This window comes from Tripterygium wilfordii, chromosome 23 (genome assembly GCF_013401445.1).
Source record: "Tripterygium wilfordii isolate XIE 37 chromosome 23, ASM1340144v1, whole genome shotgun sequence".
Classification (NCBI taxonomy): Eukaryota; Viridiplantae; Streptophyta; class Magnoliopsida; order Celastrales; family Celastraceae; genus Tripterygium; species Tripterygium wilfordii.
In genome coordinates, this window is record NC_052254.1 from 4869235 (window position 1) to 4938221 (window position 68987).

The following is a 68987-nucleotide window of genomic DNA, read 5'->3' on the forward strand; positions in this document are numbered from 1 at the left end:
CCATAAAATCCCTCTCAAAGAAGAAGCAAAGCCAGTTAATGTGGCACCCTATAGATATGCGCATTTCCAAAAAAATGAGATTGAGAAGCAAGTAGCGGAGATGCTTCGGAGTGGGTTCATACGGCCTAGTAACAGCCCATTCTCTTCGCCGGTGTTGTTGGTCAAAAAGAAGGATGGAACGTGGCGATTTTGCAATGACTATCGGGCCCTCAACGAAGCCACAATCAAGGATAGGTTCCCAATTCCAACCATCGATGACATGTTAGATGAGCTGGGCGGGGCGCGATTTTTTTCTATATTGGACTTGCGAGCCGGATATCACCAGATTCGAGTACACGAGAAGGATATTCACAAAACGGCGTTTAGAACGCATCATGGCCATTACGAGTATCTGGTAATGCCGTTTGGACTGTGCAATGCCCCATCCACATTCCAATTTGCAATGAACTCCATCTTCGGTATGTTCCTTCGGAAGTTCATATTGGTATTTTTTGATGACATTCTTATCTACTCACGGACTTGGGATGATCATATTGCACATCTACGTACAGTCCTTGGTATTTTGAACTGTCACAGGTTTCACATTAAACCCTCAAAGTGTGCATTCGCGCAAGAAGAGACTGAATATCTCGGTCATATTATTTCCCAACAAGGAGTACAGGTGGACCGTCGAAAAATTGAAGCAATGATAAATTGGCCCAAACCGAAGAATCTATCAATGCTAAGAGGATTTCTCGGACTAACCGGGTATTATAGAAAATTCGTGGAGCATTATGGTCTCATTGCCAAACCTTTGACAGACATGTTGAAGAAGGGCGGGTTTCAATGGACCCCGAAGAGTGAGACAGCATTCGAGTACCTCAAAGAGGCTATGTCGAAGACACCCATCCTTGCTATGCCAGATTTCGAGATGGAATTTGAGGTTCACACTGATGCAAGTGACATGGGGATCGGTGCGGTGCTAACACAAAATGGTAGGCCTTTGGCTTATCTCAGTAAAGCCCTCGGGCCGAAGAAAAAAGGGTGGTCAGTGTATGCCAAGGAGATGTTAGCTATCATCGAGGCGGTTCGATTATGGAGGCCCTATTTGCTTGGACGAAAATTCAAAATTCTCACCGATCAACGACCCTTGAAGCACTTATTGGAACAAAGAATCATCACACCAGAACAACAGAAATTCGTAGCGAAACTGTTGGGGTACGAGTTTGAAATTCACTATCGTCCTGGCAAAGAGAATCATGTGGCGGATGCACTATCACGGAGGGAAGAAGGGTCGGTACTGACTGCAATCTCAGGTCCCAATTGGCCTATTTGGGATGAGATTAGAGAACAAACCCCACTGTGTCCAAATGGCCAAGACATTAAACGGCAGTTAGAGGAACAACCTGAGGAGGAGACAGATTATGAATTGAAGCGGGGACTAATTCTTTTTAAGGGACGAGTATGGGTACCAACTGGAGCCGACCTACGGAGCAGAATTATACAGCATTTCCATGACTCGACTATAGGTGGTCATTCAGGGATTTATCGGACATGGGCGCGGATAGCTCAAATTTTCTACTGGCCAAGAATGAAGCAAGAGGTACGGCACCATGTCTCTGCGTGTGATATATGTCAACGGATCAAGAGTGATTCACGTAAGCCGAGTGGTCTTCTCCAACCATTACCGGTTCCACAGAGGGTGTGGGAGGACATATCCATGGATTTCATTGTCGGACTACCTCGGTCTAATGGGTTCGATGGGATATTAGTAGTGGTGGATCGACTAACGAAATATGCTCACTTTGTGGCCATGGTACACCCATATACAGCCAAATCAGTAGCCCATATATTTGTGAATAATATAATCAAACTCCATGGTATACCAAGGTCAGTTATCACAGATCGTGACCGAATCTTCATTAGCAATTTTTGGAGTGAATTATTTAAGTTGCAAGGGTCTAAATTATCAATGAGTTCAGCTTACCACCCTCAGACGGACGGTCAAACTGAGGTAACTAATCGATCATTAGAGCAGTATCTTCGAGCATTCACGCATCAGAATCCTCGAAAGTGGGAAGAATTTTTAGCTTGGGCAGAATATTGGTACAACACTACGTACCATGCTTCCACCAAGCGGACTCCATTCGAGTATCTCTACGGACGTACACCACCAGCTTTGGTCAGTTATACAGAGGGGTTATCACCAAATGATGAAGTGGATAAAGAATTAGTGGAGAGAGACGAGTTGCTCAAGGACCTCAAGAATAACTTGGAGAGGTCTAACAACCGGATGAAAAACCATGCTGACCAACATAGAAGAGATGAGCAGTTTAACCCTGGAGATTGGGTTTACCTGAAGATTCAGCCACATAGACAGAAATCACTATCTCAAAAGGCACTCTATAAGTTAAGTAGTCGATTCTACGGACCTTATCGCATTATACAGAAGATAGGTGAGGTCGCATATAAACTAGAGTTGCCAGATGATGTTCAAATTCATCCGGTATTTCACGTGTCCCAACTCAAAAGAAGGATAGGAGATGGCGTGGTCAGTACCCCGGTCTTACCGCCGGTAGATCCTGAAGGAAGAATGTTGCTGTCACCATTCAAGGCCCTGGAGTATCGAAGGATCAAGCGAGGAAACCGCCTACGGTGGGAAGTTTTAATCCAATGGGATTCGTTAATAGAGGAGGATGCAACATGGGAGGACGTGGATATGTTCAAAGTGCAGTTTCCCAACTTCACACTTGAGGACAAGTATGTTCTTGAAGGAGGGAAGAATGATGAGGATCAGGGGAGATTATTGAAGAATGCATACAATAGGGGCCGAAGACTGAAACTCAAAAAGAAGCAGGGACATGTAACAGCCATGCAAGCTAACTTGATCGTGGACAAGCCAGCTGGAGCATCGGCCACATCAGCAGAGGAAGTAGTGGAAGATACTATAAGTTCAATCAGAGAAGCAGAGATGTGCAGATCTTCTTAATTGAAGGAAGATATTGGAGTCAACTATTTATTTAATAAGCATAATATTACTACCAATAATGTAGCCTAATAATTAGGCTTGAATTAAAGTTTCCTGATTCTAGTTTCCTTAACAAGTATGGTTGATATGTAAACGTCTGGGGTATAAGAACCAGACTAGTATGAAGTATTAGAAAAGAAGAAAAATTATATAAAAAACTGAGAGTTATTCTCAAACCCTTTGTTTTCTTGTATTCAAGTAAGTTCAAGAATTCATCAATCAAGCACAACATCAAGACACCAATATGATTGAGAAGTTGCTGTTGAAGACAAATCAAACCACACATCAAGCCAATAATATATTTGAGGAATCAGAGTTTGTACAAAAGAAAATCTCTCTTGGACCGCTGGAGATTCTATGTAAGGAAATAGTCCAAGGGTTGACAAAAAACAAGCCTTACAAAAGGCAAACTTCAAGGAGGCAAATATCAAGGAGAAAAATAGGAGAACATATTGTTTTCCTTATATACTTTTTGTTACCGTTGATTGACTTGTGTATATAAGCATATCATTTGTACATAATAAAACAACTTGCTCAAGAGTGATTATATGAATTGATCATCCCTCATTGCTTGTCAAGTTATTTCTTTTTGTATATACGTTTGAGAGAGATTTTTCAATGCTCAAGCGTGTCAAAACCTGAATTGAGAATGATAATAGTATTGCAATATGTTAGGTTTTAGAGTGGAGAAAGTGGGCTCAGTGTTTCACTTGTATCTATTTCATTCACTTTTTAATAAAACTTTACATACACAATATATAAAGAAAATATAATACATCTAGAACATTCCTAGACGCCACACATTTGACAATACGTGGCTTCCATATTAGCCACATAATAGTATAGACTCATACTTCAACACAATCATAATCTTCCAAATATGCAGGAATTTTATTCATTCTTTTAGAATCTTGTGTTATATTTTCTGTATTCAAGTTAATTACAAGTTCAACTCTCGTTGTTTCTACTTCTATGTTTTGGTTGGTGAGTGTTGGTGCAAATTCACAAATATATGAAATCACGCAAGTAATAAAGAGAGAGTAGAGTATCGTTCCATAGAGATTTTGGCAATTTAATTCATAATCAAAGTTACAATTATGCTAAAATGGAGAAGCGAATTGGTTTAAATTTGGTTTGTTCTAAACTAAAGCAAGTATTAAAAAGTGATTAACAACTAAATTAAGCGAGTAAGTAAAAACAAGATTGAAGTCAAGAATGAAAAGTACTAAGGTACCTAATTTCATCGTCCCTTATCCGATTCAACTCCATTGGCTCCTTAATTTTCTAAATAACTACCTCATTGTTGACAATCGGTTTCCCTATCCTATCCAATGCTCCATTCCTGATTACACCAAAAGTGCCTCTATCCCTAACCCCTGTTATTCCTAACAATCGGGTTCAAGAGACAAATATCCATGAAGATTTGTGGATTAACCGTATAGCGATTGCATAGGTCATGCCCCTATATTCCTATGGTTCATGCAACCTATGATGTCTATGGTAAGAGACAAATCCTAGATATCTCCTTCCGGTCTCAATCTAGGCAACGAATCAATTGAATGATGGCCAAACATCCAAAAGCATTAAGCACACACATAAACAATCAACAATAGATAGAAATCAAGAGAAATCAAAGCTAGGTTTATTGAATCATCAAAGTTAGGTTGCATTAGGTCCCTAGCAAGAGAATCTAGCCACTCATGGAGTCAAGATACATCATCAAGTAATGAAAATCAACCATAAAAACAAAGATAAAAAAGGAGAGAAGAAACCCCCTTATGACCCCTCTTCTTCTCCAAGCTTCAATGGCTTCCTCCTTGAGAGCTCCAAGACCCTAGTCTCCAAGATCAATCCAAGTGGGAGATAATCCCCTTAAAACCCTAAAAACTATCTTTTTATACCTTCTTAAACTCCTATGTCATTTCTTTAACAAGTTGGGGTCATTTTTGACTCAAATCCACTTGAATTCAGGATTTTTTCACGAAATTTGTTGTGCTGTAAATAGTAACTCCGATCGATAAGAAATATATCCGATCGATCGGAAATACAATATGGAAATTGAGCTTTACAAGGCCGATCGAGCTCCAATCCCAATCAATCGGGATTTGGCTCTATCTCTAAAAGTTACTGATCCTGAGTCGATTTTGCTCTGTTTCTTCAATGCATGCCTCGAACACTTGAAATGTGCACAAATGAATTACTTAGACAATATCAATCCTCAACTCACTCAAAATGGTAAGAAAATACATGTAAAGGGGTACCTAATATATGTAAATTCTAGGAACAACAGTCAATAAGTTATCCTCAAAAGGGTACTCATCTTCAAGTAATGACACATCCCTATATACGAAAATATCATTTGTCTCTAAGTCTATAAGCTTGTAACCCTTGATATTACAAGGGTAAACCAGGAGGGCACAAGTTCTAGCCCTAGGATCAAATATGGAATTCTGCCACGTGTTTAAGAATTTTGGCGTAACATAAGCACGCAAAAACTTTAAGCTCATCATAATTGGGGCCCTGGTTATATAGAATGTGATAAGGATTTCTTTTGTCTAATGTAAACTGCATTAAGCACACAGTACCTCCACTACAATTCTGGAACATTAAATTGCAACCTAATAGTCCTGCTAACATTCACAATGTGCTAGTGTTTCCTCTCAACAACACCATTTTGTTGAGGCGTGTACGAACAACTCTTTTGTAGAATTATTCTTTCCCTTTTACAGAAGTCTAGCATATTGAATTTCATGTCATTATCTGATATATAATGACTTTGATTTAATAGAAGAGATAGAGATATCAGTAAAAAGCATCTCAGTCATCCCAGTAGTGGATGTGTCACTCTCTGGTTCAATCACAAGGTTTTGTGGGCCCCTACACTTACATTAATCAAGGGACAAGATCCACCACTGGACTACTTTTTACTGGGATCCCTAACATTTTTATTGATTTAAGTGTTGGATATTGTATTTACAAAGTTATTAAAACATATTCAATATGATCCTTAACCTCTGATATTATTTTCATCCATATGATCCTTGTGGCTCTAAAAAGTTATCAACAACTTAGAAAGTACTTGAAACCATCCACAGAGACCACACTTTTTTTTTAAGAAAAGGTCTTAGCCCGGAATTTTATTAATCAAGGAAGAGAAAAAACCTCTCTTCGATGGCTTACAAGAAACAAGGGGGGCATGAATCTACCTCGACAATAAGAAGAAAAACACACAACAAAAGCACAACCAACCACACAATAACGAGCAGAAAACCCACAAGAAGCCTATTTTTTGATACGAAAAGCTGAGATCCCCAACCTATCCATCTAGATCAGACCTTTAACAGTAGGAGGGAGATTATAGGAAACTATCATAGACTACATAAACTTTACTGTTGGATGCTTTGGAAGCCAGGAAATCTGTAGCACCATTGAGCTCCTTGTATACATGTTTGAAGCTGATGTCCAACGACATACAGTTTTTGGCTATAGCTCTCTTCAAGTAGATCAGATTCCAATGGCAACTCATGCTCTCAGAAAGATTGTCAATAACAAATAATGAATCAGATTCAACAAGCAGGTTTGAGAGCCCTAAGGAAGTAGCAAGATTTATACCCTCATATATAGTCATCATCTCAGCAAAGGTAATGGAATTAGAGCCACAAAAATTAGAAAAGGCAGTCACAAAAATGCCAGAGTTACTTCTAATAACACTTCCACCCCCTGAATCTCCAGGATTAATCAAGACACTACCATCACAATTAATTATAGTAACATCATGAGGAGGAGGGTTCCAATAAAGAATAGAAACCTTACCTTTACTGCTAGCTCTCCTAGGAATTCCACAGAGACCACCCTATTCAATTTGACCCCAAATATCCAAATGCACAAGATCAAAGGAAGCTACACTTTTACTTTCACTAATAGAGAAGGATTTTCTTTTCATTTTAGCCAATGGACAAACACTACAATCATCTCAGAAATTGGTATCCTACTTATCTCAATTAGTCAGTTACTGAATTGTACACGCGGGATTTCATGTGAATTATGTGGAACATGTAGAGCTCACGAATTCACTTGACTATTATGCATCCTGTTGGACCAAAGGTCCTACATTTTAGTTTTGATGATTGAATCATGTCATGCTATTTGATTTAATACATTATGTCATGAATTTGAGTGTTGCATGAAATCGATTTTCATTAAAGTGCTTCAAACCTAGTTGAGAACTAAACAATCATTTTTATATCAAATGAATTCGGATTAAGCTGAAATTTTGTAGATACATTATTTACATCATAATGAACATTTTTCATGAAGACATTATTAAGAAATTTTGATGTTTCCCTGCTCAAAATCGTTGTCCAAATATCTGTCCGAAATTGTTGCGCAATGTTATTATCCGATTGATTTATGTGACTCAATATATGATTATATGATATTTGTTTGAACTGAAACTTTACATGAATATTCATATATATGTGATTTTGTGTTTCATACTAAAAGATTAATTATTTATATTAACTAACCTATGTTCAAAGCATGAAGCTCTTTTGAGCTTACAAGCATATTGTGGTGTAGTACACCATTTATATTTTTCAGGTTAAATCAAAGAAATTTCAAAGTTGTCTAAAATATATGGTAGCTCAAGAATGACCTAGAAAAGGTCTAGGGCTAGACAAAATCCCGGTGGCACCTTTGCAAATCCACTATGAGAAAATTGAGTTGAAAATGGAAATCGCCTATGTGGCAACTAAGGTGGACATTTATGCGACATGTAAAGTATATGTGGTCGACTTCAAAATGTGTCAAGGAATTAATATGGAGCCAAAGTGAGCTGTTGGTGCCAAAGTCAAAAAGGGAAGAGAGTTTTGAAGTGAAATTGCAGAAATCATGGAACTTCCTTATATATGCAAGCCACGTGATCTAGCTTCCATTTTTGCAATTATTGACTTGAAGAATATCAAGAGAAATTCAAAGAGAGCCGAATGCATATTTTCCTTATCAAACTTTCATATATGATCAAGCTGAATTCAAGAGATTGACAAGTTGATTCATGCAAGGCATTTGAATGCAGAATGAAGGAATGACGTGATTTGGTTATAAAGTTGATTAGAGAATAAAGTGTGATATGTCTTTCCATTTATAAAGCTTTGAATCAAGCTATTCTTGAAGATTGAGTGGCGGTACAACAAACTATGATTCTAATATGACAAGCTTGATTAAAATATTTAATGTCATGATTTGTGCAAGTCAAAGGTCATGTCATTACCAAAGTTTTGGAGTCGACGATTAAGGAAAGGTAATATGCAAGAGAAGATCATGGAGCGCTTTTATCATGGTTATTATTGGAGTGTAATTCCAGATTCAAATCAAATACAAGAAATCTTCTATTCAGTCAAGACAGAATACAAATAGGAGCTGATTTTCTATATGGTCCGAAATCTCATAGTAACAAGATGAATCAAAGCAAGTTTCCTTATCAAACAAGATGTTTTCTCCTTTGACATATAAGAAGCTCTAGTCGCCTATGTGAAGTCAAATTGTTGATTCTATTTCCCATTATGAAGAGCTAAACAATGGGGATAATTGATGATTCAATTGGGAGCAAATCATGGAGAAAATCAGTCAAGATTAAGTAGAAGTCTTTGAGGGTTTCTAAAAGCAAATTTAAAGAGACAAGTTGCTGTCCTATAAAGCTATACGTGAGATCAACAACAAGAGAAAGGAAAGAGTTGGCTGAATTTTCTGCATTATCCAAAGCAAAAGAATTATTCACTTTTCCTCTCTCTAGCCGTGAGCACTTGTAACCTTTCTTATTTTCTCTAAGAGCTCCTACACTTCACAATACCTATCCTACCCGTGAGTTAGAGAAAAAGATTGAGAGTTTCATTACACTATCTTGTATCTATACACTTGAGTGAAACCTTTGAGCCTAAACTTGTAACCCTATTCGGGTAACACCCTTTGTGTAAAAGTTTGTGGTTACTTTAAAAAGCCACGTGATATAGTGGATTTGAAAGCCTAGACAGGTGTTGTCCGGGTAGTGGAGTAGGAGGACTTGGGGAAGTATCCGAATCACTCTAAACACTCTTTGCATCTCTCTCCTTCTCCCTTTAATTTATTGCTTACATATTTGGTTTAATCAAAGTTTGCTGCCATCATATTTAGAAATCAATTTGTACTAAGCTTATCACAAATTCATTTATTTGTCAAAATCAAAATTTGAATTTTCACTCCCTTAAGGTTTGGTCATTATACTTGTAATTATTGATATTGCTATTTGTTTTTATACATATCATTGCTTTGCTCTAAACTATATCCGATTGATATATTTTTGTTTTTTTTGTCCATCTATATACTGTGCATATACCATATTGATTATTTGTTTTGCGTTGTGTGTGACGATTTTGTTAAAGAGGATTCCTAATAGGAATTTGGGGACACAATTCACTCCCCCTCTTGTGTGGCCTAGGTCCTACACATCCAACTCAGCAGCTGAGATAAATGGAATACCAACTATTGGGATCTTTATCATTTTCGTTCCTCTTCAATGTGATTGAATCCTGTAATTCACATGAAAGTGACTCCACAAATGAAAGTTCCTTCGAGTCAGAGTCATTGAAATTATGTTTGAGGTGAAATCCGAGTATATATGTCAAGTAATAAGGATTTCTTCATTTGATTGACTGATTGATGATTTCGGAGACTTTCAAGTTATGGTTGAGGAACAAAAATGGGCTTGAAGTAGTAGGAGTAGAGCTGTAGAGGTCTGATTTTCCAGACCTTTATATTTGCCGTGAGCCATATGAGAATTTTTATGATACCATGAAATTGTTCTAGTTTGCATGTTGAAAGCAAAAGCCGAATCAACGTACAGCTCATTTGATTCCATCAAAACTTGAAACTCACAAGAACGACACAGAGCAATAAAAAAAAATATGACCTCAGTGATAAACTACAGTAATGAAGTAGAAGAAATTATAAAATAAATAGGAGAACCTGTCGCATCAAGCAACATCAGAAACGAGAAGAAGAAAGAAAGAACGAAAGAAAACGACGTCGTTGTGAGTAGATTTGCCGTATAGAAGCATCTTAAGTGTAAGTCTGAAACGTCCGACGTTACCAACAAAGAGAAATGGCAATGTTTTATCTCTGTTGCTTCGGCTTAATCCTGTAGCATTTGTTCGGCAATAAGCGCTACGGGTTAACTATATAAATACAAAATGTAGAATTTATACGGAATATAAAATTCAAAGTTACCTTGTTCAGTAATAGTTCCATTTCTTCCACAAATCTTGTTTGTGCAACTTCTAATACATATATAGTAATCAGATAGTTTGCTTGTTGTGACCACCAGCTGCCTTCATTTGGTTTCTATAAATAGGACTAACAACTCACCATTGTCGATCATAATCCAATACAAACATTGAGAAGAAACTAATTGAGCATCTAAGCAAAAGAAATGGCCATGTCAATGAAAGCTTCGGTTCTTCTTGGTCTTGTAGTTGCAGGCCTCATCTCTATGGTTTCAGCTGAATCAGGAACTGCCACGTTCTACACGAAATATTTTCGTAAGTATATGCCTCAATACCAAATTTCATTGAGTTTTAGTTCTAGATATCATATATATTAATTATGACATGCTCTATCAGAAGGCGGGTTATGTGTTAGTAGTGCTAAGGAGCTATTTAGTCATTTCAATGTGATTAGATGCAGCCATGTTATAAGGACTGCTAATTCTGCTGCTGATGTTTTAGCCAAAAAGGCCATTTCTTGCTCTGACTCTAGATCTTGGTCTGGAGAGTGTCCAGAGTTCCTTAGAATTGTTCTTGATTCGGATTGTAACCCCAGTTTGGTTCAATGAAGTCTACATTTCTTCTCAAAAAAAAAAAAAAATTATGACATATATATGTATATATATGTGTGTGTGTGTATGTATGTGTTTAATGGAACAGCATCAGCATGTTACGAGAATGAAGACCATGGAGTCATGATAGCAGCAGCTAGTCCTGCAATATACAAACATGGTGCTGCATGTGGAAGGATGTACAATGTTTGGTGCACTGGACCTACAAACCAAGGTGAACCCAATCCTTGCAGGGGCAATGGTGTGACTGTTAAAGTTGTGGATCTTTGTGATGGATGTAAAGGACTGTTGCTTGATCTCTCTCAAGAAGCTTTCTCTCAGATTGCCGACCCGGATGCCGGAAGAATCCAAATTGAATTCTACTAGTAAGGCCTTATAGATTTTTTTTTCTTTGATAAAATAGCCTTTATGCAAGCCTAATCAAGAATATGCCAAGGAAGCCCAAGGCTACACAAAGGCAAACAACAGCTGTGAACGCCACTACTATAGATAGAGAATCTCCCACTACGACTCAAACTCTAATTAAAAACATGCAGACCCATGCGAGCCCCCTCCAAAACTCAACCCAAAAGGAACCATGCTGTCATTATTTCGCTTCTCTCAACACCCCTTTTGGCCCAATAGTCCGCAATCTCATTAGCCTTTCTCCACATGTGAATGAATTCGACATTAGCAAGAGTCTCAACAATATTAATTATGGTAATGAAGTCCTGATCCAGCTTCCATGGAGAGGGGAACATTTTTTCGAAGCCAAGAAATGGAGTTGAGAGAGTCTGATTCTATGACGATGCTAGATCTGTTGCTGCAATCATGCTCCATAGTGATCTCCATTCTCTAGAGCTTTTCTTATGGATTATGATCATTAATTTAGTTTCATTAACATTTGAAATATTTAACGTCGTTTGTTTCATGAAAATAAGTTAATCAATTAAGTTTGTGTCATCTTTGTATGTTTCTGGGTTTGAAGGTCCTCTCGGAGATGACAAGCTATCAAGGCCAAGTCTAAATAAATATGCTTATTATAATATATGAATAAAAAAGGCACCACTTAACGTTTGGGAAATTCGGATATGTTTATATTCCCAGAAATAATATAGACCATGTATTGTATATATGCGCTTGGTGTCTTTAATAAAATTAATATATTAACATACTAGATATGCCAAAACATGGGGCTAAAATGTAAGATATGCCAAAACATGGGCCTAAGATGTGTGAGTGTTGTGTGTGTGATGTGTGTTGACACTGTGTCTACCACAGAATGTCCCACATCGGTGGTGTGTGTCACATATATGTAGTTGATAAGCTCAGTTACCAACACACGTTTTTGCCCTTCGGGGTGCTGTGTTGGTGTCTGTGTCTTATTGCTATGTGTGTGTGGTTTCTAAAAAAGAAAATAAAGAATTGTTAATTGTAAAGTAGATGGGACTACTAAAAATTAATTGGGTCCCACCACTATTCAAAGCTTTTTCTAGGAGGGCATTACCGTCCCATTTTGCAGTGGTAACGCCCAACGGTATACCCTTGTTTGGTTAGGCGTTTGGGAAAAGCGGAACCGCTTTGCCCAACGCCCCACCAAAATGTACCCGAAATGTACTTGAATAACTCTATCCCGAGATAAACCCGAACAAACTTAAACAAAAACATAAAGCAAACGAAAATGACGTGTAACTCATCAGTTTGGTAGTCAAACAGGTTTATTCCATTTATTTAATCAATGAAATAATTTTATTTCCATTCTTTTATCCCACGATTCATTGTCCAAAATTTATTGTTTTAATATAGATTCTATTTTTTTAAAGCATAGTTTAAAATTCATTATTTTAGTTCTAAATTCATTTGTTTTTGAAATTCTATTGAAAAAAACAATGGAATTAAGAAACTCCATTGAAAACAACAACAGAATTAAGATTTACCCGATAAAACTCATCGACAATGGATCTTGCTAGAAAGAGTTTTATGTGTTGATTCTGAATATGTAAATTTTTTAAAAATCTAACATGTATTTTGAGAGTTAAACGTTTTAAAATTTTGTTTAAGAGACTTAGGCTCTCAAGGGCTACCACTATATGTGCTATCTAGCACTACTGTAAAGCAAAAACAACACATATGGATTGGATTTAGATTCATATGGATCATGTCATTCAGGTGAAACACTGAAAACCTTAGCATTTTCGGTTAGATAAAGCGTAAACATTTCCATTCTGAACATTAAAATTGCTTGACAAGAGTTTTTTTTATATATATTATTTGATCAATAATCGTTCACACTTCTTCCACAAATCTTTTTTGTGCAATTTAAGTCTCTCTCTTTTAACACATTTGTGGAAACGTGTGAAGACGGGAAGTGGTTCATATTATCATATAGTTGCTTGTTGTGACCACCAGCTACGTTAATTTTAGCCTATAAATAGGACTAACAACTCACAACCGTCGATCATAATCCAACACAAACATTCAGAAGAAACTAATTCAACACCTAAGCAAAGGAAATGGCCATGTCAACGAAAGCTTCGGTTCTTCTTGGTCTTGTAGTTGTAGGCCTCATCTCTGTGGCTTCGGCTGAAACCGGAACCGCCACGTTCTACACAGTATATGTTCGTAAGTATATGCCTCAATACCAAAATTTCATTAAGTTTTAGCTCTAGATATCATATATATTAATTATGACATATATATGTGTATGTATGTATATGTTTAAGGGAACAGCATCGTCATGTTACGGGTATGAAGACCAAGGAGTGATGATAGCAGCAGCTAGTCCGTCAATATTCAACAATCGCGCTGCATGTGGAAGAATGTACAATTTTAGGTGCACTGGACCTACAAACCAAGGTGTACCCCAGCCTTGCAGAGGCAATGGTGTGACTGTGAAAATTGTGGATCTTTGTCCTGGATGTCAAGGAAATTCACTTGATCTCTCTCAAGAAGCTCTCTCAGATTGCCGACCCGAATGCCGGAAGGATCCAGATTGAATTCAACCAGTAAGGTCTCATAAACTATGATCATTAATTAGTTTCATAAACATTTTCAAATAGTCAATGTTCTTTGTTTTAATCACTTGAGTTGTGTGTTTTCAGGGTTTGAAGGTCCCCTTGGAGAGGAAAAGCTATCAAGTTCTGGTCGAATGAAGATGCCAATAACAATAAATGAAAAAAAGAGCACCACTTAATTTGTGGGGAACTCGGATATGTGTTCCCCATAAATAATGCATACCATGTATTTTTCCATAAATGATAATAAAGTCTCACTTTATTGCAACCCTTATTGTTCTTGAAAACCTTGTCCTAACACGAAAGAAAACATATATATGAATAATTCTCCTATGTAAATCAGAAGTGTTAACCAACTTTGTGAACTTCAAATCCAATGATTGTCATAAAACAAAACAAAAGTGGGGACCATAAATTTTCTGTGAGACCCATCACATCTATGATTGAAAAGTAGGTTCAAAAAGTTTGTTAACACTTTTGGTTCATATAGGTATGCGCACCTAATTTGCGTACTTAAAATACACACCACTTTTTAAGGGTGTGGTGAAATGACAAGTGAGACCCACTGTTTTAGGTCCCACATGTTTTAAATCAATGGTGAAAACATAAATGCGTATTTTAAATGCGCAAATTAGATGCGTATGGGAGAATTCATCATATAAGAGAATTTACACTTGTATTTCCTTCAATAATAATCCCAAATAACAACCAACCAGCAGTTTAAATAGTTACTAGAAAACCCTAATTAAGTAAAAAGACCAACAAAGACATTAATTAAAACAAAACAACCTAACACGAAAAGTTTACCAAATTAATAAAACTTTGACCATCAGTCAGCCTATCTTAAACAGGTAATTTAAACATGAAAACAATCTCAATCGGGCAAGTCCATATTAAAATGTTATGTAGGTCATATATCAGTCTTCGGAAACATATCATAATGACAAATATGTCGATTGAGTCAAAAGTTATGACTGTTTCTTCTCTGCAGCTCTTTTGAGTTTCCCTTCTTAATTTCTTCTTGATTCGCATCAAATCCTTCCTCAAATGCAAACACCACTAGTCGTTAGTATTTCCTCTCAACAACACCATTTTATTGAGGCGAGTACGAACAACTCTTTTGGAGAATTATTCATTCCCTTTTAAAGAAGTCTAGCATATTGAATTTCATGTCATTATCTGATATATGATGACTTTGATTTAAGAGTTGGATATTTTATTTACAAAGTTATTAAAACATATTCAATATGATCCTTAACCTGTGATATTATTTTCATCTATATGATCCATGTGGCTCTAAAAAGTTATCGACAATTCAGAAATTACTTGAAACCATCCACGGAGACCACACTATTTTGACCCCAAATATCCAAATGCACAAGATCAAAGGAAGCTACGCTTTTAATTTACTTTCACTACAATCATCTCAGAAATTGGTATCCCACTTATCTCAACTAGTCAGTTACAGAGTTGTACAAGCGGGATTTCATGTGAATGATGAGGGACATGCAGAGCCCACGAATTCACTTGAATCTTGTGCGTCCAACTCAACAGTTGGGATAAATGGTATACTAACTACTGAGATCTTTATCATTTCCGTTCCTCTTCAATGTGATTGAATCCTATAATTCACATGAAAATGACTCCACAAATGAAAGTTCCTTCGAGTCAGAGTCCTTGAAATTATGTTTGAGGTGAAATCCGAGTATATATGTCAAGTAAAAAGGATTTCGGAAAGGATTTTTTCATTTGATTGACTGATTGACGATTTCGGAGACTTTCAAGTTATGGTTGAGGAACAAAAATGGGTTTGAAGTAGTAGGAGTAGAGCTGTAGAGGTCTGATTTCCCAGACCTTTATATTCGCTGTGAGCCATCGGAGAATTTGGAGAAATGTCTATGATACCATGAAATTGTTCTAGTTTGCATGTTGAAAGCAAAAGCCGAATCAACGTACAGCTCATTTGATTCCATCAAAACTTGAAACTCACAAGAACGACACAGAGCAATAAAAAAAATATGACCTCAGTGATAAACTACAGTAATGAAGTAGAAGAAATTATAAAATAAATAGGAGAACCTGTCGCATCAAGCAACATCAGAAACGAGAAGAAGAAAGAAAGAAAGAAAGAAAACGACGTCGTTGTGAGTAGATTTGCCGTGTAGAAGCATCTTAAGTATAAGTCTGAAACGTCCGACGTTACCAACAAAGAGAAATGGCAATGCTATATCTCTGTTGCTTCGGCTTAATCCTGTAGCATTTGTTCGGCAATAAGCGCTACGGGTTAACTATATAAATACAAAATGAAGAATTTATACGGAATTTAAAATGCAAAGTTACCTTGTTCAGTAGTAGTTCCATTTCTTCCACAAATCTTGTTTGTGCAACTTCTAATACATATATAGTAATCATATAGTTTGCTTGTTGTGACCACCTGCTGCCTTCATTTGGTTTCTATAAATAGGACTAACAACTCACCATTGTCGTTCATAATCCAATACAAACATTGAGAAGAAACTAATTGAGCATCTAAGCAAAAGAAATGACCATGTCAATGAAAGCTTCGGTTCTTCTTGGTCTTGTAGTTGCAGGCCTCATCTCTATGGTTTCAGCTGAATCAGGAACTGCCACGTTCTACACGAAATATTTTCGTAAGTATATGCCTCAATACCAAATTTCATTGAGTTTTAGTTCTAGATATCATATATATTAATTATGACATATATATGTATATATATGTGTGTGTGTGTATGTATGTGTTTAATGGAACAGCATCAGCATGTTACGAGAATGAAGACCATGGAGTCATGATAGCAGCAGCTAGTCCTGCAATATACAAACATGGTGCTGCATGTGGAAGGATGTACAATGTTTGGTGCACTGGACCTACAAACCAAGGTGAACCCAATCCTTGCAGGGGCAATGGTGTGACTGTTAAAGTTGTGGATCTTTGTGATGGATGTAAAGGACTGTTGCTTGATCTCTCTCAGGAAGCTTTCTCTCAGATTGCCGACCCGGATGCCGGAAGAATCCAAATTGAATTCTACTAGTAAGGCCTTATAGATTTTTTTTTCTTTGATAAAATAGCCTTTATGCAAGCCTAATCAAGAATATGCCAAGGAAGCCCAAGGCTACACAAAGGCAAACAACAGTCGTGAACGCCACTACTATAGATAGAGAATCTCCCACTACGACTCAAACTCTAATTACAAACATGCAGACCCATGCGAGCTCCCTCCAAAACTCAGCCCAAAAGGAATCATGCTGTCATTATTTTGCTTCTCTCGACACCCCTTTTGGCCAAATAGTCCGCAATCTCGTTAGCCTTTCTCCACATGTGAATGAATTCGACATTAGCAAGAGTCTCAACAATATTAATTATGGTAATGAAGTCCTGATCCAGCTTCCATGGAGAGGGGAAACATTTTTTTGAAGCCAAGAAATGGAGTTGAGAGAGTCTGATTCTATGATGATGCTAGATCTGTTGTTGCAATCATGCTCCATAGCTTTTCTTATAGATTATGATCATTAATTTAGTTTCATTGACATTTGAAATATTTAATGTTGTTTGTTTCATGGAAATAAGCTAATCAAATTAAGTTTGTGTCATCTTTGTATGTTTCAGGGTTTGAAGGTCCCCTGGGAGATGACGAGCTATCAAGGCCAAGTCTAAATAAGTATGCTTATTATAATATATGAATAAAAAGGGGCACCACTTAACGTTTGGGAAATTCGGATATGTATATATTCCCAGAAATAATATAGACCATGTATTGTATATATGCGCTTGGTGTCTTTAATAAAATTAATATATTAACATACTAGATATGCCAAAACATGGGGCTAAAATGTAAGATAGAAGAAGGGCTAAAATGTAAGATATGCCAAAACATGGGCCTAAGATGTGTGAGTGTTGTGTGTGTGATGTGTGTTGACACTGTGTCTACCTCAGAATGTCCCACATCGGTGGTGTGTGTCACATATATGTAGTTGCTAAGCTCAGTTACCAACACACGTTTTTGCCCTTCGGGGTACTATGTTGGTGTCTGTGTCTTATTGCTATGTGTGTGTGGTTTCTAAAAACAAAAAATAAAGAATTGTTAATTGTAAAGTAGATGAGACTACTAAAAATTAATTGGGTCCCACTACTATTCAAAGCTTTCTCTAGGAGGGCATTACCGTCCCATTTTGCAGTGGTAACGCCCAACGGTATACCCTTGTTTGGTTAGGCATTTGGGAAAAGCGGAACCGCTTTGCCCAACGCCCCACCAAAATGTACCCGAAATGTACTTGAATAACTCTGTCCCGAGATAAACCCGAACAAACTTAAACAAAAACATAAAGCAAACGAAAATGACATGTAACTCATCAGTTTGGTAGTCAAACAGGTTTATTCCATTTATTTAATCAATGAAATAGTTTTATTTCCATTCTTTTATCCCACGATTCATCGTCCAAAATTTATTGTTTTAATATAGATTCTATTTTTTTAAAGCATAGTTTCAAATTCATTGTTTTAGTTCTGAATTCATTTGTTTTTGAAATTCTATTGAAAAAAACAATGGAATTAAGAAATTCCATTGAAAACAACAACAGAATTAAGATTTACCCGATAAAACTCATCGACAATGGATTTTGCTAGAAAGAGTTTTATGTGTTGATTCTGAATATGTAAATTTTTTTAAAATCTAACATGTATTTTGAGAGTTAAAACGTTTTAAAATTTTGTTTAAGAGACTTAGGCTCTCAAGGGCTACCACTATATGTGCTATCTAGCACTACTGTAAAGCAAAAACAACACATATAGATTGGATTTAGATTCATATGGATCATGTCATTCAGGTGAAACATTGAAAACCTTAGCATTTTCGGTTAGATAAAGCGTAAACACTTCCATTCTGAACATTAAAATTGCTTGACAAGAGTTTTTTTTATATATATTATTTGATCAATAATCGTTCACACTTCTTCCACAAATCTTTTTTGTGCAATTTATGGTGGTAAATAAATAAATATATATATATATAGTCAATTAATGTAAATGACCGACGATGTTCATTGATTGTGATATCTAGATGGTGAATTTTTGACCGTCTAAGTCTCTCTCTTTTAACACATTTGTGGAAACGTGTGAAGACGGGAAGTGGTTCATATTATCATATAGTTGCTTGTTGTGACCACCAGCTACGTTAATTTTAGCCTATAAATAGGACTAACAACTCACAACCGTCGATCATAATCCAACACAAACATTCAGAAGAAACTAATTCAGCACCTAAGCAAAGGAAATGGCCATGTCAACGAAAGCTTCGGTTCTTCTTGGTCTTGTAGTTGTAGGCCTCATCTCTGTGGCTTCGGCTGAAACCGGAACCGCCACGTTCTACACAGTATATGTTCGTAAGTATATGCCTCAATACCAAAATTTCATTAAGTTTTAGCTCTAGATATCATATATATTAATTATGACATATATATGTGTATGTATGTATATGTTTAAGGGAACAGCATCGTCATGTTACGGGTATGAAGACCAAGGAGTGATGATAGCAGTGACCGGACCTCTAGTTTGAGGTCCTAATACAATCTAATTAGGGAGTTCTAGTATCTTAAGTAATGTAATTGTGTTTAAATAAGTTAGTTTTACTCTTATGATTGTCTTTCATTGGTTTTGCAGAAAATATGATTAAACCGACAAAATTAGAAGCTCTCGGGATTGAAGAAAAGTTCATAGAGATGAAGAATTGTCCGGACACTTTCATTGGATGTTCGGATAATTGAATCAAAGGGCAAAAAGGTGAAAGAATCATGAAGCTACAGCTAAAAATGAAAATCAGGACAAACTGTCCAAACAGATTTCAACCGTCTGGACAGTTGGAACCAGAGGGTTTAATTGTCCACACAGATTTCAACCGTCCGGACAGTCGCCCGATTTCTGCATTCCGAGAATGATTAATTGAGCTGGGTTTTTGGGTATCTCTCAAATGTAACCAATGGGAGAAAGCTTTGTAAGGGTAAATAGGTCATTATACTTGTAAAAAGAGGAGAAAACCCTAAGATTTGTTTTGGCTCTCTCATTCATTGACTTCTCCAAGAGGAAGCCACCATAGGAGTAGTGTAGATCTAGTTTCTCTCTCTAAGTTTTCTTTGTTGTTTTTGGTGCTTTCTCTTGATTTTGTATAAACTCTGATTTAGATGACAATAGATTGGATGTTTATTGCAACAATCATGAGTGGGTAGTTCTCTTCTCTAGTTTCTAATCCCGAATGGTGGATGCAAGGTTTCAATTACTCAAGGTATGCTCAAAGAATCGTAGCTTCGATTTCTCTCTTTTAATTTCGTGATAGTTGTGTGATTGGATCTATGGGAATGACATATTTGATTGTATTCTTGGATTGTCTAGTCTAGGGATTGCATCTAATGTGTTCGATTGAGAATTGTTAAACCCATTGCATGATTTCCTTAATTAATTGAGTTTCTCATTGCATAGCTATTAATTATGTGTATTGATGATGGGGTTTTGGGTTAATTTAGGAATGTGCATGGGAGAGTTATGGTTAATTGATCTTTGAATGTGAAACTAGGGTGTTAGCCAAGCCGAGCCCCAAGGGGGAACATTAATCCATAATATTAGGTGCTTATCCTTTTGCGTTCATCGTAGATTAAGAAACCCGATGGCCTACATGTATGAATTGAAATCTTATATCCCAATTCTCTTTGCATATGCATGATTGATAGTATCACACAATGCATTGTGTATGGTTGTGTGTGTTTGCAATGATACCTTGAGTATGAGAACCGAGTAGCCACCGGGACGGATTAGAGACTAGGTTTTTAATTAATTGTTTTAAATCCAATTCGTGCTTACTTTGATTACAAAATCGCTCATGCTACCGAGTCATTCGGCCCATTTCTTTTACTTGCTTTAATTTGATATTCATTGTATTTATTAGTGTTAGCTAGTCATTTGCATATCATTCACTTCAAATTTGCATTGCTTCCTCGTGGATCGATACCGGACTCACCGGTTTATTGCTTGACGATACCCTACACTTGGGGTAAGTACACACACACACTTTGGTGTCGGTCAAGTTTTTGGCGCCGTTGCCGGGGAAGCAAGTGTCAAAGACGGAGCTGGGTGGCTTGTAGATGCTAGCATTATGCTATTAAACGCCATTAAATAAGGAAGGAGCCCGGTCACGCTTCAAGGGTAACTTCGTTCCTTCATTTTCCTTGCTTTCTAGAATAGTTGATTTAGAATAGTTGCTGAAAAGAGAGAAAAAAAAATTGTGAGGAGAACTTGGCGGATGGGATTAACTTAGTTTCCTGTGGGCGATCGATGCCACCTTGTTTGCTTTGTGGTAGTGGAACGTTGTTTGAGAGAGATTTGAACATTTTTTTTATTCCCTACTACTTGCTTGCATACTTGGTGTGGTTATCTTTTCTTGGAAACCTATTGTTGATCTATCCTTGCCTTTGCTTATTCTCATGAATTCTTGCTTTGAATGAACCTTTGGTTGAGATCTCTTTGCTTGAAACTCTTCGATTACTATCTTGTGCTCCTTGTGCTTAATTGAAACTTTGTGCCAAAATGTCGTTATCTAGAGGGAGTAGTGTTCATGCTAATGATATGGGGGGTGGTCAAGGAAACAAAATTAATTTGAATACATTGTGTTGTTTATTGCAAAATGTGAACATAAAGGAATTGTCAAATCCTAGTCATGAACCAAATGCCCAAGGAGGTAATGTTTTGCAAAATGTGCCACAAATTGTCCAAAAGGATAACCATTTGCAAAATGTGACCATAAATGTTCCACATGATCATGTACTTCAAAATTCACCCCAACATGATTTTCAACATCCCAATGAACCACTCATGCATTATATACCTCATGCGCCCCAAGTTCCACAATATGCATATTATGGGCATGATGTGCATGCTCCTCCTCCTCCTTTTGACTACATTCATGCACATGAGTACCAACCCTTTAGGCAAGCACAATCTCCACACCAAAGTATAGCTCCACCATCTTACCAACCATGCACCCCACCCCAAGAGAGATCACTTGAGGATACGCTTCAAATATTCATGGAAGCTCAATTGGAGGTTAATCAAAGGAGATTTGAATTTCGTGAGCAAACCAATAGAGCCTTGGAAGATTTAAGAAGCCAATTGACAAAGATCACTCAAACATTAGAATCTCAATTCGAAACTTCAAGTGGGGGGTTGAATGTGCAAGAACAAGAACAACCCATCATTACCTCAAGGAGTGGAATAGTAATTGACAATACCATGACTCCTAAGGTAAGTGAGGATGAGAAATTAGTGGAAGAAGTGGGTGGTGAGGTGAAAAATGTTATAGTTGGAGATAGATCATGTCGAGACAAGGACAATGCTCAAGTTGAAAAGGTTGAGGAAAAGAGCGAAGAGAAGAGAAATGAAGAGAAAGAGGAAAATAAAGTGAGAAAAAAGGGGAACAAGTTAGACCTTGGGAGGGAAATTGAGTACGTCCCTAAGCTTTATATTCACTCTCATGTTGAGGACAAATTAAAGTTGACACTTGCACATGATTCAATTGAGGTTATACTAGCACTGGTTGAGAAAGGTAGTAAACTTTTGATTGAGGGAGATGCTATGAAAGGAGTTTTGAAATCCTTAACTATTTACGGTGTGGGATTTTTGTCCTCTCTTTTAGGAGCTTTAGAGCCTTCCCCACTCAAAGTTGAATCATACCAAGTGCATCCTCAAAAAACCAAAAAAAATACCTTTGCCAAGTGGATTTAAAAAGTCCTCTAAATGCTACTTTGCACAGAAATTTTTTACAGAAATTAAAAAAGTATGGCGTCCCAAATCCCAATTACAATTTTTTCCATGTGAGTCTCGGAAAAAAGGGACCGAATCATGCGTGGTCCGTCATGTTCCTCAACATGGGAGTAGTGATTATGAGGATGTTCTTGGGATCTCAAGGATCCCAGTTCTCCCATGTGTCATGGTTAGATTTCACCCTTGTACCATAGTATGGTTGTGATTAGTTTTGATTTGATTTCAATTTTTGTGTGTGTTTTGTATGCTTACAATCCATTTCCTAATTTTCGCTCCTTATGCACTTATTCAAGTTGGGGGGTGAGAATTGTGAAATGATTGTGTGTTATGTTGTGATTTTCTTACCTTTAATTTTGGTGTGTTTTTGTATGTTCACAATGCATTTCACAATTTGTTCTTGCCTTGTTTTTCATTCTTGACATTGGGGACAATGTCTCATTTAAGTTGGGGGGTGAGGGAATTGTGAATTCATTGTGAAACTTGCTTTATTTTGGTGTGGTTTTGTGAATATCAAAAATTTGAAAATGTAAAAAAAAAAAAAAAAAAAAAGGGACTTGTTGTGTCATGCTTGGATAGTGTGGTTGGTATTAACTTTTTCAGGATATGCTTCGTTTCTCATGATTCCGATCACTTTTGAAGAGTATGGTATGATTTCCTACCCTCTATCTTATTGTGTTGTGCTTTGTTGTTCATACATGCTAGATGGACTTTAGGAAGGGAATGGTAGATGCTTTTGGGATTCACTACCAATTTCAACGTTAATTTATTATTCTTGTTCGAACGTGCAAGTGTAGAGTAGGTTTCTTGATTTCTTTTGTGAAGTCGATGCATGTGATTGAGTAGGATGACTATGATCAATCTTTCTTGGGATGATTGAGACCTAGTTTGATATCAAAACTGTGATTAAGTGTGCATCTTGGCATTGAAGCATTTGTATGACTACGTTTTTGGATCCTTTTGTCTGGAAAACTACCTTTTATCCCTTCTCATTCTTTTGAGTCATTCTTCCTTGATATACATTGGGTTCTGGGTGATGCTATTCATTGATATTCATTTGACATCTTATGCACGTGTTCTTCAACAGCTTTGCATCCATTACATTTGATTACTGAGAAGTGTGATTTTTGTATTTTGCCACTTGCCTGTGAACTTAGGATTGAATGATTCATTAGGTTGAGAGATTTGAGCATAGCCTATTCATTTGTGAGTGATTACAAGCCTAAATTTCTTTAAGCCTTTTTATTTCACTTACAAGACTTGTGTGCACCACTTCCTTAAATACTTCCCACCTTTGGTTGCAAGGTTGAGTAGGAGCTTGAAAAAAATAAGTTGGTAGTGATATTACCCTTTCTTATGTTGAAAAAAAATTGAGGGTTGTTGTTCAAATGTTGTTCATTTTCGAGAAGAAAAGAGAAGAAAAAAGAAAAAAAAAAGGTGCATAGAAAAAAAAAATCAAAAAGAGGTGTATACAATAAAGTTAATCCTTTGTGTGTAAAGGATGAGAAGTGTTTGGATTTGTGGTGCAATGGAAGGGGTGACAAAATGAGAATTTAGCTCACATGTTTGAACTTAACCTTGCAATTTGTTACCTAGTTCCAAATTCTTCCTACCTTGTCCCTTAGCCACATTACAAACCATTTAACCTTTTGATGAATTTGATCCAAGGTAAGCAAGTGAGTTGGTAGATGCATTAATTGCTCTTGTAGGTGATTTCTTTCTCAAAGCTATGCCCATCCAAATTATCTTTTATAAACACATACATTTAATTCAATTGTGTAAGTCATTCACTTAGCACAATGCTTTCATGTTTTTGTGTACATTTGGGATTGGGGATTTATGAACACCAAAAGGGTCCATAACAAGGTTTTACTTGTGTGAATGTGTTGAGTTGTCTTTCTTGATTGCACATATATTTTTCATAGTATAAAATGTTCTTGGTCATTTTTAAGGGGATTGAGATCGATTTTCCAAAGATTTTGCATGTCTTTGACTAAGCAGGGGAATTGAGGGATTAGCTCTATTTCTTACATGTGAGAACTTAAGAATCATTTATGGTGCTTTCAAAATAATGGTGGATCCCTTGGCAAGTGTTTGTGGGTATCGCTCTGATAAGCCCTCACGAGACTACAACTCGTCCACTAGGGTGACCTAGGGGTTTAAAGGCTTGTTGCATATGCTAAATGCAACCGTGATTCCTACGTCAGTGAGTTAGGTTTTTATTTTTAGGTAGTGTTTGCATTGCTAGGGACTAGCAACGTCTAAGTTGGGGGGTGTGACCGGACCTCTAGTTTGAGGTCCTAATACAATCTAATTAGGGAGTTCTAGTATCTTAAGTAATGTAATTGTGTTTAAATAAGTTAGTTTTACTCTTATGATTGTCTTTCATTGGTTTTGCAGAAAATATGATTAAACCGACAAAATTAGAAGCTCTCGGGATTGAAGAAAAGTTCATAGAGATGAAGAATTGTCCGGACACTTTCATTGGATGTTCGGATAATTGAATCAAAGGGCAAAAAGGTGAAAGAATCATGAAGCTACAGCTAAAAATGAAAATCAGGACAAACTGTCCAAACAGATTTCAACCGTCTGGACAGTTGGAACCAGAGGGTTTAATTGTCCACACAGATTTCAACCGTCCGGACAGTCGCCCGATTTCTGCATTCCGAGAATGATTAATTGAGCTGGGTTTTTGGGTATCTCTCAAATGTAACCAATGGGAGAAAGCTTTGTAAGGGTAAATAGGTCATTATACTTGTAAAAAGAGGAGAAAACCCTAAGATTTGTTTTGGCTCTCTCATTCATTGACTTCTCCAAGAGGAAGCCACCATAGGAGTAGTGTAGATCTAGTTTCTCTCTCTAAGTTTTCTTTGTTGTTTTTGGTGCTTTCTCTTGATTTTGTATAAACTCTGATTTAGATGACAATAGATTGGATGTTTATTGCAACAATCATGAGTGGGTAGTTCTCTTCTCTAGTTTCTAATCCCGAATGGTGGATGCAAGGTTTCAATTACTCAAGGTATGCTCAAAGAATCGTAGCTTCGATTTCTCTCTTTTAATTTCGTGATAGTTGTGTGATTGGATCTATGGGAATGACATATTTGATTGTATTCTTGGATTGTCTAGTCTAGGGATTGCATCTAATGTGTTCGATTGAGAATTGTTAAACCCATTGCATGATTTCCTTAATTAATTGAGTTTCTCATTGCATAGCTATTAATTATGTGTATTGATGATGGGGTTTTGGGTTAATTTAGGAATGTGCATGGGAGAGTTATGGTTAATTGATCTTTGAGTGTGAAACTAGGGTGTTAGCCAAGCCGAGCCCCAAGGGGGAACATTAATCCATAATATTAGGTGCTTATCCTTTTGCGTTCATCGTAGATTAAGAAACCCGATGGCCTACATGTATGAATTGAAATCTTATATCCCAATTCTCTTTGCATATGCATGATTGATAGTATCACACAATGCATTGTGTATGGTTGTGTGTGTTTGCAATGATACCTTGAGTATGAGAACCGAGTAGCCACCGGGACGGATTAGAGACTAGGTTTTTAATTAATTGTTTTAAATCCAATTCGTGCTTACTTTGATTACAAAATCGCTCATGCTACCGAGTCATTCGGCCCATTTCTTTTACTTGCTTTAATTTGATATTCATTGTGTTTATTAGTGTTAGCTAGTCATTTGCATATCATTCACTTCAAATTTGCATTGCTTCCTCGTGGATCGATACCGGACTCACCGGTTTATTGCTTGACGATACCCTACACTTGGGGTAAGTACACACACACACTTTGGTGTCGGTCAAGCAGCAGCTAGTCCTTCAATATTCAACAATCGCGCTGCATGTGGAAGAATGTACAATTTTAGGTGCACTGGACCTACAAACCAAGGTGTACCCCAGCCTTGCAGAGGCAATGGTGTGACTGTGAAAATTGTGGATCTTTGTCCTGGATGTCAAGGAAATTCACTTGATCTCTCTCAAGAAGCTTTCTCTCAGATTGCCGACCCGAATGCCGGAAGGATCCAGATTGAATTCAACAAGTAAGGTCTTATAAACTATGATCATTAATTAGTTTCATAAACATTTTCAAATAGTCAATGTTCTTTGTTTTAATCACTTGAGTTGTGTGTTTTCAGGGTTTGAAGGTCCCCTTGGAGAGGAAAAGCTATCAAGTTCTGGTCGAATGAAGATGCCAATAACAATAAATGAAAAAAAGAGCACCACTTAATTTGTGGGGAACTCGGATATGTGTTCCCCATAAATAATGCATACCATGTATTTTTCCATAAATGATAATAAAGTCTCACTTTATTGCAACCCTTCTTGTTCTTGAAAACCTTGTCCTAACACAAAAGAAAACATATATATGAATAATTCTCCTATGTAAATCAGAACTGTTAACCAACTTTGTGAACTTCAAATCCAATGATTGTCATAAAACAAAACAAAAGTGGGGACCATAAATTTTATGTGGGACCCATCACATCTATGATTGAAAAGTAGGTTCAAAAAGTTTGTTAACACTTTTGGTTCATATAGGTATGCGCACCTAATTTGCGTACTTAAAATACACACCACCTTTTAAGGGTGTGGTGAAATGACAAGTGAGACCCACTGTTTTAGGTCCCACATGTTTCAAATCAATGGTGAAAACATAAATGCGTATTTTAAATGCGCAAATTAGATGCGTATGGGAGAATTCATCATATAAGAGAATTTACACTTGTATTTCCTTTAATAATAATCCCAAATAACAACCAACCAGCAGTTTAAATAGTCACTAGAAAACCCTAATTAAGTAAAAAGACCAACAAAGACATTAATTAAAACAAAACAACCTAACACGAAAAGTTTACCAAATTAATAAAACTTTGACCATCCGCCAGCCTATCTTAAACAGGTAATTTAAACATGAAAACAATCTCAATCGGGCAAGTCCATATTAAAATGTTATGGAAGTCATATATCAGTCTTCGGAAACATATCATAATGACAAATATGTCGATTGAGTCAAAAGTTATGACTGTTTCTTCTCTGCAGCTCTTTTGAGGTTTCCCTTTTTAATTTCTTCTTGATTCCCATCAAATCCTTCCTCAAATGCAAACACCACTAGTTGTTAGTATTTCCTCTCAACAACACCATTTTATTGAGGCGAGTACGAACAACTCTTTTGGAGAATTATTCTTTCCCTTTTAAAGAAGTCTAGCATATTGAATTTCATATCATTATCTGATATATGATGACTTTGATTTAAGTGTTGGATATTTTATTTACAAAGTTATTAAAACATATTCAATATGATCCTTAACCTGTGATATTATTTTCATCTATATGATCCATGTGGCTCTAAAAAGTTATCGACAATTCAGAAATTACTTGAAACCAACCACGGAGACCACACTATTTTGACCCCAAATATCCAAATGCACAAGATCAAAGGAAGCTACGCTTTTAATTTACTTTCACTACAATCATCTCAGAAATTGGTATCCCACTTATCTCAACTAGTCAGTTACTGAGTTGTACACGCGGGATTTCATGTGAATGATGAGGGACATGCAGAGCCCACGAATTCACTTGAATCTTGTGCGTCCAACTCAACATTGGGATAAATGGTATACTAACTACTGAGATCTTTATCATTTTCGTTCCTCTTCAATGTGATTGAATCCTATAATTCACATGAAAATGACTCCACAAATGAAAGTTCCTTCGAGTCAGAGTCCTTGAAATTATGTTTGAGGTGAAATCCGAGTATATATGTCAAGTAAAAAGGATTTCGGAAAGGATTTTTTCATTTGATTGACGATTTCGGAGACTTTCAAGTTATGGTTGAGGAACAAAAATGGGTTTGAAGTAGTAGGAGTAGAGCTGTAGAGGTCTGATTTCCCAGACCTTTATATTCGCTGTGAGCCATTGGAGAATTTTGAGAAATGTCTATGATACCATGAAATTGTTCTAGTTTGCATGTTGAAAGCAAAAGCCGAATCAACGTACAGCTCATTTGATTCCATCAAAACTTGAAACTCACAAGAACGACACAGAGCAATAAAAAAAATATGACCTCAGTGATAAACTACAGTAATGAAGTAGAAGAAATTATAAAATAAATAGGAGAACCTGTCGCATCAAGCAACATCAGAAACGAGAAGAAGAAAGAAAGAAAGAAAGAAAACGACGTCGTTGTGAGTAGATTTGCCGTATAGAAGCATCTTAAGTGTAAGTCTGAAACGTCCGACGTTACCAACAAAGAGAAATGGCAATGTTATATCTCTGTTGCTTCGGCTTAATCCTGTAGCATTTGTTCGGCAATAAGCGCTACGGGTTAACTATATAAATACAAAATGTAGAATTTATACGGAATATAAAATTCAAAGTAACCTTGTTCAGTAGTAGTTCCATTTCTTCCACAAATCTTGTTTGTGCAACTTCTAATACATATATAGTAATCAGATAGTTCGCTTGTTGTGACCACCAGCTGCCTTCATTTGGTTTCTATAAATAGGACTAACAACTCACCATTGTCGATCATAATCCAATACAAACATTGAGAAGAAACTAATTGAGCATCTAAGCAAAAGAAATGGCCATGTCAATGAAAGCTTCGGTTCTTCTTGGTCTTGTAGTTGCAGGCCTCATCTCTATGGCTTCAGCTGAATCAGGAACTGCCACGTTCTACACGAAATATTTTCGTAAGTATATGCCTCAATACCAAATTTCATTGAGTTTTAGTTCTAGATATCATATATATTAATTATGACATATATATGTATATATATGTGTGTGTGTGTATGTATGGGTTTAATGGAACAGCATCAGCATGTTACGAGAATGAAGACCATGGAGTCATGATAGCAGCAGCTAGTCCTGCAATATACAAACATGGTGCTGCATGTGGAAGGATGTACAATGTTTGGTGCACTGGACCTACAAACCAAGGTGAACCCAATCCTTGCAGGGGCAATGGTGTGACTGTTAAAGTTGTGGATCTTTGTGATGGATGTGAAGGACTGTTGCTTGATCTCTCTCAAGAAGCTTTCTCTCAGATTGCCGACCCGGATGCCGGAAGAATCCAAATTGAATTCTACTAGTAAGTCCTTATAGATTTTATTTTTTTTTGATAAAATAGCCTTTATGCAAGCCTAATCAAGAATATGCCAAGGAAGCCCAAGGCTACACAAAGGCAAACAACAGTCGTGAACGCCACTACTGCAGATAGAAAATCTCCCATTACGACTCAATTTCTAATTAAAAACATGTAGACCCATGCGAGCCCCCTCCAAAACTCAGCCCAAAAGGAACCATGCTGTCATTATTTCGCTTTCTCTCGACACCCCTTTTGGCCAAATAGTCCGCAATCTCGTTAGTCTCTCTCCACATGTGAATAAATTCGACATTAGCAAGAGTCTCAATAATATTAATTGTGGTAATGAAGTCCTGATCCAGCTTCCATGGAGACGGGGAACATTTTTTCGAAGCCAAGAAATGGAGTTGAGAGAGTCTAATTCTATGATGATGCTAGATCTGTTGCTGCAATCATGCTCCATAGTGATCTCCATTCTCCAGAGCTTTTCTTATGGATGATCATTAATTTAGTTTCATTAACATTTGAAATATTTAATGTTGTTTGTTTCATGGAAATAAGCTAATCAAATTAAGTTTGTGTCATCTTTGTATGTTTCAGGGTTTGAAGGTCCCCTCCGAGATGACAAGCTGTCAAGTCTAAATAAATATGCTTATTATAATATATGAATAAAAAGGGCACCACTTAATGTTTGGGAAATTCGGATATGTATATATTCCCAGAAATAATATAGACCATGTATTGTATATATGCGCTTGGTGTCTTTAATAAAATTAATATATTAACATACTAGATATGCCAAAACATGGGGCTAAAATGTAAGATATAAGAAGGGCTAAAATGTAAGATATGCCAAAACATGGGCCTAAGATGTGTGAGTGTTGTGTGTGTGATGTGTGTTGACACTGTGTCTATCACAGAATGTCCCACATCGTTGGTGTGTGTCACATATATGTAGTTGATAAGCTCAGTTACCAACACAGGTTTTTGTCATTCGGGGTGCTAAGTTGATGTTTGTGTCTTATTATTATGTGTGTGGTTTCTAAAAAAAATAATAAAAAATTGTTAATTATAAAGTAGATGGGACGACTAAAAATCAATTGGTCCCACCACTATTCAAAGTTTTTTCTAGGAGGGCATTACGCCATTACCTGCAGACGGTAACGCCCAACATTATACCCGTGTTTGGTTAAGCGTTTGGGAAAAGCGGTACCGCTTTGCCCAACGCCCCACCAAAATGTACCCGAAATGTACTTGAATAACTCTGTCCCGAGATAAACCCGAACAAACTTAAACAAAAACATAAAACAAACGAAAATGACATGTAGCTCATCAGTTTGGTAGTCAAACAGGTTTATTCCATTTATTTAATCAATGGAATAGTTTTATTTCCATTCTTTTATCCCACGATTCATTGTCCAAAATTTATTGTTTTAATATAGATTCTATTTTTTTTAAAGCATAGTTTAGAATTCATTGTTTTAGTTCTGAATTCATTTGTTTTTGAAATTCGATTGAAAAAAAACAATGGAATGAAGATTTACCCGATAAAACTCATCTACAATAGATCTTGTTAGAAAGAGTTTTATGTGTTGATTTTGAATATGTAAATTTTTTTAAAATCTAATATGTATTTTGATAGTTAAAACGTTTTAAAATTTTGTTTAAGAGACTTAGGCTCTCAAGGGCTACCACTATATGTGCTACCTAGCACTACTATAAGGCAAAAACAACACATATGGATTGGATTTAGATTCTTGACTTCCCCTTCATTTAGAAGACCTATCTCATTAGTTACAAACTGAGACCTAAAGCTATAAAATTGATTTGTGCAACTCTCGTCTTCCCCTTTATTCAGATCTGGCATTGTAAAATTCAGATCTGACATTTTAACTTTGAGTATAATTCTCAAAATATATTGGAAAATGACAGTATAATTCTCAAAATATACTAAGAAATCATAGTATAATTCTCAAAAACATACTGAAAATCACAGATCTGTGTAGGTGGTGATGTCGGAGAATTAGTAAGGATTCGTCACACTTGTCACCTTAGAAACCAAGTAGCACCAAAACTTCCATGCAACCTCTGTCGAGTCGGCTTCGGTTCTATTGTCAGATCTGACATTCATCACAACTCCGTCAAGTCGATTGCGATTTTCACCAGGGTCTTGCCTTCTACGAACCATACGATGTTCAAGTGCCCCTTTTCGGAGTTCTCGTGAACAACACCGACTGCAAGAACATCTTCCGCCTGCGCGTGCTTCCGAAAAAAAACAAGTGTTTTACTGATAAAGGATGCAAGTGAGCTGTTGGTTGAATGACAATCATATTGTATGTAAATGATCATCCACCTATTAGATCGTGCGTTCGAATCCTATCCCTCCCCTAACCCCTATTTAAAAAAAAAATTGATAAAGGGTATTTCAGCCCAAGTAAATTTTATTATATTCAATGGATGAAGAATAGTGTCACAATTAACAATTAAGATTTCATGATATTCACGTAACTTAATTACTATAAATAATCAAAATGAAAATTCTTTTCAAACAAATATTGTTTTTCAATTATGTGAATATATTAATCGTTTAATTGGAATCTTGTACTCATGGAATGATCAATCGGGTTGGTTCAATGCCTGGATATGTATGCAAAAACTTGAAGAAGTTTGTGTTGGGTTGAAGAAAATCTCTTATCTTATCTTGACTGACTAAATACTTAGTAGACGATATAAATAATAATAATAAAAAAAAAAAACCATTTTTGAGTTTGTCATGGCTGCTATTGTAGTTTGACACTCAACTTATATTCAACATTGACCCAAATCGTAAGCCATAATTTGCTGGTAAGAAATATGATTTTGAAACGTCGAGGACGTAACCTTAATTAGTGTAAAACGAAAATAGAAAACCAATTTATTAGTTTGGGCACGTGTGCTCATAGGAATTAGATAACAACATTCTTATGTATTCCAGAGTTTTTTTTACCAACTATCCCAAAATGCTGAGATAGATGTTCACGATTTCATATGGATCATGTGGGACTCCCTATTTCATATGAATTATATACGTGCATCTCAACAATTGGGATAGCTAGAACAACAAACACTGGAATCCTTAGCATTTTCGATTAGATAAAGGGTAAACACTTCCGTTTAGAACATTAAAATTGTTTGAAAAGAGTTTATATATATATATATATATATATTATTTGATCAATAATCGTTCACATTTCTTCACAAATCTTTTTTGTGCAATTTATGGTGGTAAATAAATAAATAAATATATAGTCAATTAATGTAAATGACCGATGTTTATTGACTGGCCGGAAAACATCTAGATGGTGAATTTTTGGACGTCTAAGTAACAAAAGTCTCTCTTAACACATTGTGGAAACGTGTGAAGACTGGAAATGGTTCATATAGTTGCTTATTATGACCACCAGCTACGTTAATTTTGGTCTATAAATAGGACTAACAACTCACAACCGTCGATCATAATCCAACACAAACATTCAGAAGAAACTAATTCAGCATCTAAGCAAAGGAAATGGCCATGTCAATGAAGGCTTCGGTTCTTCTTGGTCTTGTAGTTGTAGGCCTCATCTCTGTGGCTTCGGCCGAAACCGGAACCGCCACGTTCTACACAGTATATGTTCGTAAGTATATGCCTCAATACCAATTAAATTTTCAAATTTTCATTGAGTTTAAGTTCTGACCAATATATATCTATATATATGTGTGTGTATGTATATGTTTTATGGAATGAACAGCATCGGCATGTTACGGGTATGAAGACCAAGGAGTGATGATAGCAGCAGCTAGTCCTTCAATATATAACAATGGTGCTGCATGTGGAAGAATGTACAATGTTAGGTGCACTGGACCTACAAACCAAGGTGTACCCCAGCCTTGCAGAGGCAATGGTGTGACTGTGAAAGTTGTGGATCTTTGTCCTGGATGTCAAGGATTGTCACTTGATCTCTCTCAAGAAGCTTTCTCTCAGATTGCCGACCCAGATGCCGGAAGGATCCAGATTGAATTCAACCAGTAAGGCCTTATAAACTATGATCATTAATTAGTTTCATAAGCATTAATTCAAATATTCAATGTTGTTTGTTTTATGCATGAAAATGAGCTAATCACTTAAGTTTGTGTGCTTTCAGGGTTTGAAGAAGGTCCCCTTGGAGAGGACAAGCTATCAAGTTCAAGACTAATAAAGATGCTAATTAGTACAATAAATGAATAAAAAGAGCACCACTTAATTTCTGGGAAATTCGGATTTGTATTACCCATAAATAATACAGACCTTGTATTTTCCATAATAAAGTTTCAGTTTATTATAGCTCCTCGACTCTTGTAGTAACACAAAAGAAAACACACACATATATATCCGCTTGGTGTCTTTACTAATATTAATAGTTTAACATACTTAATATATATATATATATATATATATATATATATATGCGAAAACATGGGGCTAAAATCTTTTTTGAGTTGCATGTAGACTAATATTCGAGAGTTGGGATACACACACACACTAATGGTAATGCAGTGATGGATGAATAAATAAGAGTAATGTCATTTGATTTGTCAAACTTAATGATTAGTAACTTGGTACACCTAATCAAATGGAAATGTTCATTCTCACGACATCTCTTTCTCATGTCTTGATCATTTACGATTTAGGGTCGAGCTCGGGTTTGGATAAGTCTGGCTAGTAGGCCCTCGGGCCTATATCATACTATATGATATATGTAAAATTGTAAATATATTCATACATAAGTGATGCAAATAGGCTCACATGCTGAAGACGGTTGTGGATCTATGCCCAAGCAAGCCCAACCACAAAGAATGGGTCTAACTCATCATTAGAAAACTGACTTGTCAATGTGAGAATTATCCATCCTTATGTGCAATACTTGGTACCCATGACTTTCCAATGTGGGATTCATATCAATAAGTCTTTTTAATTGAAATAAGAAACCCAACATTATGTATAATTAATTAAATTCAAAAGCCCAATTCTATCAATTTAAATTCAAAAACCCAAATAAGCCTTTTAGTTGCCATGGGAGGAATCCATTCCTATACGATTATATAAGAAATTCTACCGGAGAGGAACCCTAAATCGTTGAGAGGGGTGACTAACTGACTGGTGCCGTGGTGTGTGGGCTTGCCGTCGTTCGTCGCCTAATGTGGTTGCTAACTTACTTTTGTATGCACTTGGAACTTGAGAGTTGTGATTTCATTCTTCTTGGAGGCTTGCGATTTCAACAATAGTGTTACGATTCCCTCAGCTATAGAGTTTTAGTTGCTTCTTGGGGGTTTTTATTGTGAGTTCTATTTCTTGGTGACTGGTCTTTCGAGTTCTATTTCATGGTGACTAGTGAGCTACTAAGTTCTATTTATTTGCTTTCCATGGTGCCAGTGGCGCTGGAACTGGAGCTTTGGAAGTGGTCTCGACATATGCTTGAAATTTCGACAGATGATTAAGCAAAAACTACAAGGTTCATCAGGGATAACCTTACAATCTCTACTTCACAGCTACAGGTATCTTGCGTTGGCATTGATTCAATCACATCCCCTATTGTGGAGTATACTCCTTGATAATAAAAGCCAGAAATTCGATTCTACCCAAATTATTTCCTCATGCTTTTATTCGTTCATACTAGTTGATTTTGTCCTTGGGCCTTATACTTACATGTCTATATGCTTTTGTTTAGCACTATAATTATTTGTTGGAATGGGAATGTATTCATATCAGCTATCAAGCAATTTTGGTGCATGGTCTCCTCTTTCCATCTCTACGCTGCCACTTTGGTTAATTGAGACTTTGCTAGGTTGGAGTATTGAGGTTACATAATTGACTTGAAGACTTGGAGATTCATGTCTGTTTGCAATCGAAAAGGATTGTTGGAGTTTAATTATGGATTTTGTTATTGTTTATGAAGTATTTTTCTTGTATATTATTTTAGAGTTCAATTGTGGATTTTATGTATTGTTGGTTGCTATTATTTTGGAGTTTAATTAGGTATTAATGTTGGCTGCTATTGTAATAATTTGACTTGTATGAATGTTGGATTCATTTTTCTAGGCTTTTTTTACAAACGTGCGGAGCCCAAACTCAAGTTTTGGACCCTTTGGGTCTTGGGCCGAGCCAGGTTTTGACAGGCCTTAGATTCGGCCCGACCCATTTTCATCTCTATTACAATTCAAACAAGACGAAATTACTGCTCTCATTGACCCTCCCCACTTAACACTATAAAATATTAATCCAAGCACGTCATAATTAGGGATGGTAAAAAAAATTGATCCAAACACTATCCATAGGATATCTGATCCATTTAAAACCCGAAAACTAATCCTATAGGGTTTGGAAACGATTTTGGTTTTGATTTTCAAACCCGTTAATTGGTTTTTTATGCCGGGTTTAGGGTACTCGAATCGTTTAATTGAATAAGTGAATTATAGTAATAACATTATATCATCTATATGAATGTATATTATTAGCATGCTAAATTTTAACATGATCAAACATATTAAATAATATAATATAATAAAATTATAGATTATACATTCAAACTATAACAACATAATAAGTCAGATTGTTTTTTAAGATATTGAATTATACATTATAGAAAAATAAAAAAATTTGAAAGTTAAATGGTAAATAGGTATTTGATGGTAAACAGTTTGGTTTTGGAAATTTGAATGATTTTTTAAACAGTGTTGATATTGGTACCTTAAACGGAAATGGTTTTTGTATTCACTAATTGAAAATATATCCGATCCGTTGTATGTGGACTTATAGGCTTGGGCCCACCCACATGAGGTGGACCAGGCCAACAATTGTCTAGCTTAAGTAATTGGAATGTTGAAAAGTCTGTGCCGACTCCATGATCAAAAGCACCGCGTGGTCTCGTAAATTACAATGCAAGTGCCGAAGTTGCAAAGAAGGTTTGGACCAACGACCTGTTTCGCTTTTTGAACATGTGTTCTGTTAGAGAAGTGAAAGGATCTATATTTTTCACTATATGTTGATTGTGTACAACATGCCTTATATAGGCGTTGAAAAGAAAAGTAAATAAGAAAGAAAAATAATGTCAATAAAGTAAATCAAAGATTTGGTTGATATCTTTGATAAATTCAAAGATTTTGTTGATTTGTCAAAGATATCATTGATATTTTGTTGATATCTTTGACAAATTCAAAGATTTTGTTCATTTGTCAAAGATATCAAAGATTTTGTTGATATCTTTGACATCCCCCTCAAACTCAAGTTGGTGCAGTAGAAGTAAGCTTGAGTTTGGAAACTAAGTCTCTGAAACGACCTGGCAGGAGTGGCTTGGTGAAGAGATCAGCAGGTTGGTCAAGAGTAGATATTGTCAAAGATAAATGTCAAAGATATCAAAGATTTTGTTGATATCTTTGACAGAATTGAATAGAAAGAAACCAACAAACCGAGAAGCCAAAGAAGGAGTAGTCTGGCGACACGCACCAAAACCCAAACACAAAAGGATGGGGATCCAGCTCTGAGAATCGAGGCTACCAAAAAGCAAAAAAAAATCCACATGGGAACCCATGAGAGCAGACAGAGGAACACCAAGACTGCACGCAGAAATCCGGAATGGGACCAAAGAGGGCAAATAGTAAGATTAACAGCAGCAAAACACCGAGAAGGGACCCATCTCTGCACGACAAGACTTCTAAATTGCACACAGATAACCAGAAGATGGTCATCAAGAAGCAGTCAGAGAGCTAAAATTTGTAAGATAAACCAACCTAGAGAAGCCTTAAAAACGCAGCAAAAGGACTCCAAGAGAGGACCGAGATCTTAGCACCAAGAGCGATGGTAGAAACAGCAGGGAAAAGCAGCCAAAAACATGGACACCACCATACAGCAGCAGAAGGCCGAAGGAACGAACTGCGAGGAACCATGCTCAAACTGATGAAAAGGCAGAAGAAGCAATCGGGTCTAGCTAGGGGTCCGAGCAAACGAGTACCCCTGGAAGAGCACGACTAACGGCGGAAGGAGCACCGCCACGGAAGAGACCAAAACTCAAGAAAAGAGAAGAACATCTCAAAGGAGACTGTAACCGACTGGGGACGGACCCAAAACCAAGATCCCACCTAAGGAGTGTTGGACCAAGGCTGTAATAATATGTGCTGTATCAATGGTAGTACGTACACTACTCTGGAGTGCCTCAACAGGAGTGGCTCCGATACCATGTTAGAGAAGTGAAAGGATCTATATTTTTCACTATATGTTGATTGTGTACAACATGCCTTATATAGGCGTTGAAAAGAAAAGTAAATAAGAAAGAAAAATAATGTCAATAAAGTAAATCAAAGATTTTGTTGATATCTTTGATAAATTCAAAGATTTTGTTGATTTGTCAAAGATATCATTGATATTTTGTTGATATCTTTGACAAATTCAAAGATTTTGTTCATTTGTCAAAGATATCAAAGATTTTGTTGATATCTTTGACATGTTCGGTTCTGTGACCTGTTTTAAACGTTTGTTTCGGTTTGTCTTCCTGTGCTTTTTGAACAACAAGAAAAAGGACGTTCATGAACGTGTCAAGTTTGCTGGTAGTTCACCGTAGTTTCTCGTGACCTTTAGATACGTAAATGTGAGAAGAAAAAAAAATGTGAACTTCTTTTTCAACCATAAATTTAATGAATCCCACAACAAATGTGTTTTATTACAATAATTAAATCTCGTGTTCGCAAAGTTGATTCACACTTTTGGTTCACATAAGAGAATTTCTATGTGTGTGTATATATGAATTTTCACATAAAGGTCTAAAGTAAAGATGTAATTGATGTTTATGATCCAATACAAACATTTTATTAACTATTAAACTAAACTACTAAACTGTTGTTGGCAACGTTAAATAGATGCAAAACAGATTTGTAAAAAGACGTACAACCTTAACAAGAACGACGTTCTACAGAATATATGACCCATGCCCCGCTGGGCTCTTTAAATTCTATGGGTGGCGTAGCTACCGAGATCAATGCGGTCAATTATGTTTCTCCTACAAATTGGTTAACTACCTCTCATTTTGTTCTAGGATTCTTCCTCTTCGTAGGTCATGTATGGCACGCGGGATTCATGGTGAAGAGTTATGTTCTAAAAAGACATCATCTCCTTTGATAAAGAGACATCTCTCGTCACAAAAATAATTTAACATTAAAATGTGTCCTTTTTTTTATATGTAATTGTGAATATTGAGAAAATATTTTCTTACTTCATTCAATTTAATCTTGCTTAGCATATTTGTTCTAGCAATTTCTTGATAGAGCGATTGAATTGATTTCCAACACTACGAAAAAAAACATTATAATAAAAGTTATCTAATAAATTGTGAGGTGTTTGACGAACTAAAAACAACTAACGCTAGCTTATAAACTGTTGAATAAAAATACTCTCAAAACTTTATAATATTATATTTTATGATTTATATAATTTTTATCATTAGATTTAATATAATTTATTATTATAATTAACTTTAAGTATAAATCATAGATATTTTTAAATCACTTTTTTAAAAAATAATTAAAAATGTTAATAACAATAATAATAACCAATTATTCTTTTAAGTAAAATATAAACTAATATAAATTATAAATCTTCAACATGGACTCCACTGTTTTCAAAAAAAAAATTAAAAACTTAATGCACTTTATAATGTGGGCCCCACGTGACTTCTGAAAAAAAAATTGACAAACGCTGAAAGAAGGTCCTCGGAAAGCTCCACTTTCCGCTGACGGGACCACCTCACCAAACTTATGGAACCTCACCAAACATATGGAATATCATTCACGTTAATCTATCTTTCAATTTGTTAATCTTCCCATAATCCTCACAACACACAATATATTAATCAACTGTAAGTTCGCAACTCACTAATTTTAGTCATGGAGGAGGTTGTAAGTCTCTCTCTTTAACAGGATTACACAAATTATGGTGGCATATAACCTAATACTTGTCCACTCACAGGAGGCATGGAAAAACATATAAATATATGTATGACCAAGAATTTCATTACTATTGGGCTTTATCAAGCCTGTTGACTTTCAACAAATATGTAAGCCCTGTTGAATTCAGACCAATGGCTTAAGGTCCACTTGTTCAGACACTCTTTTTCCAGGTCCAGATATGATCTGGAAAGAATCTGAATCCCCCCTTTTTTTTTCCCCTTCCAAGAAGGTGCTTGTGAAGCCTTAAAGTCTACAAAATCAATTTAAGTGCCAACAGAAATGTGGCAATGAGTCAAAAATGAGTAGGCCCTTCATCTACTCTTGTAATGGAATTCATACAGTCCATTGACTGGGTGACTTTCTTAGGTCTTTGCCTATGTAGATGATTGTGTATATATAGAGAAAAACCATCAGGTTTGCAATTGCACCACTAAGTACTAATTAGTAAGTAAGTTATCAAAAAACTAGATATGGGAATGCAAATGCAAGCCCTTCTCATCGTAGCAACGGTACTATGCCTTACCTCGATCATACATGCCACACCGGGGATTGCTGTCTTCTACGAACCTCCTTATACTCGTAAGTTATCTGTCATCCTGAAATAAACAACCAAATATTTCATCAATTAGCTAGTGTATTGCATCTAATCAAATGTGAGATAATTTTGTGTATCCACAGCCTCAAAATGCTATGGAAATCAAGACAAAGGCCCGTGGGTGGCTGGAGTAAATGATGCTTTGTGGAACAATGGAGCAGCTTGTGGTAGAAGGTACAGAGTCAGATGCACTGGAGGTGCCAATCTTGCTCCACACCCTTGCAAGCCAGGCACCAGTGTTGTTGTTACAGTGGTTGATTATTGCAAAAGGCCATGTAATGGAATCATCAATCTTTCTAAGCAAGCTTTCTCCCAGATTGCTGACACTGATGCCGGAAAAGTTAAAGTGGAATATGTCAAGTAAGCCCAAATCAGTCACTGCTATTGCTTGCTATAACTAAAGGATAATCTATTTTCTTTTCTCTAACTACTTCTCTCTCATATGCAGTGCTTGAATACTCTAATCAAAGGGAACAGTGAGCAAAACTTGGAGACAGGGAATGCACAATGGATACCTTTCTTTTTCTTGTCTTATGCTTCATATATACTAAATAAATAGAATGAAGGAATAACCAAGGTTCTTCAATCATGCATTGATGCTTTGGCTCCCTAAAGGTCTGAAAGGGAAACTATGTGAAATATATCATTTAATGGTGTGAAATATATCATGTTCTCATCAATCCGCCCTTGAAATTCTCAAGCAAAGATCCCCGTGAACTAGATTATAAAAGAAAAAGAACCGATCGTTGGTAAACTAATATATTCATACCATGTAAAACCAGAATTATTTTGTTTTCCTGAACAGTGAAAACTAATCAAAGAATAAAGTCCATAAAAACCTCTCAAATACAACTGCGCAGGGAGATGTTCAACACCACAGCTGATATAGCACACAAGGAATGAAAAAACAGCTCCAGAAACAAAATAACATTCATTTCCATGAGATTTTCCTAGATAAGAAAAAAAAATCTGAGGAGAATTTCTACTTGGAAAAATAGGTCATTGCAGAGTCAAACAATTATGATTTGTGCTTCATCAAGAAAACACGGGTTCAAATATCCAGTTCAACTTTTCATCTGCCAAGGGAACATAATAGTGATATCCTCTATCTTTTTTTTTTGTTCTGTCCAGCAATCTTTTTTCTTTAGTTTTTGTGAGAAGGGGATTCACACCAGCAACTACCAGGGTTTATCAAAAAAAACTAGCAGGTCAATGAAGCCATTCTTACCATTAGATGACTTTGAAGAACTAATGTAATTAAAGAAAAGAAAAGGCTGAAGAACAGAAGCATAGCGTATGTGCTTTAGAAATTATGTCGTAGTTCCATTATGTGCTCAGTGCTTTGGAAATTGGAAATTACACCATTCATAATAAAATCTATTGGCACAAGCTTTCAAATAATAAAACACGCTAATCAACAAGGAATGTCCAAATTTATTTCTCCCGTTTTTGAAGAGAAAAGTATAATGTGTTAGTGAAAAAAGGTACTCACTGATCAACCGTACAAAGAGTCAAAGACCAATGTCAAACCAACACTAATGCAAAGAAATTGTTGGAAATTGGAAAACATCCAACTCTTTCTAATAGATTAATAAAATAATAAAGAAATGTCTTTTTTCTTATTGTAACAATGCCTATTCAACTGCCAACTATCTTACTATGCTAGTGAACAAGTAACCATATCAAAATAAAGCATTTCCAACAGTAGGGGGGGTGGCAAAGAAGTTATTGCATCATATGCATATAATAACATAATACTTTACTTTAGCATCATAAGCCCAGCGTACCAGCAAGAGCAAACCATAATAAAACTCTTCGAGGCAGATCAAGAAATCTCGCTTTCCATGCAGGTTTATCATTTTCACAAAAAAAAAAACCACTTTCATGTACCACTACTTTGCAGGTTCATTGCCAACAGCAACAGGGACATATAGATCCGCAATGCCTGAAAAGAATCCAGAAACTTCGTCAAAGTTACACACAAAATAGAACATGATTGTGGCTCTAGAGATTACTAGAGATGAGTGTTCTTAGCACAAATTGATGCAGATCAAAAATCATGAGATTTTGAATTATATTTTATTTAGAAGTTTACGTGCTTTTCAGTTGGTTTTAGGTTTTATTTATCTTTTATTCAAGTTAATATTATTGTTAGGACAATATTATAGGGTTTTATTTAAGTTTTAAAAGAGCGATGGCATTATCGTAATTTCTTGGCTAGTAATAAAAACGAAATTAAGTATTTATTAGTATTTTATTATGATATTTTAGAGAGTCTATTGATTGTTAAACAAGTAGTATCTTTGGGGTCAATTAGGAGTCTGTTTGATTTCTTTTTAATATTGGTTCCCTAGTAGAAGTGGTTTAGGGTTTCTCTATTTAAGGATGGTAACGTCTCGTGCTATAGATGACTTTAGACTTTTTATTCAATAATAATACAGATTTTTCTGTGGGTTTTAAACCCTAGAGACTCCGTTGAGTCAAAGCTATCGTCCCTTCTTCTAATATCTTCGTTCAACTCCTATTTTGCCATTCTTTATTCTTGTCATCCATTTTTCGCTGCATCACAAATACTTATCCTAATGTGTCCACAAAAGGCAAAATGCATATCCAAGGATTTCTAAATCAAATTTAAGATCAAAGGTGGGAATACATGCACATACAATTAGACAAACAAAAAAGACAGATACGGGAGGCTAGGCAGTTAATCCACAACTCACCAGCTTTCAAAACCATCAAGGTTTGGACCATTTTATACTTAAAGTACAAATTTCCAATCACACACTTTTTTTTTGGGTAAGTTTTTCGATCATACACTTTACTAGCAAACTCACTTCCAAATACAAAAATAGCGATGAAGCAGAGTCTACAAGACAACCAAAATTAATCACTTTTTGCAGGCCAACCTTTTATTTTAAGCAAGTTTGAGAAAATGTAGTAGGAGTGATTAATACAAATAGATAAAGAAAAGTATGACAAGGTGCTGATCTGGACAAGTTGATACCCCCATTCATGAGCAACTATTTTTGAATTAGCAACAAGTTCATAACCTAATCCATTCCTATGCAGTTCCTTGGCAACACAAACCTTGCTTAGTTATGCCCTTGAACAATTAGCCCCAATCCCTGTTAATGTAAACTCATATGTGGCTCAATAATGCCACTGTATATTACTAGATATTATAAAAGAAATAAATTATAAATTGTCATTAGGTTAACAATTACCTCAGGCTTCATTCCTGTTAGTTCATCAGGAATCCCAAGACAATGGTTAAGATCAAAAGTCCCAGCTACTACTTGATCTTCTATTCTTCTCCATCATTGGTAAACTACAAAAAGTGCGTATCAAAAGTCTAGTATGTCACAGAGTTTCAATGGTAGCGATTTGGTATAAGCAAATAAAAGTTGACATCAAACCTCTGTATAAGCAATAAGTTAAAAGCCCAGGCCCCCGAGTCCCCCAATTCTCTACATGATTGAAACTTAAAGATCCAAATCTATTAATGCAGAAATAAACAAAGCAAACGAACAAACCTTACATGCGGCTCATCAATCATCCGCAGAGCTCAGTAACTGAGATAATGGAAGAGGAACATTTATGCAAGAAACTCTCCTAAAACCTTCCATCTTCCCAGCAATCCGTTGCTTCAGCTTCGAACTCGCGGTCTTACGCTCCGCCAAATACCTCTTAGGATCCTAATAGAACTTGAAAAATACAAAATATCATCAGCTCCATACAAACGCCCAGAGAAAACTTGACAACTTTGAACTCTTACATTAAGAAACAGTCCCATTACAGAATAAATATATACAAATGTACGTAATTGCCAACCGTGTATGGTTTTCAATCTTAAAAATAAACTAAAATAATAGATAATCTTAAAATCGAATTAATTCCTAAATTCATTTCCACAATGTGGCATCAAATTCGAGAAGATTATACATATAAGAAGGGAAAAAAAAAAAGACTCAAGAGTGTTATTTCTTTGCATTTCCCGCATTTTATATGAACCAAAAAAAAACCATTGGATCGAATAAACTGACCAATGGAACTGGTGCGGAGTGACTCTAATCTGGATAACGCAAGACGAGGACTGGAATTAGTAAAACGATCAAACGCGGAGGCAGTCAGCTGCCCAGAGCTAGTCCTCGGACGCCATTTCGACGACGACAAGGGAAGATTTGGCGATCTCGTGCGGTGCGCACACTTGAGAGATACTGATTGAGCTCCGGCGGAGGTGCTGAAAGGGTGCGGGAGTGGAGGATTGATGTCCCAGTGGGAGGAGATAAGGGTAATATCGACAGTTTGAATACGTTGTAGATCTAAAGATAGTAAGAGAAGGAGAAGGAGAAGAAGACGACGATAGGATCGCCATTGTTGCTCGGATCCTGTTCTGTTATTCAGGCTTCGGGCCTTTTTTTTTTTGGGCTGAATCATCGAACAGGGTGGGCTGCTCTTTTGGGCCGAAATAGAAATGTTATCCAGGTCAACTCAAGTGAATACCAGATTAAACGACAAGCCAGGCAAGGATGGTAAGATTAATGTCACAAGCTAGTGAAGATAATTAAGAAGATAATTAAGGAAACATTTGCTATGGTAGTTGCAACAATTGAGGAAAGTACTGAAAAAGAAAATTGATAACCGTTTAACAATGAAGTATTATACAATCTATGAGTCTTCTCAAAATGAGCAACCATCTCAGCATGAAATGGGAAATATTAAAGGGCTTAAGAAATGAATAGGTCGCAAGGGTGGATAATGACCTCTAACTTTCCTAGAGAGGCAACTAAAAGGAAAAGAACCTCAGAAAAACATATCCAAGGTACATGTTCCCATGTGCACAACTTACTGAATTGCCTTTGCGCATGTTGTAGTCATTTATATATCTTAATTTATCTTTACAACCGAACTTCTAAAATGTGTTGGAAAGGGTTTAGAGTTCAAAACGAGTGCGTTTACACATGCGAGTACTAGGAGGTTTAGTGTGAGTCCACAAAATGGATAGTGAATGGTTAAGTGTCCGACTCATAATTGTCGAATTCGTAGGTTGAATTCCTACTGGATGCATGCCAATTAGACCCTACAAATACATTATTTTGGCAGACCAGAGAACTACTTCGATTTCACATGGGTGCACGTCATTGATCGACAAATGCGCATTGACAGGGGAATTGAAGCTGCGTTAGTCCAGGATGAGTTTGATTATAAGCTTTTATGCCAATGTTAGTATATCAGGAGATGACTCTCTTCAGCTATTTCTGGGATGGCAAGGAATAGGTATTGTTTACCCGGCTGCAGGCACATAAAGTAGCTACAAAAACTATGCTTGTCGATTTTAGAGGCGAACACAACATATATAAAGGTAAACACAAAAATGATCTTAACAAATCTTTTGGTGAGTGAAGTAATTTTAACTAAAAAGTGGATGTTTGGAGAAGTCCAAACTTTATAGTCGAACGGGTGCACAAGCATGTTGTTGGACGGACAAAGATGGTAGCCAGGAAGTATAACCTTTAGACTGACGATCGAAAAAGATGGTGGACTCGGAAAATATGATGGCGGCAAGACGCGGCTAGCAATTTGGAGTAGGGATTAAGAGAAAATGTTGTCCACTAGTTAAACATGAGTTTGAAATTTGATTTTGTAACAGAAAAGGAACCTCAAGTTTGGACTGGACACATAGCTACGTCTTTGTCGTCAAATTAATTTGGCAATCAGGATCATAGAATTGCAAACTCATAATTATCTCCGTATTTGAGAGCCTCAAAATCCTTTGAGAGTATGAAACTCCTTTTAGTATTTGTTCAAAGGAATTTTCCATCACATGAAAATGGAAGTAGACAACTAAAAAAAAGTGATTGAATTGGCTGGAAATAAGTCTTTCTAGTTGGAGTATCCAAAATTCAACTCTTCATATCAATAATTTGCGACTTATCTGCTACTTGAGAAGAGAGATTGACAATTCAAGTATCCAGAGTTTACATGAGCGTCATGGTTGCTCCATATTTTGTTTTAAAATGAATTAGGCAATAAATTGGTAAATTTGACAGTTCATCCTCCGCTGAAACACAATAAAGACACTGCAGCCTCACATCTACATCCACTAACATGAAAACATGATTGTTATCCATTAATAACTACAACCCAAAACAGTGCAAATGTTTTGAAAGAGGAAGAGAAAGATCATTAACAAAATATTGTGTTATATTTTGACAACAGGGAATAACCCAATTGGACACACCCATGCCCTGAACAGAAAGGTATCAGAGAAGCAGTAGATACAGCACAGTATAAGGTCGTATAGCATATATGTTCATATCTTTGGCTTACGTACCCATTTTTTCATGAGAGAGAGAGAGAGACAGTCTCTTTTGACTATGTATTGTCACATCAAAAAGTTGTGATGATTATCAATATTAAAAGCTCAACAGTGTAATCCAAAACCCTATCTTCACTCTCCCTTGTTAATAAAACGCACCAATTCTCCAATATCTAGTGCTTTCTACGACAGAGGAGTACATGCACGCGCTTGTGGTGAGAATACAGAAAAAGATGATCTTGTTTCTATCTTACTGTACTTACTGCTGCACTGGAATAATTGCTTCTTTTCTTGTTCGATATAACAACTCACGAGAGATGAAACCCTAGTTTCCTACTCTTCCACACTAAGACAAGTGTTGGGAAGGACAAACTCTACAACAAAGATGCTTCTGCCCTTTGTGTTTTCATTGCAAAACACCCTAAAACCATCAAAAGATATTGTTTGGCAGTGCTACTAGCTATCTATCCAAACATTGGACCTTGTGAGTGTGTGTTCATGTCAATATTCCTGAACTGCTATTGTTTCGAAAGCCATCAATTACATACACGAAATGAAAAAAATCTCAAGACAATTAGCATTTCAGTTATCTCAATCGTTGAGTTAGACGCACATAATTCAAATGAATTTATGCACTCAACATGTCATACATAATACAAATAAAATTTTATGCGTACAAGTACAACTCAACAGTTAGGATAATTGAAATACGATACGAATTGCTAAAATCTCTATCATAACTACTACATATATTACAATATATACAGCATGCATGGGGCGTAGTGCGTGTAACCATTAATGAATTACTCCTATAATGAATGTTAATATGTTATACTAATTTAGAAATATTTGTATTGCTCTTGACTGCAATATATTATCACTACATTTGTGTATTTAAATGTCATAATAATTACACAAAAAGACAAGAAGAAAAAACTAAGACCAAGTCAAACACTCGTTTGTTGCATGAGATGGAATTTAGAAGAAAAAGAGTGCATATTTGTTTCCCGTATTTCTCCTTTGTATGTGTATGAACTGTTGACTATTGATTGCACCTGACTCTACTGCTCTCTCATATCACTTTCTCAAAATGTTTTTGAAAATCCGAGCCTCCAAACCCCAAAACGAATATATGTGTTCCTTCCTTTGTTTTGGCCTCTATATTTTACGTGACTGAGAAGGTAAAAGATGTGAGACAGGTAAGATTGATACCCGACTATACACACTGATGGTTAAGTCACATTATTACTTACACACATACACCCTGTACTTTCTCTCTCAAATCACTTGAAAATCCTACACTTCACGTCCTGTGTTTTGGCTCATGTTTTTTGGGTCCACTGATTTGTTAACTTTTATTTTTTCAACTCAACTCTTTGTTGGTGTTTTAACGTATATGGGGGTATGTCAGTGTTTTTGTTTTTATTATGTAATTATTATTATTATTTCTCTTACAATATACAAGTCACAAGTCACAAGTCACAAGCCTCTTTTCATTATATAACCTCCATCCATCCCTTCAACGAAGCATCATTTGTTACCATTTTATATCACTTCACAGCACACCCGAAAACCAGAAAACCACCATGTTTGTCTTTTCTTTCTTGTACAATTGTTATTCTTATTCAATATTACTGGTTATGAAGGTGGAACCAAATGGATGTCGTCCATGCTTGCCTGGTTTGAGCAAGTATAACTATCTTCAGCTATATGAAAAGAAACATGTTCTTCTGGAGAGTATTGAAGCACACATCTGGGTGCTATCCTAACTGAGCTTTCTCTATCTTTTAAATTTAATTTTTTTATGTACAATATGTTTTTCTTTCATATTTAGGGTTTTTTTCTTGACCTTGCAAGGCTTTTTAGTTTTTTCATAGGTTTTGATAATTTTATTTCTTTGTTCTTCCCCAGAAAAATTTTCTCTTATCATGTCCAACCCTCTCATCTTTCATTTCGGCAGCTATTCCTCCTGAGCTTATTTGGTAATAGTATTTTGTAGTATGATCAGATTAAACATAGAAGTAATGTATTCCTTTTGTTTAGGGTTTTTTGGTTTTTCTTCTCTTCATTATTCTGTATGTTTGGACATTTTGGTCTGTATTTTGTGTGACCTCTTCGGTTTGTAATATTTGTTTCTAATTTAGTTCGTAGTTCCAAGTATCTCTGGAAGTTTCAAGCTTTATTGTGACCGTACTTTAGTGTTGATTATGTATAATATTTTCCATTAAGATTTGCATCAGAGTGAGATCAATTCTGTGATATATTCATGTGTGTATGAAATATCAGGTTTATTTAACAAATGGTTCTGAAATCTGAACTTTTAAGGTGCAAGGAAGAGATGCAACATAGTGTTCTTATATTCATACTATCAAGTGTTTTTATTTTATTTTTTGTCAAACCATCTAAGTGTTGAGAAATCCCCCCATCAAAGTGTTTTAATTACCAGAGGCGGCCTCAAGTACAATGAATTTTGTGAAATTAATCTTAGGTGATAGGCCCCAGAAATTGAAAGCCAAATATGTAAATGTCCAAAGTTTTCAGCACCCATGCACCACCAGTGAGAAACAGAACGTCTGAAGCTTGATCTGAGAAAACCTAATAGCCAAGTGTGGCTAATGAGGTTCCGATTTGTATTGGGAGGTCCCATGCAAAAGCTAGAATTCATTTTCATGGTGGGGGATTTCTGGCTCCTCAATATCGAAAGTAAACTTTAAAGGAAGAGGCTCTTTATGAGGCTTTTCAATTGTTTGATTATGGGTATGTGCCTCCTCCATTATAATATCACCATCATCCTTGTCACCTTCCAAGGAGTTGTCAACTTCCTTCTTCCTCTTCTTCTCATACTCTCCAACGGTAACACCAAATAATGCGATGGCAACACCCATCTCAAAGTCGTCGTCATCATCATCATCAATAACATCCTCAATTGAACTCAAACCATAATCCCTCTCACTGCTACCACTCTCAACCCATGCATTTGACCCACAAGACTCTTCACCATTATTAATCTTCTTGGAGAGGCCGGAGGCGGAGATCATGAATAGTAGAAGAACCACACGAGCACAACCTATAGATGCGGAAGAGGCTAAGGGGTAGGAACTAGGGAGAGTAAACTATGTACAGCGGATGAAAATACTCTCAGATTCTGAGCATGTGTTTTTTAGCGGAAACAGCAACGTAAACGTTGTCGTTTCCTCTCCGTTTGATTGCATGGTGAGGTTGTTACTCACATTTATGCTCAATAGCTGAATGGGTCGGCCCACGGTCCGCCTATTAGTACCGGTGGGTTAGGCCCATACCTATATAATAATATGTGAACATTTTAATGGGTTTATGTAATACCAAAACATGTAATATGTCATGTGATGATTGAGTCAACAAATAAGACATGATTTGGATTTGGTAGTTGCTTGTCAAACTAATTGGATTTTGCATGGAACTTGAAAAGTCAAGTCTTGACATGTGTTAAGTAATCTACGTAAGGATATTATTACATTTTCATATTGAAAATGATCAAGAACTTGACCTAATAAATGTGTTTTGGAGACTTTCAACACCCCATTTTTAAGGTGTCACCTGGAAATGGATGGACAAGACAATTAATTTTAAAGGAAAAAAATTCCTGAAATAGATTTTAATTTTGTTTTCTCTATTTAGGAAAAAAATAAATTTGTAAGCTTGCACCAAATTTTTATGAATCTAATGATATTTAAAAAAATAATCAAATTTAAAATGAAAAGTGCAAGACAATTATGGATTATTAAATATAAACCAAAAATATCTCATACACTTGTCATATTAAATTTGATTTTTTTAAAAAAAATAATATTATTGAATTCGTAAAATCAATCAAAATATTAAAAATAAGCCTCAGAATAAATTTACAACAGGCTTATAGTTCTTCACAAAAGAGCTTTATGCACTCCAATTTATTCCCTTCTTCATAAAATTATAAATTTTGTTAGCATTATTTTGATTTGTTAAGACATGTATTGGCTTGTTTACCTGGCCCAATAGGCCCAACCCTGCTTTTATTCGACATTGGAAAAAGAGAGCAGCTTTTGAGAACCTTCGTAGAAATTCTGATATTTACCAAGAAAAAGATGATGAGAAAGGTAAGAAATCTGCAAGACCCAATCTTTTCTCCTTGGCGAAGAAGGTCTCTGTGCTTTGTTTGGCATTTCGAGTTGTCGATTCGTTGATGATGCAAACCTACTTCAACCCAGATGAGCACTGGCAAGCTCTTGATGTAGCGCATCGCTTAGTATTTGGGTAAATTCTCTATCATCTTCAATTGAGGCCAATGTATATAAATGCACATATATAAAGTTTATCGTGTGCTTCTTATAGTGATATGTTAAAATGACAGGTATGGTCATTTGACCTGCGAGTGGAAGAAGGGATTTGTTGCTATTTGGATCCGATGGTTTGTGCTTTGCTTTATAAACTTATTGCATTATTGGGTCTTCATACTCCATGGTTAATGGTGAGAGGTTTAGCTCTACTGTGTGCCTGGCTGGATATATGTGCGTTATGTGTACGTTTCTTTGTGTAAGTTTTAGCTATGATGACGTACAAAAAGAAGTCTGCTTCGCATCATTGCATGGTAATTGGTTAACAAAATTGCTCTCTTGCTTGCATTTACGTGCTTCTGAGTTCTGACTCTGTGGAAGTAATCCTATTAGGCTATTCGCAATTTCATTCAAGTTTCTAATATCTATAGGTGAGATGAAATTGACCTCTAACCACTGTGTCTATATCCAATGTTTTTCCTTTTTCTTTTACTATATTGTAAAATTGGATGGGACAATAAGTCTAGGTAATTGGTGTTGCTTCCTAAACTTTCACTATGACTAGACCTGAATCATGACACTGGGAAATTTAAATTGTAAAGCTGTTCCGCACCGGTTTGATTCATCTGATTATCAACATAAATTCTAAGTTCTTGAATTTATCAAAAGTAAAAGTATTATTTATTGCTCATTGCCTCTAACTTTGTTTTTAAATTTGAATTGTCCGACTTTTCCATTGGTATCGGATTGCATGTTGCCTCATTATTGTTTGGTATTATTCGAGAAGAGTGGTTATAATTCTAATTCTTTTGGCTTGTCCAATTGCATAAATTTAACTTTCTGCATTGTTAAACATATCTATACTAGTTGGATTTATGCAATTCATGGAGCATTGAAATTTCTGAGTCCTAAAAAAGATGTTAATTCGAATAGATGGATAATGTCATTTACACTATTATTACTAATTCAACAAATTTGATTGATTGATGTGAGTTGATCTAAAGTCTGCTTTACGAGAAAAGACGGGAGAGGAAAAAAAAAGCTACTAATGGGTTACTTTTAGAATTTGTGGCATGACTGTAGGATTTCAGCATGCCTGAGGACCTCTTGTTCAAAATTTTCTACTTCTCTCTTATAAAACCCAGATGATTTTATCCTAGAATTATCTAATTAACTAATCTGAATCATTTCAGTGGAAATAGATTTTGAAGACAGAATTTTTAAGTTACAATTGCATTCTCTTATTTTAATTTATAATGTTGTGACTGCTTTTAACTCCAATCATGCATTTTCTTTTGGATCATGTCTTCCTTTGTTTTGGGGATACATCTCTAACTTCTGTTATTTGTTTCATACCACACCTGTATCTTATGCTTCATAGATTAGGGCTCCTTTGCTGGTGCAGTCCATATTCTCTGTCATTGGTGACCTCTACTTGTACAAACTTTCTTATGTCATCTTTTTTGGCTGTGTAGCAAAGTGGGCAGTATCCTTTTATTTTATATGGTAAACGTGGATTAAATCATTATCAACCTATGGTCAATAACATTGTCTCGCGTTACATTTCGCATTGGAAGATGTCATCCATGTTGGACACCAGCAGAAATTGTAAAGTCCATCATATTTGTAATGGATGACACACTTAACTCTGTCACAGCTGTTCTTGCAATTGGGGAACTAGTTCATGTTCTTCTGTCTTGATCGCACACTATCAAATAATTTGGAGACTGTTCTCACAGTGGTGGCCTTGTTCTACTGGCCCTGTGTTACAGTTTTTTCTCATGAAGTTTCTTCAAATTCAAGGAACAGGGGTTTGGCTTTAGCAGCACTAGTTTGTGAAATTCAACCAACAAGTGCTATTATATGGATCTATCATCTATGTTGGCCTTCTCGAACTGTTTGTCGCACATGATAGATTGAAATTTGTCATTTTAGAGGTGGCAACATGATAGATTGAAATTTGTCATTTCAGAGGTGGCCCCCATTTTGTAGGTATTTAATGCACCCTTCTCATTTTTGTATCTCACTTTCATTAGTATTTGGGTCTTGAATGCTTGACAAATCAAAATTTTATCATACAATCATTGCCTGAGGTTGTATTTTCCCCGGCTTTAAGGTATAATCATCAATAATATATGATATTTGCAAAGCATAAGTAAGCTGAAAGAAGAGCTGAATTCAGGTACCAACTGTATTATGTGTTTCGTGTCTACACAATCTAAGAACTTATTGACCCATTTTGTGTAGTTGATAATGGTTACTTATCCTCTAATAGTCAATGAGATGCAGGTTTGTGGTTGCCTGTGCTCTCACTAGCTTTGATGTTTTCTGGATATTTGTTAGCTGTGATGGAACAATCTAATGCTTCAGATGGAGAGGATAAATTTTTTGAACATTCCAGCGAAACAGCCGAACATTCCAGCGAAACAGCCTATAAAACTGCAACTCACCATCTTCTTCTTGCTGGCCAACAATATTCCAATGGCCTTATATATGAGTCCAGTTCATCAGGTACTTCAACCGTCTCTTTAGTAAACCCAGAACTAACCACCTTTATAACAACTTATCATACTTGAGTACATCTGTGTGTCATGTTGTAAATAAGAACATATTATATTTGATTCAGGTTCTTTTGTTTTGCCAAAAAAGGTCTTACAGAAAAGTATATGCAAAGCATTGTTGGCTTTTGTGTGGCACAGAAGATAAGTCAATAGAATATTTCTTGTTCTTCACTCCAGAAGGATCAAACTCAAAATCTACAAATGTAGTTATGCTAAGACAAGGTTGCCAACACTAATCAAGCCATTCCTAATGGCATGATTAGTGAAAAATTACAATGATGCCACATTTTGGAGTGAAGAACAAGAAATATTATCTATCGTTTCTGTTAGATTTCATTTTTCATAGTTTGCGTTCTCTCTGTTAGCCTTTTTATTGTTTAATTAAAAAGATAGTTAATAGTTTCTATGATTTATGTTAGCTCCTTTTGTTCTTTGCTTGAATTACTCGTTATTTCTATCTTAATTAATCTGAGATAAACGGTATAAAATAGGGTGTGCAACTTTTTACTTTTCTTAAAAATTGCATTTGATCAGTGCAAATTGACCTTTTCCTGATGTATTTTATCCAAAATTTTCTCTTGACCATTTGGAGCACATACATACAATAGTTTTTTCATGACTCATTCTAAAAATTCCTAATGGCATGATTAGTGAAAAATTACAATGATGCCACAGGCAGTGGCATCATTGGTATTTTCGAACTAATCACGCCATTGGCAGCGGAATCATTCTAAAAACAAAGCATTAATCACGTCAGGCAGTGGCGTGTAGTGCTAGATTGGTGTAAAAATATCTTGATGGAATGTTATACTGTATGTAATTATTTGGCGTGATGTATTGGTAAAAAAACTCAATTTTACTTGCAAACACTTTTACCATTAGCACCAGGGTTTTGGTGCTGGGATCTATGTGCTTATTGGATGGTTTGATGTACGGCTCATGGATCTTAGCCTCTTAATTTTCTTTCCTCTTTTGAGGTTATGATAGAGTCGCGCCCATACACGCTCAGCACCCAAGGCCCAACTGACACCCACCCATATGGGCCAGCTGTACCCAAGGCCTCTCAGCCCATACTAGAAAACCTTGGGTACTAAGGGAGGCCCATACCTCCCCCCTATAAACAACACCTTAGCTCCCACATCTTTCGATGTGGGACAATCCTATCAATACCCTCCCCTTCAAGGCCAACGCCCACGTTGGTCGTGCACCATGGCCGATCACTCCGGCAGGCGCACCCTCGTTGGTCGAGCACCATGGCCGGCCACTCCACAGGTGCGGCCCCAAGTTGAAGGCACAACAGGATCATGCTCCGATACCATTGATAGAGTCGCGCCCATACACGCTCAGCACCCAAGGCCCAACTGACACCCACCCATATGGGCCAGCTGTACCCAAGGCCTCTCAGCCCATACTAGAAAACCTTGGGTACTAAGGGAGGCCCATACCTCCCCCCTATAAACAACACCTTAGCTCCCACATCTTTCGATGTGGGACAATCCTATCAATGGTATCGGAGCATGATCCTGTTGTGCCTTCAACTTGGGGCCGCACCTGTGGAGTGGCCGGCCATGGTGCTCGACCAACGGGGGTGCGCCTGCCGGAGTGGTCGGCCATGGTGCACGACCAACGTGGACGTTGGCCTTGAAGGGGAGGGTATTGATAGGATTGTCCCACATCGAAAGATGTGGGAGCTAAGGTGTTGTTTATAGGGGGAGGTATGGGCCTCCCTTAGTACCCAAGGTTTTCTAGTATGGGCTGAGAGGCCTTGGGTACAGCTGGCCCATATGGGTGGGTGTCAGTTGGGCCTTGGGTGCTGAGCGTGTATGGGCGCGACTCTATCAGGTTATTACCACGGAACTCATAAGTGCGTTGGTACTTGACTCAGGGATTTCCAGCCATGCTCAGATGCTCTTCACCTTCTTATCATTTTCCATATCTGACATCATCAAATCTAAGCATTCATGGGTTTTATTAACATATAGTGTACTGGGTCAAAAAGAATTCAGGTACCAACTGTATCATCTGTTTTGCGTATATGCAATCTAACTCTAAGAACTTATTGACCCATTTTGTTTAGTTGATAATGGTTATCATCCTCTAATAGTCAATGAGATACAGGTTTGTCATGCCTATTGCTCCCACTAGCTTTGATGTTTTCTGGATGAACAATCTAATGCTTCAGATGGTGAGAGAACTTTTTTGAACATTCCAGCGAACCAGCCTATAAAACTGCAACTCGCCATCTTCTTCTTGCTCACCACCAATATTCCAATGGCCTTATATATGAGTCTGGTTCATCAGGTACTTCAACCAGCTCTTTAGTAAACCCTAAACTAACCACCTTTTATCCTACCTGATTACATCTGTGTGTAATGTTGTAAATACGAACATATTATATTTGATTCAGATTCTTTTGTTTTGGAAAAAATGTCTTACAGAAAAGTATATGCAAAGCATTATTGGCTTTTGTTTGGCACAGTAGATAAGTCAAAAGAATATTTCTTGTTCCTCACTCCAGAAGGATCTAACTCAAAATCCAGAAATGTAGTTATGCTATGAAGAATGTTATTTCTACTAGAGTTGGCACATGAAATCTATTATATTTCCCCTTACCTTGTATAAAATATATTAGCTTTTTTGTGTAACGAGGAACCCATTCTTGACTCGGCCGCATTGGAACCCGCCCTACATGGTAAACCCTAGGCGGGTGAGTCCCCTTGTCCAACACGCACTAGGCAATTACAAATAAAATTTATTTGTTCAACAATTGACTAATCACACCCGTTGATCATTGTGAGCTACTGTTGACGCCAGATATATACTGTCAAATGTTACAGGCTTGTAGCCACTCGCGATTACCACTCTCTCCTTTCAAACTCTTTCCTTGCTTAGGACTACTTCTGGTGGTCTGGCTAAATTCACTATTACTTTTTTTTTTAATTCAAACTAACTACTTTCTGCTGTCAAAACGTAAAATGTTAGTCAATTTGCTGCTAACCATCAGATCAATAATTCTTTTCCATTTTTATTTTTGTCTTTGAAAACTTTCATAAATGGAATGTTATTTTTTAGTTCCCTCTCTTACCGCCGCTTACCTTTTGACAGAGTGGAACAGAGGACGTGATGAACTACCTATCCAAGAGAAAGTGAAGAGTGTGCGTTTTCAGATGCCGTGCCATGCCACGCCCTACTACTCCAGTCTGCACTAGAATGTACCTATGTACCTATGCATTTTCTGGACTGCTCACCAAGGTTTGGATTTCAGTAACTTGGTGGAAGTACCTATGTTAATACTTTGATACGTCATACATCGCTACATGTGTTTTCCTAATATTTGTGTTGGTCTTTCATCTCACAGTGAATAAAAAGGAATACAGGATGAGTCAGACTAGTTCATGATGGATCCCATTGGTTTTGCATCTGAATAATGGAAAAATTGAGTTTTTTTTTCTTCCAATATAACATCTGTGAAATAATTATAAACTAGTATAACACTCACTCAAATTTGTTTACCAATACTTTGCCAGTGGTGTGATTAGTGCTTTGTTTTTATAATTACGCCACTGCGTGATTAATTTTTCTACAGTCACGCCACTGGCGTGATTGCAGTTCAAAATTTTTTTAAATAATCACGCCATAGGAATGGAGTGATTAGAGGTTGTTTGGCAACCTTGTCTCTCTATTATTATTATTTCTCCATATACACATTTTACATATATGTATATATATTTTCTGCAACCATTAGACACATTCTCAATAAAGTTATTGTTCTGGGTGGGTTTAGGGTAGATCATGCAATTATCTAGGGTAGATCCAAAATCAACCCTTCGTTTCAACAAAATCCCATCATCAATCCCAATTCCCCACTGACTAGCTTGATGCACAAGAACTGAATCTCATTGAAATTCTTCAAAACCGGTGTGGGAGAGTGATGGGTCAACCCACCCTGATCCATGTCCCCGTCGTCCTTACTTTCGACCACCAAAGACGAAGAAGAATTATTTGATATATAATTATTTGGCAGCAGATATATTAGTAAAAAAACTCCTAAAAATTGGTCTCTAGCTAGCCATGTTGTACTATTTGACTCAGCAGAAAGGCTTCTAAGAGATTTTATAGAATCACAGTCGTTCAAGGAGGTAATGCTATGCCTTCAATTATTTTGTAACATTTTTTCTAAGATTATGAATGGTACAACAAGGGTAAAGATCAAATGGAGAGAGGTTGCTTTTGGTTTTGGTCATTCATTTTCATCTTTAGCTAAATTTTGATTTAATGGCAGATAAGAAGATTTTACCATGCTCACTTGAAGGTGGATAGGTTGTTGCATATGCTTCAACTGGATCTTAGTAATCTCTTTTCTTCTTTCTTTGGCCCCTTTCACCTTTCTTGAAGATGTTAAATGGTTGGAAATTTTTTTTTTCTGTCCTATGCAAGGCAAAGAGAAAAGCTTGCATATTATTTACAATCTTTTCAGAGTTGAAATTTGCAGGAAGTTCTTGTCTATGTTCAGGTTCAGATAATGAAGACATCTACTTGCTCTACAACATTGGCTCTACTGTAGAAATTTGAAACCATTCCTTGTTACAATGGATACAAACATGAGATGCTAGCTGTTGGTGGGTGGGTACAAGTTGGGATTGGTGGACTAACACTAGCTAGCTAGATACTTTGAACCAACTCCATCACTTTGGACATCCATTTCAGCTTTACTTTGCCCATAATGAAGTTCAACTCAACTTATCTAAAACTGGAAGTCGCAGATATTGGAAGACTGTCTGCTGATAAATGGATTTTGGAAATCCAGTTTGAAATCTTTCTGGGTTGATGAGATAGTAAAACCCCACTTGCCAGAGCCTGAAAGTGCATGTCAGGAGTCAGGACCATGTCTTGGAATAGAAGACTCTTGTATATGATTAGACACTAATCTACAAATTACTAGAGAATTTGAAGCATTATTATAATGATCAAAAAACTTATTTAGTTTAGACGGAGATATGATAAAACACTTTTTCCTAGGTCTTTTAAAAGGTTCACTTAACATTCTCGGTGAGAGCCTTATTGGTTCTTTCCATACTTAGGGTGTATGGTGTTTGAAGTCGGGAGTTCAAACGAATTTAGTTGTGATATTTACTCGTAATTTCTTAGTTCTATGCACTTATCCCACTTCTGGGCTCCTATCTACATGGGTTTCGACGCTCATTCAGTTGTTCGAATGGCATGTTGGACTGGATGGTTCTTTGGTTAAAAAAAACTTTGAACATTCGTCTTTTTGCATGTTATGCATATAATAATCATCTAACATTACATTCTTAACTTTTAATTAATTGCATAGATGATTAATCACGAACTGACAACTGAAAAAGGACCACGACATGCTCGGCTCCATATCGTACCCATCTTGAGCTTCAAATGTTTCGCGTAATTTTTTTGAGCTTCAAATGTTTCACGTAATTTTGTCCTAGAGTGATTAATACTCCTCTATATGTAGGACATACGTAATTTTGTCCTAGAGTGATTAATACTCCTCTATATGTAGGACATATCCTTGCTCAACAATCCGAATACCTAAAAATTTCTCAATCCTAGAGAATAACTTAATTTTTTTTCTTTCTTCAATCAAGAGAATTATGAGATCAAGAGCTTGCTTTGCATCTGCCAAAGTGCCAATTATAAAAGAAAATGGAGGCAAATGGGTGGTGGTTTGATTGTAAAGAAGAAGGTAAGGTTTGCCAAAATCTCCATGGAAAATGATATTCATGCTCTGAGGAGGATTATCCCACGTTGTGAGGAGGTTGATGATGTTGAAAACTTGCTCCTAAAGTCCATTGAATATGTTATCAAGCTAAAATTGCAAGTTAATTTTCTTAGAACCCTCTCCAACTTGTATGGTGTCCTTTAACATTACAAGAATATGTTTGTTTATCTTTCTTGTTTTGTTTTTTGTATTTCAACTCCAAAAAAAGATGTATATGTTTTACAATATGTACTAATATGTAAGCTGATACGCAGCTATTTCCAAGTGGATTGCGTTGAGTCTCGACCCAACTAATCTATTGTGCGGGTTTGTGTGTGTCTAGCCCGGCCCGAGTCTAGATTTCATCATTAGTGGGTTGTGTCCAAAGAATACACATGTTGAGTTGTTCTTGGTTAAAAAAACACTAATATAGTTGCGATTTATTGACAATAGTTGCAATTTATTGATAAAAATGTAGTAGTTACACAATACAAAGCATGCAAATATTTATTTTAGGTACATACATATGGAGCAAGTCATGGTTTAGTGTAGAATTGAAGATCACAATTTGTAAAGGAAGTAGAGAGCATAAGCATATGACTAATTGTGGTGGTCCAAGTCTTGTAAAGATGATAATCGTCTGCCATGTCCAGCTTGATTGTCCCTTTATTGGTGCTTAGCACAATGAGGTAACATGTTGTGGCCTCACTCTCTTCATCATGACCACCCTCTGAATCTTTGTACAACTCAGCATGCATGTCAACCACAACACCTATATATACACACACACACACATATATACATACATATATTAATTGATACTCTAATATGGTTAACAAAGCTTTCTCACATGGGGTCTTACAAAGGTTAACCATTAATTAATCAAGCATTAACTCTAAAGATTAAAGTTGAAAGAAAACATACATTGCTTCTTTGTTTTCAACATGTTGAGCTTCTTCATCTTCAGAGTAACCTGTAATCAGTTTAATACAAGAATTAAGGATTAACGAGACAATAAACTCATAAAAGGGATGAGGGTACTCCTCAATTCCTTAGAGTTTACGATTCTTATTCAATGGTGAAGAATAAATCTGGTGCAGAAAATACAAAATGTGATATGATATGACACACCTCCCAATCATTATATGATGATTATATACTTTGAAAATTACAGAGCTCTCAAATCCCAAAAAATGTCTCCTTTAGTAGTTCGTTATGATTTATTGTAAAAAAAAGGCAATAAAACCCTTTTATGATTATTTTTTTTTTGCTAAAATCATAATAAACATATTAAAAATGAGATTCCCAAATTAATCATTACCTTGGCTTCGCTGTTTAGTGTGATGAAGACTGATGTCACAATATAATTTCCTAGTTGAACAAAATAAAAATATATATTTTATTTAGAAAAAACCCAATTGATGTGAATTTTCTTTTAATTATGAATGACAAATAGTTTTAGAGAAAAAACATACCATCTTGTGTTTCTACACCAAGCTCAGCACCTTTAGCAAGAATTGATTTACACTTTTCAAAGTCCAACTCAAAATCATTGTTGTCCTCAATTGGTAGCACATGTGCACTCCCATTCACTCTGTTCTTGCATCCTCCTGTTCTTGCCTTCAGTGCAGCTGCTCCTCTTAATGCTACAAACAATTTTACACTGGTTAGACTCGTAAACTCGATCAAAACACGTTCATCATTACAACGGGAGTCTGCTATAATTTTTTACGGCCCATTTTTCTAGCTTTAACACAAACAACACAAAAGTGGGCCGTTTTGGGCCTGAAAAGCCCATCAATACCATAAAGCCCAATGCAAAAGGCCCAATACAATTACTCACATGTTGCAGCAGCAGCTGAGAGTGTTAGGATGTCACTTGCACTTGTGCTGCTCATGGCGGAGCCTATGACATTTCTTAGCTGCTCCCTCTTAGCCCCCGTTGCTTTCGCAAATTCGGCGCATTGGGCCGCAACCAAAGCCGCTGCAGAGGCAACTGCAGCATCCCGGGCACTGGTCATCGTCTTCGATTGGTCTTTGTTTTCAGCAGCAATTGCAGCCAGTGCAGCTGCTAGTCCTGCAACTGAAATAGCTGCATGTACTTGGGCATTTTGCAACCTTCGTTCTTCTTTTCTCTGAAGCTTGATCTCCTTCCACCACTTCTTAATCGAAATCGTCTTGAATGGCAATAACTTCCATGGAAACTGCATTGTACACATTCAATTCACTTTCACTTCAGTACATACATACATAAATAAATAAATATATATATATATATATGTATATATACATTTTGAAGTTTAAGATCACTAGAATTGAAAAATCACACACCCATTTCTTTCTGCCACTGTAATTCAGTTCTGGATGCATTGCTTGTTGCATCCACAGCCATGACTGATAAAATGAAGAACAATTTAATTAGTCACATTTTTTTTTGGTTTAAAATAACATAAACAATATGTACATAATTGAATTGCATTTGTACCTTAACATCATTGGATTTCAATGGAGGTACAGACCCAAACTCTGCATCATCCATCTTTACATTCTTTTCCATCTTCTACAATTCACAAAATTCAAAATGTGATCACAAATGCAATGATTATATGATTGTAGAATTTGAACTTACCAAGAATGGGGCTTCATTGCTCTTAATTGGGTTGTCTAGGAGAGCAATTGATTGATCTTGTAAATCTGGCTGGAGTGCTTGAACTGCAAAATCACACCAAGTAGTAGAAAGAAAATCCATTGTCTCTGGATGAGCCTCAGAAGGAGTACTAATTGGATTGAAGGTTGAAGAACCCATCAAAGTTGGAGCAAAATGATTTTCCTGTCTTAAGACAACTAGCTTAACAAAGTGATCAATTAAAAGCCTAAACACAGCTATCACATATAAATAGAAACTAAGATGCTTAAAGCTTTAACTGACATGCTAAATAACCATCATAATGGTGTGCCCCTAATGTGGTCCACAATATTGGGGCTATTATGAAGCTGTGTGTGTGTTTGTGTATATATATAATTCCTGTATTACTAGTATCATTAACATCCATGGGGTTGACCCATTTGATGATAATTCACATTGGTATAGTAATCAATTATTTAGCTGAAAAAAAAACTATAACTAAACCTATTGAATTTTGATTCGGTTTTGTTGCGGTCAAAAATCACACCTTGGCCGAACATTCGATGATGAAACTCTGGTCTGTTCAGCTAAAACTCCTTCGATTTTGCTGCTCTAACCCTGAAAACAATAAAGGTCAGTGAGCCTGATGGCCGTGATTTGGCTTCAAACACCCAGTAAGTCTCAAAATTGTTAATTAGCCAAGGGCAGTATACAGCTTGTTCTTGTGTCCTACATTTGTAGACCCAAAATCTCCCAAAAAGGAAATTTGTAGATGAGATATTACAGTTGGAAAGGATACATGTTGAGGATTAGAATAAGCATTAATTTACAAAACAAAAGGGACCTACATGGTAGTACTAAGAGCTTATAGAGATTTGATTGATGGGAGTGGAACTCATTCAAGTTCAATGAGATAAAGAACATGCTAACCATTATAGAAGCATGTAGAATTGCTTGATAATTAAAATCATGAAAGGAATCAAGAGGTCCCCTTCCTTTTAGTATCTTTAAATGTAAACCATAAATTCAAGCTGAGTATGAAGAGTTTTCAAGTGAAGTGGGTTAGATTATTTGCTGGATTTGTCCAAGGCCAACCCTATTAGGGGCCCTAACCATGGAGTGAGTGCATATTTGAAGCATTATAACCAAGCATGCAATTGAGGGCCCAACATTGCTATAAAAGAGAGTAGACAAGTATGATTGATTGTTAACCAAGATAAAAAAGAAGAAATTAAAGGAGGTAGACATGTATCATTGGAAATGAACATTCTTTGATTAAGATAATGCTTGCTTGACAAGGAATTTAATTTGATGAATTGATGTTGATCATGAGCATTAACTTTCTTATTGAATAGTTATACTAGAGTTGGTCCATTAGTACTACTGATGATTTTTTTTCTTTTGTAGTTTATAGTTGGAGGTGGCTATAGAGTCACCTTTCTTTTTTGTGATGGTGGGTTTTTTAACTTTTTGGGATTTGGTTAATGTTCATTAATTATGTTCATTAAAGTGATTCGAAAAGCACATTAATTGTTAATGTTCATAGATTAACATTTTAATTATGAATCTTGCAGAGAGGCATTGTTTTTTCACTTGCTTTAGAAGTCGGCAAAAATATTTTATGGGCGAAAGAGGAGAGAATCCTATAAAATATGAGATTGAAATGGCAAATTTCCTTTAGTCATCCTCATCCTATCGGTTCTAGTACACAACATCAGTGTAGGAGATATGATATACAGGGGCGAAGCCAGATCATCATACGAGGGGCATCGCAGGGGTAGACAAAGAATTTTATGCCAAGGTGGACAAAGTTAAGCCGGGGTTGCTACCCTGAAATTTTTGTTGGGTTATCTATTAATTATACATTTAAAAGTAAAAAAAAATAACACTAAAAATAAAAAATTATAAAATGTGAGAAGTAATAAATGTTGTAGACTCAAAAGTCTACAATCAATTTGTAAAGTAGATCTAGACCTTCGACAACTCTCAAGATCACACCAAAAGTTGACCGTGAAGCTTGGAGACCAGTGTGATGTTGGTCGAGGAAGCTCTGACGGTCAAGTCAATTGACGGTAGGGACAATTTATAGTAAGAGAAGTGAAAAACTTTTAGAGAGAGAGAGGGAGATAGAGATATCAAGTAGTTGAGAGAGATTAATGAGGCTAAGACCTCATGTATTTATAGGGGTCTGAGTCATATGAGGGGAACGTGTCAACCCGATGAATGTGCCTTGGGTTTTGATTGGGCCTAAGAGATGTTGAGGGAGCTTCCTAGCTGTTGTGGGCTTTGAGCCTTGTAGTATGATGGGCCCTTTTGTAGGCTCATATGACTGGACTCTCCTAACCAATATGTCGATTGGCTTCAATGGGCCCTATTGTAGACCGAAGCTCTCTTGGGTTTCGTTGTAGATTGCCTAGGCTCTCATGGGCCTTTTGGACATGGCTCAAGACTCTCATGTGTCTCTTCATAGCTCGACTTTAGAATCTCGTGGGTCTAGTTGTCAGTTTGTTTGGGCATTTGGAGCTCGACATGGACTCTCCGTTGGTGTAGTAGTGTTGGCTGGATGTTGGGCCATAGGCCAGGTGACTTGGGCTCTCGTGGTTTAGTATTTATCGATTGAGGCTCTCGTGGGTCTTGTAGTGTAGATTTGCATGTGGATGATTTTTGATCCATGCAGTTTGTCCCTTACTCTTGAAGTCAAGATTCTTGTCTTTGAGAGTAATTATTTTTTCAGAGCCGTACGTTTTATAATCTGTCGAATGCAATATTTGTGTTAGTGTCGATCAATTATTTGGCCATACCATTCGATCGACATATTGTAGGTTGCGTGCCCATTTGCTGTGTTGTTGCCCAATGGTATAGTGAGCTCTCTCTCTGGATGTTGCTTCAGTCATTGATAGAGAGGAGTAATATTCAATATTATCCACGTGTTACTTCAATATTATCATAATACACCACCGACTAATAATATTGGTTAAGAGAGATAATAATGATATAAAAAATTTTATAGTCTGTAGGATATATGATGTAGTGTATATATAAATATTTATTATTTTATTAATAAACTTGCAGTTCAATCTCTCTCGTAACGGTTGAATCTCGAAACCTTTGAACCTTCAGTCTTGACGGTTTGATGCACGGATCGGGTTTAAAATTTATGATTTTAGCAGTTGGTCTGCAGCTGTTATTTGTCAAGGTCTCGATGATTTCGTGATTTGGGCGGCTATCAAAATTCCTTGTTTAAAGGTATGTTTCAAGGTTTAAGTGCATTAATTAACTTTCTTCTATGCATATGCAAGTGATCCTCCATAAATCTTTTACCCGAACTCAGCAACTCTGTTCTTGAGTAATTGGCGAGAAAATATCATTTTTGTTTCCCATGCTTGACATGTTTCTACGTATTACTTTTAAGAGACTATTTAGATTGCTTCACCCGGCCTGACTTGGGCTTTTCTACAGGTTGGTTTTTTATTCTGTGCGACCTCTACTTGACATTACTTCTTTGATACATTTAGTTTAATTCTTTGGCAAAAGAAATTTACACAGCTTGAATAAAATTCTTTCAAATTAATCTTCACACTTCTTTTCAAGTTTTTCTTGGATTGTGTATTATAATTACTTCTTTCATTCACTTCTCATTAAGCTTTATAATATTTATAAATTGATATCGTATGTGATGGTAATTGAGAATCGTGCCGTTGTTAATCAATTGGTTCAAGAGTTCTACAATTTATGTAACAGTTCTTATTTATTTTTTTCATTAATTCTGAATATCATATTCTAAATTCTTATCGAAATAAAATGATGTTCCCAGAATTGTTGCCATGGATGGAGGATTACAGTGTAAAGATTCTGATACTGAAAGAGTTTTCCTCAGCAAAGAAGATACTATCAAGATTGGCCGTGCATTACTTAGAAAGTTTGGACAAATTGACGTTTTGTTGTAACTTTGAGGTACAACAATCCTTGTCCAAGGGAGAAAAAATATTCTGAAATTATAATGGACTTTCTATTTGAAACACCGCCTTTCAGATTGATGATAAAGATACGATCAAGAGTTCAGATTTTTGCTGAAACTGTCAGGCTTTCCAATGAGCATATGAGACTTGGAACCACCAAGTAGCCAACTGATGGTAATAAGTTTATACCACCTACATAAGAGGTTTGCTGTTATTAAATTAGAGCACCCGATTTTACTCTGCCAAGGAGTGATACTAACTGTGAGGATCCCAATTAATCTAAACCGTTTCTTGAATGTGCTATTAAGCAATGCAAGTACTATTTGTAATGTTTACTGAATGGGGTTGTAATGGAATGGGTATTCATAAGTTCCAAGCAATGAATGCCCATGACAATCAAATTGATAATGATGATTATCATTACGTCACTTACTTTGTCATTGGATTCGTAGTAAATCATAGTGATGAACCATTTATGGTCAAACTTGGAGTGTAACACTGTTCCATTGTAATACATAGAACCTTATTCTTATACACTAACCTTATTCTTCAGCGTTCGTACATAACGTGCATAGTGTGGACACACACCCAGTTATGATAAATTTTGAATACCTTCTTCTTTATTGATAAGAGTTGCATTCAATGTCAAGTCATATTCAAATGGTCTGCTAGCTACTTCAACCGACAATGCATCATGTCCATGCAATGTTTGCAATGACACATATGTGTCGTCGCTTGTAGACCGTCCAATCTCTTCCTTTCAAATCTAGTTGAACCACAAATGGGATCACTAAATTCTTCCTTTTCAAGTACGTTGAATCTCAACCAAGCATTCAAGAAAAAAAACTTGACAGGGAATGCTACAAATGTGAAACAGAAACAGACCAAACAAGACACATTATAATGTGCTTAGAAATGCAACAAACGTGAAAAATTATGAAAGTATTTCTCTTATTAAACTTGAAAGGGAATGCTACAAATGCTCTGGATTTCAATGGACCCTCATGGATTTGTTCTCCCTAAGTAATTTACCTAGAAAATCGGTTGCTATGTCTTAAGGTGATTGACCCATCTTATATGTTGGATTATATTCCAATAACTGCCTCACGAAGTTGTCCTCCCTAAGAAATCTACTTAGAAAATCGGTTGAAGTATCTGAAAATGAAGACTTTCAATGTGGTATGAGTGACGTCATAACACATTTGCTGTCTTCTTCATAAAAATGGATGAACTCTAGCCCAAAAGGGGCGAAGGCCTACGATTGGATCAAGTGTAGGAATATACACATCAAGCCCAAGGCCCATGATGCCAAGTAAGTCCCATTTTGGGCCGGTGGCCCAACCAAAGCTCAAGGGTGGAAGCCCGTTCATACGGTCAGCACATGTTAGTCACATGAGTTGAAAAACTATAAATAGAGGAGGACCCATCCTCATTCACTCTCTCCAGAACTTGATACCTCTCTCTCCCTCTTTTTCTAAAAATTATTCACTTCTCTCACTAGAATATTTTCCACCGTTGACTGACTTGATCGTCGGAGCTTCCTCGACCGGCACCACACCGGTGTTCAAGTTTCACAGTCGACACTTTCTTCGATCTTGTAGGGTTATCATAGGTCTCGATCGACGATAACAAATTGATTGTAGATTTTATGATCTACAATACTCCCAATACCCGTTCCTCCAGAATTTTAGCCTTAGTAACTTGTTGTCAATTTAATGTTGTGCAATTTCTTCATTGTCGCCCTAAAGAAAGCTCCTCCATATTTGCTCCAAGTTTTGTGCCATTGATATTGAATTTTTCTGACATAGGTGATGACGTCCTTGGATTTGATGACGGATCAAATGGTATGCCTGACGTTAAAAGTGTTAAATAATGGCTCATAGTAAAAGTATTACTTAATACCTAAATTAAGCTTTAGGAAAGGGGAAACTCTGCGAGAGGGGAGCGTAGCGTACAAGGTAACTGGTATATAAGGGGTATAAATGTATTTTTTGGGTACCTAGGTAGTTGGTATATAAATGTTAAAACCCTAGCCGAATGTACAACTGAAATTCATATATTGAAAACAGCCGTAGACACTCGTGGACATAGACAAATTATCGAATCACGTAAATGATGTGTTCTTCTTCTCTTCTTTCTATTTTTTGATTGCTTCATTATATTATTCTATTATCTTTGATTGTTTGTAAAGGACATGTTTTGCAATAAAAAGTTATCTTCGCTTCTGTCGAGGATTGCCTGCACAGGAGAACATGTAAGCAATAGGGGACTCAAGGGTGTGCTCAAGGGGACATCTCCGATGCTTAAGTCATTAACTATCAAATGGTGTATTTGGAGTTCTCTCTCGGATAGCTATATGCTCACTTTATAGTGTGTTTGGATTTAGGGATTTGAAGGGAAGGAAAGGGGAGATAAGAGATGGGGAGGGGAGGGAAGGGAAGGGAAGGGAAGGGAAGAGAAGGGAAGGAATAATAATTTTCCTTCTATGATGTTTGGATGGATAAAAAAAGAAAAGGAAATAAAATTAGTTTGACTGATTAATTTATCCTTATTTTTTTTATGTTAAGAGTGTTAAGTCATATTCGAATAGTTGTTTTTTTTTTTTTAAAGGCTCACAGGCCACACACACGCTAAGTCATGCCTGAGGGGCATGAAGGCTACTACAACAGATGGAAAACTACCCAAATCCCAAACCTCCTGCTGACAACCTGATCAATCAGACTATCTCCCGTTCTCATATTTGAATAGTTGTTCCATTCAATGTTAAGTCATATTAAAATCGTATATGCTACTTCAACCTATAAGTCATCATGTCCATGCAATGTTTGCCATAACACGTCTTTCGTCGCTTGTAGACCGTCCAATCTTTCCCTTTCAAATCAAGTTGAACCACAAATGGGATCACTAAATTCATCCTTTTTTTAAATTACGTAAAATCCTCAACCAAGCATTCAAGAATAAAAACTTGGCTACAAACGTGAAACAGAAACACACGGAACAATACACATATTATAATGTCCATAAAAATGCTACAAACGTGAAAAATTATGAAAGTACTTCTCTTATTAAAGTTATCGGGAATGCTACAAACGCTCTGGGTCTAATCCACCCTCACGGATTTGTTCT

General features: G+C 36.4%; 7 protein-coding genes, 1 long non-coding RNA gene and 1 pseudogene across 9 annotated transcripts; 7 read left to right on the top strand and 2 right to left on the bottom strand.

The window, feature by feature from the left end:
* Positions 1–10469: 10469 nt before the first annotated feature.
* Positions 10470–11240, top strand: LOC119992707 (EG45-like domain containing protein). Its single transcript, XM_038839501.1, has 2 exons — positions 10470–10578; positions 10963–11240. The coding sequence occupies exons 1-2, from the start codon at positions 10470–10472 to the stop codon at positions 11238–11240; spliced, it is 387 nt and encodes a 128-aa protein (XP_038695429.1).
* Positions 11241–13330: 2090 nt separating this feature from the next.
* LOC119992708 (EG45-like domain containing protein) lies at positions 13331–16917 on the top strand. Its single transcript, XM_038839502.1, has 3 exons — positions 13331–13475; positions 13584–13801; positions 16858–16917. Exons 1-3 carry the CDS (start codon positions 13367–13369, stop codon positions 16915–16917), a joined length of 387 nt encoding a protein of 128 aa, XP_038695430.1. The 5' UTR covers positions 13331–13366.
* Positions 16918–19102: 2185 nt separating this feature from the next.
* On the top strand, positions 19103–26754 carry LOC119993734 (EG45-like domain containing protein). The gene is made up of 3 exons (XM_038840955.1): positions 19103–19264; positions 19373–19412; positions 26499–26754. The coding sequence occupies exons 1-3, from the start codon at positions 19156–19158 to the stop codon at positions 26737–26739; spliced, it is 390 nt and encodes a 129-aa protein (XP_038696883.1). The 5' UTR covers positions 19103–19155; the 3' UTR covers positions 26740–26754.
* Positions 26755–29290: 2536 nt separating this feature from the next.
* Positions 29291–29786, top strand: LOC119992710 (EG45-like domain containing protein). The gene is made up of 2 exons (XM_038839503.1): positions 29291–29387; positions 29509–29786. The coding sequence occupies exons 1-2, from the start codon at positions 29291–29293 to the stop codon at positions 29784–29786; spliced, it is 375 nt and encodes a 124-aa protein (XP_038695431.1).
* A 3477-nt stretch (positions 29787–33263) lies between these two features.
* On the top strand, positions 33264–34121 carry LOC119993645 (EG45-like domain containing protein). Its single transcript, XM_038840845.1, has 3 exons — positions 33264–33435; positions 33550–33826; positions 33943–34121. The coding sequence occupies exons 1-3, from the start codon at positions 33327–33329 to the stop codon at positions 33947–33949; spliced, it is 393 nt and encodes a 130-aa protein (XP_038696773.1). The 5' UTR covers positions 33264–33326; the 3' UTR covers positions 33950–34121.
* Positions 34122–39836: 5715 nt separating this feature from the next.
* On the bottom strand, positions 39837–44285 carry LOC119993831. Of its 2 annotated transcripts, XR_005466576.1 has the most exons (4): positions 43901–44285; positions 43592–43695; positions 42155–42312; positions 39837–40368 (listed from the first exon to the last, which is right to left on the bottom strand). It is a non-coding gene; the product is annotated as an uncharacterized LOC119993831 (long non-coding RNA). The 2 variants fall into 2 exon arrangements; XR_005466575.1 differs by lacking the exon at positions 39837–40368 and having other exon boundaries at positions 42109–42312; positions 43901–44098.
* LOC119993830 (EG45-like domain containing protein) lies at positions 40209–41047 on the top strand. Its single transcript, XM_038841111.1, has 3 exons — positions 40209–40351; positions 40451–40727; positions 40816–41047. The coding sequence occupies exons 1-3, from the start codon at positions 40243–40245 to the stop codon at positions 40820–40822; spliced, it is 393 nt and encodes a 130-aa protein (XP_038697039.1). The 5' UTR covers positions 40209–40242; the 3' UTR covers positions 40823–41047.
* Positions 44286–49812: 5527 nt separating the features above from the next.
* LOC119992711 lies at positions 49813–58709 on the top strand (annotated as a pseudogene).
* A 1012-nt stretch (positions 58710–59721) lies between these two features.
* On the bottom strand, positions 59722–62141 carry LOC119993504 (VAN3-binding protein). The gene is made up of 8 exons (XM_038840659.1): positions 61906–62141; positions 61762–61836; positions 61608–61670; positions 61120–61480; positions 60752–60922; positions 60598–60647; positions 60201–60249; positions 59722–60048 (listed from the first exon to the last, which is right to left on the bottom strand). Exons 1-8 carry the CDS (start codon positions 62080–62082, stop codon positions 59813–59815), a joined length of 1182 nt encoding a protein of 393 aa, XP_038696587.1. The 5' UTR covers positions 62083–62141; the 3' UTR covers positions 59722–59812.
* Positions 62142–68987: the final 6846 nt, after the last annotated feature.

What these genes read in the sequence shown, in the direction of transcription:
- LOC119993830 (XM_038841111.1), top strand. Translation starts at nt 40,243, where the DNA reads ATGGGAATGCAAATGCAAGCCCTTCTCATCGTAGCAACGGTACTATGC. An exon ending in CTACGAACCTCCTTATACTC is followed by an intron (nt 40,352 to 40,450) that starts GTAAGTTATCTG and finishes GTGTATCCACAG; the next exon opens with CCTCAAAATGCTATGGAAAT.
- LOC119993504 (XM_038840659.1), bottom strand. Translation starts at nt 62,082, where the DNA reads ATGGGTTCTTCAACCTTCAATCCAATTAGTACTCCTTCTGAGGCTCAT. An exon ending in ACAGTGGCAGAAAGAAATGG is followed by an intron (nt 61,481 to 61,607) that starts GTGTGTGATTTT and finishes TGTACAATGCAG; the next exon opens with TTTCCATGGAAGTTATTGCC. An exon ending in CACTAAACAGCGAAGCCAAG is followed by an intron (nt 60,250 to 60,597) that starts GTAATGATTAAT and finishes AACTGATTACAG; the next exon opens with GTTACTCTGAAGATGAAGAA.
- LOC119993734 (XM_038840955.1), top strand. Translation starts at nt 19,156, where the DNA reads ATGGCCATGTCAACGAAAGCTTCGGTTCTTCTTGGTCTTGTAGTTGTA. An exon ending in GTTCTACACAGTATATGTTC is followed by an intron (nt 19,265 to 19,372) that starts GTAAGTATATGC and finishes TTAAGGGAACAG; the next exon opens with CATCGTCATGTTACGGGTAT. An exon ending in GAAGACCAAGGAGTGATGAT is followed by an intron (nt 19,413 to 26,498) that starts AGCAGTGACCGG and finishes TGGTGTCGGTCA; the next exon opens with AGCAGCAGCTAGTCCTTCAA.
- LOC119992708 (XM_038839502.1), top strand. Translation starts at nt 13,367, where the DNA reads ATGGCCATGTCAACGAAAGCTTCGGTTCTTCTTGGTCTTGTAGTTGTA. An exon ending in GTTCTACACAGTATATGTTC is followed by an intron (nt 13,476 to 13,583) that starts GTAAGTATATGC and finishes TTAAGGGAACAG; the next exon opens with CATCGTCATGTTACGGGTAT. An exon ending in ATTCACTTGATCTCTCTCAA is followed by an intron (nt 13,802 to 16,857) that starts GAAGCTCTCTCA and finishes GATCTCTCTCAG; the next exon opens with GAAGCTTTCTCTCAGATTGC.
- LOC119992707 (XM_038839501.1), top strand. Translation starts at nt 10,470, where the DNA reads ATGGCCATGTCAATGAAAGCTTCGGTTCTTCTTGGTCTTGTAGTTGCA. An exon ending in GTTCTACACGAAATATTTTC is followed by an intron (nt 10,579 to 10,962) that starts GTAAGTATATGC and finishes TTAATGGAACAG; the next exon opens with CATCAGCATGTTACGAGAAT.
- LOC119992710 (XM_038839503.1), top strand. Translation starts at nt 29,291, where the DNA reads ATGAAAGCTTCGGTTCTTCTTGGTCTTGTAGTTGCAGGCCTCATCTCT. An exon ending in GTTCTACACGAAATATTTTC is followed by an intron (nt 29,388 to 29,508) that starts GTAAGTATATGC and finishes TTAATGGAACAG; the next exon opens with CATCAGCATGTTACGAGAAT.
- LOC119993645 (XM_038840845.1), top strand. Translation starts at nt 33,327, where the DNA reads ATGGCCATGTCAATGAAGGCTTCGGTTCTTCTTGGTCTTGTAGTTGTA. An exon ending in GTTCTACACAGTATATGTTC is followed by an intron (nt 33,436 to 33,549) that starts GTAAGTATATGC and finishes TGGAATGAACAG; the next exon opens with CATCGGCATGTTACGGGTAT.